Raw genomic sequence first — 65,374 nt, 5'->3', positions numbered from 1 at the left:
ATGTTTGGAGAAAAAAGGGGACTGTATTTCATGAAAAGAACACCTTGCCAAGTGTGAAGAATGGGGGTGGACCTATTATGTTTCGGTGTTGTGTTGCTGCCAGTGGCACTGGCAGAACTGCAGAGAAGGATTTCACAAAATACCAGCAAATCCTGGATGCAAATGTCAAACCATCTGTTAAAAGGCTTAGGATAAAGATCTAAAAACCTAAAGAAACCAAAGTATATCTCTAAACATAAGACGTCTTAAGCAGGATTCACAGCACAGAGTCACTGTAGATGTAGATCTCCACGTGGGCATCTAAAGCTGGACTAAAGCCACTCTCGACCAAAGCATCTCTCCTATAGGCTCTGATTATAGTGATTTTAATAGTGTGTAATTTACCAATTACAGCAGCTCTCAGCCGATGTTCTCAGCAGTAGGAGCATACAAAACTGCTGTGTCAGCCGCAGTAGTGGGTTTGAGTGTACAGCATTTGAGCTGCTGTGATTCTGTGCACGTACTCATAACTGCTTACCCATATTTGCTTAACTTACTGTAAAGCTTTTGTAAATGTTTACTTTTTTAGAAATCCATGATAAAATGTTTGCCACTGAGATGATCTACGCTGTGTAAATGTTTACTCATTTGTAATGCCTGGTTGCTCCATTAAAATCAAAGCAATTACATAAAGATGGCAGAGTGCAAGCACAGCAGGTGTGGTCCTGTTCACACTAATAACTGTGCAGGTGAGTGCTTTGGGTCTGATAGTGTAGCTATTGTATTCCAGGTAGGTATAAAAGGTTTTGCGGTAATGTGTCACTGACTAATTACATGCTTTTAGTTTTTTAGGTACAGTTGCAATCAAAATTATTCAACAACCAAATTAGGTTTATTAGTAACATTTTTAGCAAGATGTTTTCAAATAAAATTTTTAAACAAGATCAGTTTTAAATAGCTTTTATTATATTTATTATAGCTTTTATTTTTAATTATTCAACCTTCTGAATAGAATCACGCATGGGAGAACACACATGCAAATTATGGGCTTTATTAGCTGCATCAGGTGTGCTTGAGAAAAAACATTGGCTAGGGGGTTGTCGGGACGTTTGATTGCATGTTAGAAATCTGGCTTATTCAACAGAATTGTCCAAAAAGTTCAGAGAAGAAATTACTGCCTTCACAGAGGTAAAAGGGTACAAAAATATCATTCAGCAAAGGCACTGCGTGTTTCTAGAGATACAGCAGGAAGCAGAAGTTCAAAGTTAAAGGAGCACAGCCTACACTACCTGGACATGGCAGAAAGAGGCAGCTATCACCGAATGCCACCAGATTCCTGAGGAGGCAGGTGATCAAAAACCCTCAAGTGCTGCAAGATTTGGTGGCATGACTGAAGTTCAAGATGTACACCTCTACTGACCCAAAGCACATGTCCTGTGGAGCGATGAAACAAAACTGGACTTTTCTGGCCATATGGATCAGCTGTATGTCTGGAGGGGGAAAAATGAACCCAAGCCATGATCCCAAGCACACATCACATCCACCAAGTCCACCAAGGCTTGGTTTCAGAAGAAGTCCCGGAAGATTCTGGAGTGGCCATCACAGTCGCCTGACGTGAACCCCATAGAAAATCTTTGATGGAATTTGAAGAAGGTGTTTACAGCAGCAAGGCTACTGCCCATGAGGAATGGGCTAGGATTCTTTAGGAGTGCTGCCAGAAGCTGCTGCCTCTGAAATGGTAACTGTCCTTCAGGGGAACGAAAAAACGTAGGGCGATTAAGTGGTTTGAATATTGGGTAAGACTGCTGCCTTCCTTGGTCCAGGTTAGGTTTCAGTTCCTACACCAATAAGAGACTTCTAAGACTACATTCGCCAATCTGTGTAGCATTAAACTATTTCTTTAACTATTTTTTAATGATGAAAACAATAAAAAATGGAGGAAAAGAAGCAATTACTGGACTTTTAATAATACATTATTCATTAACTATAAATAAAACATTAGGCACAGAGCAGGACCAGATTTTCAAGACTTCGAGTAAACCTGTAGGGACTAGAGAGTAAGGACGCCATAAATCATTGGCTCATTCTATGAATTCTAAACTCTGACAGGAGAAAGGAAAGACAGGAGATTCCAAGGAGTCCCCATTTCCAAGGTGTGTCTGGCAGATTTGTGACATCTGAATGAAAGCCGGGAACCAGACTCTTGCGTAACCTCAGAAAAAAAGCACTAGATGAAAGCAGAGTTTGCCTCCTTCCAACCTCTAAAAGAGTCTGCACACGATGACAGCTTTCTTCAGCAAATCTAATACAGGAAAACGTTCTCATTCCCAGATATCATTTAATGACACAACAATGTGTCTCAAAAATCCCCCTAAAACCAGATCTTCTTCTGGATCTCCCTCTCCTCTTTCTCTCTCACTCAGACAGTGTCTTCTGCCTGAAGTCAGAGTTGCTCCATTTGTCAGGTTTAGGTTACAGACGGGTGAGGCAGGCCTGCCCCATGATAAGAGCAGTTCAGAAGGGTGACTAGATCCTCCTTCCTGCCTTTCTGCTGATTCCATAGCTTGGAGTTTCCACATCAATGTCCAGCAGGGCTCCACCTTGACCAGAGCCTGACGTCATCCAGGCGGAGTGTTTGGGAATCACTGAAGGGGGGAGTCTGCTGGTCACTGAATGTTTTAGGTTGAAACTTGACCTATGTGTGAAATGATGTGTTCTCCTGGGGGTCAGATTACCGAAAGAAGTAGGTACCATCGTTGACCTATCGGTGTGGGTGTGTGAGTAAGCTGATGAAAGAGATAGGAAATCTACACCACTTTCCACTTTACCACTTTAGCTGATTCACTTGCTGTCTTGGCACCTCAGGGTTAACAGCGAAGAGGTCAGTCTACATTACGCAGCATGTACAAGCATGAGTGGATGTTGCTGTATAGAACACAGCTGTTAAGGCCAGTCAACCAATGGTTTAGTAAACTAGATTCAAATCTTACCACTCAAGCCACTTCAGGAGGAGGTCTGAGACCCTCTCACTACACTGAGACACCAGGAATAATTGCTGCACAACGAGGAATATTGCATATTCTATCCCACACAGCAATCAGATTTCAGTCTGAATAGCTGGAGACCAAGTGTAATCTTATCGGGATACAATCCAGATACTAGTCACATAAAATGACCAGGTGTAAACAGGGTCTGGGTCATGTCATATCACATATTCTCTAAAGACACAGCTGTTGTGGGTGTATTAGAAGTGGACAGGAGGACAATTACAGAAAGCCGGTGAAGGACTTTCTCGACTGGTGTCAATGGAACCACCTGCAGCTGAATGTCAGTAAAACTAAGGAGGTTGTCACCAGTCCTAATTGATGAGGTGGACATGGAGCCAGTTTAGACTTTCAAATAAATGGTTGTTCACCTGGACAACAACCTGAAGTGTACAAGTGTACCCATGAAGTGTACAGGAAAGGCCTGAGCAGTCTCTACCTCCTTCTTCCATTTACATTTACATTTACATTTACATTTATGGCATTTAACAGATTTACCCAAGAAAACCTTAGATAGTTAGAATAGACTGATAGTTTAAAGATACCTTTAAGCTTAGACATTACTAAACACAAGACAATAAGGTGACCATAGTACTCTGCTATTCGTCCAAGTACTCTCGGAAGAGGTGGATCTTCAGTCTGCGTTTGAAGACAGCAAGCGACTCGGCCGTTCGGACACCCAGGGGAAGCTCGTCCACCACTTCGGTGCAGGACAGAAAAAAGCCTGGGTGCTTATCTTCCGTAGATCATAAGGGATGGCGGGTCGAGACAAGCTGTACTTGAAGCTCGAAGGGCTCTAGGTGCAGAGTGGCTTTTGACCGTTGCCATCAAGTATGGAGGGGCTGGTCCGTTCTTGGCTTTGTAGACCAGCGTCAGGGTTTTGAATCTGGTGCGGGCAGCTACAGGAAGCCAGTGAAGAGAACGCAGCAGTGGAGTGACATGACTGACCTCTCTTTCAGTGTGTGCACAAAACTTCTCTAGTCCTCTAGCTGTCTGCTGAGGAAAGTGCTATCCTCTATGCTGTTGTGATCTGGGGCAACAGTATCTACAAAACTCTCAGAACAAACTGAACAAACGGATTAAGGAGACTTCTCGGCTCAGTTGTAGGAGTATAGGGGTTGGACTCTCTGGAGATTGTGGCAGAGCTGCAGACTCTTAATAAGCTACTAGCCTTTTAGGACAATACTTCACATCCCCTGAACTCAACACTGGAAAAACAGAGAAGCACATTTATTGGCAGACTGATACGGCTGTGCTGTGTTAAAGAGTGCCATGTGAGATCACTCTTACCTACTGCAATAAGGCCAGAGAGAGAGTCTCTCTGCAGTAGGGCCAATACTGATCTCCAGCTGACTCATCTATGGTAAATTATACTGTATAGCACAAGGTAATCAGTAGACAAATTCCCTCTGGGATCAATCCAGGTCAGGACGTTTTATTTCTTTATATTATTTAAAGACATTAAGTTCACTTTTTGAAAAATGTCTCATTGTGAGATACAAAATACACATTTTTGAAAAATAAGTAACTTCAACATGGTGTCATTACCACAACATACTAAATACAAATTAAGTCATTCCTGAGAGATACTAAGTCAAAATATTTAGAAAACAAACCATTTTTGACATTTTTAGATATTAAGTCCAACTTTTTAAAAAGTAATTATTTTGACCGTATTTTTTTTATATTTTACAATTCCATTATTTTTTTTATGATTCATTTTCAAGAAAATAAATAGTTTAATAGACTTTTTCACATACTAATTCAAACTACTATCAAAGTCCAAATTAGGTGAAAACTTATTTTGAATTGACCTTTTAATATACTAAGTACTAATTCCAAGTTAATTTGACATATATCAACTTTTTATATAAATATAAGTTAAAATTTCAAGAAACATAATTTGACATTAAAAGAAAAGTTAGTCTTTAAAAGTTAGTTTTATTTTATTGAACTGTCAAAATTGTACAAATGTAATTTAATACTAAAATGTCATTTTGAATTTTTTTATATACCTATTCAATATATATATGTATATTAATTCATATCTTTTTCATTCTGATAGTTTTCATATAGTAAGTGCAAATTAAGATAGAAAAAGGTTTTAACTTTACAAGTCATTATTTTTAGGCTGTATTATAAACAAAAATAAATATATAAAAAATATTATAAATAATAATTTGCAAAAAATATCTTATATTTATATCTATATTTAATATCTATATATTTTGAAATAATAAGTCGAGGTTTTGATGTACCACAGACATTAACTGAAATAGAAAACCTTCCACAGATCTCTGCCATGCTGTTGTCTCATGCAGTGAACAAATGTACTCTAAAATACCTAAACCTGAGTAGGTTTTGTCTGTACTTGTGTTCATCCTTTTTTGAGGCAGACATACTATTACTTTAATAGGGCAAAGGTCAGCCTACAGCAGACATTTCATGAGTACAAGTGGGTTTGGCTTGATGTTACAGTTGTCTGCCAGTCATGTTCCCGTTCAGTTCAACAGTTTAAAGTGAAGACAGAGAACACCTTCTCACCCTGTCATAACCTGTCCTACACACTGAAAGATCAGAACAGTGAAGTGTAATTTACCTGTCATCAACTCATGACCTTTATTACCTACATAACCAACATACTTTACACCAGCACAGCTCAGTCCTCGCCAGGGGTCTGGTATCAAAGAACATGCTACTCGTGAGTACGCGGACACATAATCTAGAAGGCAACAATACATTAGCCAATCTTTTGTTTGGTTGTATGGTTGTCCCAGTCTATACGGTTCCACTGACCCCAATAGCTTCATATTGCGTGATTGCGAGTCCTGAGGGCCTGATGTTGTGTAACCAGTCATTTGAAAAGTGCACACTGAAGACAAAAACACAACGTTACGCAACCAGCGTTGTTCGTATCAACAACCTATCCAACCCTTTTTATCGCCTACTTAAAAACCGAACTCTCCTCGGCTTGTTTAGACGCCAGGGGCGTAAAGCAAACAGCAGCAGATGCTTGGGCCTGTCTTCATTCATCTTGTAATGTCATTTCTAAAAAGAGTTCTCCACGATGTCCTGTTACAACCCATCGTTCTGCTTTTTAAGAGCGTTGCTAAAATAAGAAGCAAACATGACTTGATTTTGATAAATCGGAATGATTTCCGAAGGGGTCAACCTCTCAAACCCACGCGCAAAGACGCAGCTTTATGGTAAAACACATCATCTGTTTTCCGTTGTAGAATGACATCGGCTTTGGGTTTGACTTCAAATTAGATTAGACTGCCATGACAAATACTTATTGTTCCTTCCCTTAGTTTCAGTAAAGCACAGTGCTCCAATGTGTCCCTTCACAATCAAGGCCTTTATTGCAGAGACGTCACCACACCAGCTCGTGCCCAGCGGTTGACCTCCGGATCCCTTATGCAAGCATACATTAGAGCTTCATTAATGTAAATAGGCAACAGCAGGCAGCACGGGTGAACAGAGAGTCAAAGAATTTCCTCGTCCCTCGAAGGCAGACATGAGGCAGTTTCCATATAAAAACCAGAAGCCTCGAAAAAACAGCATTGCCAAGCCATGCAGAGACCAATTAGAGTGGGGCCAGTCAAGCTAGCTAAAAGTGTTTAGAGCGAGGCCCTCCGAGCGCTGATCCAGCCCATGAGCTCATCTGCTCAAAGTCCGTCGCATTCTTCACAGTGAGTGTAAACCAACAAAGCCTCAGTGATTGGTCATCAGGTGTGAGACAAAGCGGGCTCGTGCTTCTGGACGTGTTAAGTGGCTCCTGACGGCTCGTTCATCACCGGGGTTCCCGCAGAAAGAGATTAAGGCAGAGCCACAGGGTCTTGGAACGAGAGGTTGAGAGATAAACGTTAAAAAAACACAAATCTGTTTAATGGAGACACTCTTTCTTTATACAGCTGCCAAGTCGCATTCTGGACCGTACTGGAAATAATGAAGTGAACTGGTGGAGGAGGGGCTAGGGGATCTTAGTTTGGAGAAGCTGGAAGGTGTTCAGGCACTATAACACTACAGGATATTTGTTATTGCTGTTGGAATGTTTTTGAAGTATTTATTGGAAACACCAATGGATGAGTCATGAAAGTGGTCTACCACATAACCTGTACAAGCAGCAAGTCACTAAGCGAAGGGGCTAATTGTGGCTTAAAAGTGAGCAAGAGCCCGAGTCTGTACACGAGACAATGAGGGCAGTGTGCCAACATTTAGGCTGGATTCCATGAATCCAGAGGCTTTCGATTTAATTTGGGATTGTGAAACTGATGCCTTCTGATCTTCCTAGGAAAAATGTTTGTTGCTTTTCTTTAGAAGGAATAAGGCCGGAACCTACCAGCCACTGACATCCAGGGCCTTTGTACATCTGGCATTGACAGAGGTTTTGTATCCGGATAGTATCTGGATACACTCTGACCGGATTCGGTTTGCATTTGTCATTAAAATGTCTCTCCAGTGGGACCAAATAAGTTTCAGTTTTACGCTTCACAGAAAAAGCGCATCAGCGTGTACATCATTTCCACTGTATTTCCTATAAACGACTTTTCATCAAAATCGTCCTGCTCCAGAAACTGTGAACAGTTTAGAGGAAAGGTGGCGGTTCACCTTTAAACAATGGAATGGATGATTTTCGCATTCCCTTTACACATCATTTAAAATGTAAGGGAACAAACTTTGTTGTGCAAACACAGCGAGAGTTAGAGCCAAGATCCACTGTAATAACGACATGTGTTAAAGATCTTTTTTGCAGACAGATTTCCACTTTTTTGATTAATTTTGATCCCAAAAACGCATCGTTTACACTTGTATTGAATGAATGCGGTTTGAGTGATTTCATCGTAATTAGCAGGATCAGTATAGTACTACAGTATGAATAAGTAATTAGTATAGTAACTTAGTTTGGCTCTTGATCACCCAGCCTGCTTGCACACATTTGCACACGCACATATTTGTATAATTTGTATTTATTGCCTCTCATGTTTCATGTCTACGGTCCTTGTACTATTATAGGGTATTTTCTGCACCAGAGTCGAACAGTGTTTGGTTGTACTGTACAACCCTGTGTTAGTTTGATGACAATAAAGATGAATTGTAATCTGATCACAGTGTGTTGTCTTGGGGGTGTTTACACTAGGCTCTTCATGCAGACAAGTGAAATCTGAATGTGATCCAATCACAAAAAACAAACATGTTAATGCCAGATGTAAAGAGTCTCACAGACTATGGACAAGAACAAGGAAACACAAAAATCCATTTTCAGATGCAAATCTTACACAGACCTTTATTGTTCCATTAATTATTGCGTTTTTCTTTTTACAAATCAAACACATTTACACGCTCACTGCAGTCTTTCAAAGATCAACATATCCTTTAGTCTTTTATACAAACTGCTTCAATGCTCATGACATTCTTCAACCTTCAACAATTCTTTTCTCTAGCAACATGCTTTTCATCTTTCTTTGAAAACAACTCTCACTGGCTTTTCACCAGTGCATCAAACCTTCATACTTTGTTCAAGACACTACAACAACAGAAACACAATCATCAGACCAACAGCCGTGGTTGCCTGTAGTGCCTTGAATCGAAGTCAATCTTCTCTCAACCAATACAACTCAATGTTTCCATCCATTTTTTCTACCAACATATCTCAAGCCCTTATACAACTTACAGGTCCCTTGCCAGCAATCAGGCAACTCCTGTGCTTAGACAAGTATATACATGCCATGGTCCACTCTGGAGCAGGCAAGACTCCACAAGTAAAGCTCCATGCAAGATGCTACATTGAAAAATAATCCATTTCATGTTGGGGAAGTTAGCTTTCTCGTTTAAAAAAAGCCAACATGGCTCAGTTTAAATTTTACTTGAGTAAAAATAAAAATACCACATATTTTGATTTTTTTGACAGTGTAAATTACATCACATTTTACTGTGACTTCTTTTGGTTTTTGGAAATGGGAAAAGAATAATAATAATAATAATAATAATAATAATAATAATAACAACTTCTTTAAATGAATGTTGTCAACGGTCATTAATGAAACCGATGAAGAGTCTGGCAAACGAAACAGAAGTTTGATGATAGGAATGTACTGAAATAAGACTCTTCCAGAGATTCCAGAGTTCTGAATCAGACTTGTACAACATATTGGACGTTTCTGATTTCTGACCTCGTTCTTCCCTTATTACTGTTCTTGAGTATCGTCAATTTTTCAGCTGAAAGCTAAACAGTGCTGTTTCAATGAAAACAAAAGAGCTACAGTAAATTTGATTGAAAATATATATAAAAAGGTAAAACTTTAATTACAAACAAAATCAATAATAAAATACTAACAGTAAACATGGCTCGTTGCTCAGTCACACACACACAGCAGTCACTGACTGAAAGTGTGCAGGAATCGTTTCTTGTGGTCGATCCCTTCGAGATCACAACGTGCAGTCCGCCTGAAGTATCCTGCATGTCTCTGGTACGGATTAATTCCGCCGTGGGACGGGTTGGAGTGGGGATGTAATATAGCTGCCATAGAGGACAGTAACACAGAAACACTGTCGCAGAACCAGACGGTTCCAACACACATAAATACAAGTCTGATTTTCCAAGGGCGTGCCCTGGGATGAGTTTAAAGTCCTTAACCTTAACCACTTAGTCCTCTGGTTAACCCTACACCATGGTCTCCTTCCTCTTCCCCAACGAACAGAGAACACGCTTGTCCTTTTTGGATTTACGGGGTGAGGAAGACGAGGAGGACGCGGACGACGAGGAGGAAGAGGAGGAGGATGTTGAAGAGGTAGAGAGGGTGGAAGTGGCAGAAGGTGTCGGGCTGGGGGGTTCGTCGCTCTGTGGTGAGCTGGGTGCTGAGGCTGCACTTTGGGGCTGGTTCTCATCTGTCTCGTCCATATGCACCACGGCGGAGACAGTGGAGGAGCGGCGCTTAGAGTGGACATCGGTGGTGGTGGTGGTTGTGGTGGCGGATGGGACTTCACTCTGGACGAGGGACATGGCACTGCGCAGGCAGTTAAGCCACTGCTGCTTGTGGAAAATGTCGTTAACTTGCAGCGTGTGAGACTGGCCCTGTGCCGGGTCTTGAAAGCGGACACGGAAAATGTTCTTGGCTGCAGGAGGACAGAGATAAGGAGTCGTGTTAAAATAAGCCACGGCGACTTGAAAGAAAGGGTGGTGGAAAGGGGCTGCACATTGGTCAATAAACAAACCAGCAACCTCACGTCTCTTATGTAACTAGGCCAAATGTGTGCTGGTACTTAAAACAAAAAATGCTTAGGACAATGTAGATAAACCAGTCTAATATTCTCTTCTGAGAGAGAGCTCACAGCGGTTACACATAATACAGTAAAAAAAAAGACAAAAAAAACAAAAAACAAAAAACCTTGTCTCACCTTTGTCGCCATTGCTGAAGGCCCCCCTAAAGGAACCGCCCATGCGCACGTCTCCGTCCTGCAGGTCGTCCACCACTAGATCCTGCACAGGGATGGGCTGGCGATACACTTGGAAACAGTGGCGGTCGTTCCGAGTCACAGGCCGAGTGAGGACCAGAACTTCAGTAAAAAGAAACACGTGCAGTTTCTGCAGAGCAAAACAGAAAGATTAGGAGAGATTAAAGACTGCTGGACAGATTGTCTAGACACATAGAGAAGTATTTTCTTTGTCTCCCATGTTGTGATCATTACTAAGATTCCTGTGTCTCTGTGTCATGTCTTTGAAAGATTAAAAATGGTTATTGCGTGACTCCTTTTTGGCTAGTGATCTGTTAATCCTACTGAGGAGAGGCGGAAAAAGTAGCGCATGTGCACACGCATCTGAGAGAGTCTTACCGTGCCACTCTTGTTGCGTAGTTCGCCATGACACAGCAGGCTCTTGCACTGCTCTATGCGGGGGTCTTTCTGTCTGTCATCCAGATACTCCAGCTTATCGATGTAGTACTGGCACTCTGATTCCCCCTTCTTCATGTTAATATCAGACAGCACGCCTTGAATAATGCTGACCTATAAAAATGCAAACACAAAAGTTAAAAAACTTATTTCCTCATATGATGCTTTATATGTAAACTCTTCCATACGTGCACAAATCTCTTGCTCTCTTGCTTTGTACTCACAGCTTGCTCAAGACTGGTGGTGTCCGGGTGTTCAGGCGGTGTGTGTCTGAGGATCTCTTTCAACAGAAGTGGATATTTAACCAGGCGGGAACGAGGGATGTCCAGAAAGCTCCACAGGTCCAGCTTCCTACTGAAGGGCGACTCCAGGCAACGTTGCAGAAAGTCCTGCACTCGTGGGTCCTGTTTCTTCTGGTCCAGAAGAGCTTTGGCTGCCAGCTGGTTGCTGCAGTATGCCCGGTATGCATTTAGCCTTGGAAGCTACAGGGGACAAGGGAGTGTCAGTAACTTAAAATCATACGTTTAACATGACTGTATGTGAAGAAAGAGGCTAAACTTGAAGTTTTTCTTACCCAGTTCACAACGATCTGGCCAATCTCTCCTACTGTGCCATCAGGGCCTGTAGCCTTGGCCAACTGAGCCAACAGATCTGACAGGAGGATGAAATGTTAGTATCACTGAACTTCACAAACACATACACAACAAGACAGGAGAAATGTGTTAGAGAGAGTTATATTCACCTTCATGAAGTGGGATGTAAGCATCCAGATCTCCAAAAATGGCTGCTAGCTCCTCCTTGGACATGATTGATAGTTTCAGCATTGGGTCATGGTAAGCCTGTAAACAAAGAATCCATCAATCAGTTGACAGCAATGCTGCTTAAAAATGGCAATCGCTTAGACTGCACAAGAGCACAGCCAAGCTCTTATACAACCTGTTTGCATTACTTCACTAAGCGCTAATCCAAAGAATACCAACCTTGCGGGCGAGCTGGAGGTCCTCAATCAAGTCCTGCTCTCCTCGAGACAGCTCAAAGATTGCCTAAATAAATAAGAAACCAAATTAGGTGTTGCTTTATATATTAAGCATGTTTAGTACCAAAATGACCAACATTAAGAAGATTACTTTAGGAAATGTCTCTTAACTGGGTCTGAATTTACTAAATGTTTTTTTTCCTCTGTCTAGCTCTCTGGTGTGGAATGTGCTTATGCTGTGGCAGTTTGCTGTGATGTCTAGCTGGGAGAACTAGACAGCAGAGACCTGTGCGTCACACCAGCAGCTTTCTGTTAGCTCAGAATGTCTGGCTGTGGGGTATGAAAATTTGTCCTCAATGCTCCATTACACTCCAAGAAGCCAGAGTACACACCAAATAAACACAGCCAGCCCCAGAAAAATCAAGTGAGAGAGAGAGGGAAAAAAAGGCAGGAAAGCTTCCAAACCCCAGACCCTTAGGGTTTAATAAGTCACCAGGCCTGATTCAGTAGCGTCTGGCTGAGATGTGGAGGAGGAGGGGGGGGGGGGGGCTTTTAGAAGTCTGGGTCATTTTGTGCTGTTATGTTTTCTTCAGCTTAAGTCACACTCACCTCCTGCCTCTTGATCTCTTTGGTGGAGAAGGTGCCCTTCTGGTGCACGTCCAAAGTCTCAGACCACAGTGTGCTGTTCCTCCGCTTTGGGGGAGTGGGTGCCGCCGCCTTGCTGCAGGCCTTATGGTGGGGCACGCTTGGGGACCGTCCATCGCCCCTGAACGAGGCCTGGAGGGTCTGGCCGAAGCGGCGGACAGCCCCATTCTTCACGGGGGAGATGAGGTTCGCCAGCGAGGTGACTCGGCCCAGCGGCCGCACGCGCTTAGTACTAGGTTCCTGCACGAAAGAAAAAGAATGATTATACCATCTGCGCAGAGCAACTTGACCACAAATGAATTCCGTTCAGCTTCACTGACAATTAAATCATTTATGACACATTAAGAGTAAGGCTCAGACACAGCCAGAGGACACAGGAGGGAGTCAGCTGACTAATCTCACTTTAAAACTAGGAGGTGCATGATCAGTCACAAGACCCACTTTCCTTCTGGACTTCACCGCCAGCCAGGGGCGAGATGGATGGAAGGAAAGGATGTGGGGAGAGGAAAGGAGAGAAGGGCTAAAGGGTGGACTTGGGGTCAGACTGGCTGGCGTTTCCTGGGGTGCGGACATGCAGGCAGAAGCTGGAGCCCCTAGAGACAGCAGCTGTTGGGCACATCACGTGGGGAAGACCCCTGCACAAAGAGGCCTTTCTGCCTGCTGCCCTGGAGATCAGGGGGTCTACAGGCATCTGTGGAATGCACAGGACCCCTCTCTCAGCTGTCCCATGCTGACACAAACTCACATAACTTATGTTTAGTGTAACTGACTGACCACAGCAAAAAGACTGTCTAATGGACTGTTGTTGTTAATTCACTTCCACAGCGGATGAAGTGCTATTGTTGATATATGCATGTGCCTGTGAGGGGAGCACAGGGAGGCAGAGCAGGGAAAGACCCAGCACTGGTACATATGGAGCACTAAACCAACCCCTTGCCTCTCCTGTAATCCTCGTGTGAGGCTGACTGTCGTGTTGGGACAGGCCCTACAAGGCTTTCGCGTGAGAGGGAGAAGCACACCTGAACCCCATAATGAACGGGACTTGAGCCAACACCAGCAAACCACACGAGGGGTGGGGGTGGTTAACATGGACCTGCAGGATTACTTTTAACTGTAATCACTGTCCTAAAACTGTGGCTTAAAGACAGAGGGGGGAAAAAAGAAAACCACTGTGTTTGCAACTTTACAACGTGACACAGATAAGTGCCTGTGTCTATAATCCATTTCAAATGTACTATTACATATGGGCACTTGGCTTCATCTCCACAGCAGTGTGAGAGACACTGTGTTCGGTCTGCCAAAGTCAAACTGATGAACAGTCCTGCTATTCAGGCTCAGACCAGTACACACAGCTGCACCGCAGACTCACTAGTTCACATTACTTAGGAGCTGCCACTGAGGTTCCACTGTACTTCGCTTTCCGGGACCACCAGACTAACGGATCTGGCCGAGACTAACCAACTCTGCTATGCCAATAAACACAGGACATTACATATGATCATTTCATTTCAATGGTGGTCCACAGAAGACCACAACATGTAAATACATATATCCTGACTTGTGTTGACTTAAGACTTGTTGATGGTTAGATGCATAAACTAATGAACTGATCAGTGGCTTTAAACAAACTTTGGCAAGAGTTCAGCCGCCACATGTTTGTCCTGTCATTTAGGTGGTCCTGCAATAACAAATCCAGCCCCTCGCTCCCTCAACTGTATATTATCTTGTGGAAAGAGCAACAAGTAGGCAGACAGATAGACTGATAGGAGAAGCTATTTCTGGCTTTGCTGACCAGGAGGGAACTCCCAGGAAAGGGATTGTGAGCAGGTCCTGGCCTCAGGAAGCCCCCCCCTAAAGAGCGAGTTTACACTACTGTTGTTCAGATTGTGGTTGCTGGTGGGGGTTGGGGAGGGGATTTGTGTGTGTCCCCCTGTGTTGTGCCCTGCTGATAAAGATTTAACCTGCAATGCAGACCACACAAATGTTCAAATTACTGATCAAACAAGAGGGCAGTCTCTAAAAAACCCTTAGTCTTGGGCAATCAGATAGTGTAGAATGAGGCAACTGGTAAAAATAAAGTCTGAGGACAGCATTTCCTCAATTTCTTAAGTCATTCACTATTCCTTCTGACTTCATTCAGCTTTCCTGGCAACTCATCCACTTCTCTCTTTCCACTTCCGAGCCAGCAGACCCCAAACCACAAAAGGAGAAGAGGAGCCCAAAGTACAGAAGTAGCAAAACAACTCTATATCCAAATCCTCTTTCCCCGCAGTGTTGCTACTTTCCTTAGCCAGGCTGAATAGTGTGGGGGTTGGGATAGGGGCACACCTGGGTTGCAGTAGCCTGTCATTGCTGTGAAGCTGCTGGAATGCTTTTTATCCCACTGTATGCACTCACGCAGCCCTGAGGGCACCTCAGTCCACCTCCCATCTGCTTTACCTGCTCTCCAGGTCTAAACTACTTCATTCATTCTGTCTGGACATATTACGTTAAGCATGGTTGACCATCAAAGCAAACTTAAAATGCTCTCATGTCTAGTCCTGTGACCACAGCTAGTGGACTTCTGACCTCCATTGGAGACTATGATTTGAAACACACACACACACAGATGAAGTCTGTCCAACACACCTTAAGGAAACACACCTGTATGGCCTTCACAAAACAGCTTTTCACTGAAGATAAGACGAGGGCATGGTTCTGACTCAGCTGATAACACGATGGGAACAACGTGTAGAACACGTTTATATGTCCCAAGCATATTTAGCCAATGGAATCTCACCTCAAGTTCTTTACAAGCCTGGTTCTGGTAGTCTATGTTCTGTAGAGTCCGCTTGATCGGCACCACACCAGATTCATCGTAAGCCACCATTTCTTTCAGTAAAATCCACTAGTAAGGTTCTTCTATTCCCAAGGGTCACCGGTAATCCACAAACGATTAAAAATTTTAAAAGGGGGTTAAAAAAAATTCTGTCCCCCTAAAAACTTTGTCCGCCTGGGCGGAACTTCCTAACTTCTAAAAATGCACACACAGTGTGCTCTGATGATGTCTAACTTTGTTCTGTGCATGTGGGAGGGAGGTGAACTCAAATACTCAGCGCTGAGCAAGGGAGTGGCCTGAGTGCATAATGGGTGGGATTTATAGCATAAGGGGTGGAATAAGAAAAGGACCTGAACTATCCTGAACAAGTGACTAGCCAAGAAAACCCAAAGCGCTCATGTCCATTTTACAGACAGGGAAAATATTTAGTATGACTTCAACACAAGATCAAGTGTAAAAGTGTATAGAAAAGTTTGAGTTCATAAAAAAAAAAAAAGTCAGTGCATTCCTTTTTTTTTTTTTTATGAAAACATTGTAATTAGCCATTTAAGCTTCATATTATTGCACTTTGCAGTTATAATGTGTTCTATGTAATATATATAATGTGTAAGTAATATCACAACCTTACACACACACTGTCCACACAGTTGACACTGCTGTTTTAATACTATCAGCAATTCCTTGTTTGGACATTAAGCCAACAAGTTTTGCAACTCACCAAGGCAAACAAGCCACGCTGTTCTTAAAAGATCTTGACTACTGAGACCCAAGCCAAGCAATTAAGCTTACTCTAGTGCAGTAAAAGTCCCCGATTTGGGTAAATGCGGACTGTGAACAAGAGTCGCTGTAAGGAAGGTGCAAAGTACAGAGACTTGTGCTCTAAAATCCGCTTAATGAAGGAGAAAGTCGTTACCACCGTCTCATCAGGCAAAGAGGGGGGAGGGGGTGATCAATAGAAATATCAATCAGAGTTTTGAGCAGCAAGGGCTGAAGCACCGACCCCCTCCCCGCTTCTCTGGTCTCTGTGTATTGATTAAAGGAGGAGGGAGGGGGGTGTCTGGTCCAAAGGTAACAAAAAGTTTCACAGTACAGAAGTGAGAAACTGAACAGGGCCACGCCAAAAAAACAGAACTCTCTTAACAAAAGCTTCCGCAGCCATCTACACTCCGCACCCACAACTGCACAACCAGTTCATCTGCATTTGTACGGAGCTCAAAAACGACCCCTGAGGTGTGCGGTACACTGTGAGAATCTGAGCCCTTAGAATGTTTTACTACTGTTTTCCCAAGAAGAAAATAAAAAAAGAGCCTAAGCTGTGCAAATGGAGCGTGTTAAGGATAGGTGTAAAACGGCGTAAATAAGACTAGTGGGTGTTTGTTAAACAAATGGAGAACAGTAGTTTAGTGGCCTTCTGCTCACCCTGTTATGTCAATAGTAAAGTGTGAAACTGCACATTTGCGACACTTCATTTCCATGGGAAGTTACTTACTTATGGTAGGGGCATTCAAATTAGAGCATGCTTTACTTCTTCCTTGGTTATAAATGCAGCTTTTATTAATTTCAGATTTTTGGCCAGTCAACACCAATAAATAATCAGCAGCTAATTATCTGAATTATTTTATAATAATTTTGCAAGCAAGCCAAGACTCTGTGGCTCTGAGACCATCATAGGAGGCACTAGTGTGTTTGAAACTAGAACCAAGCCAACCACAGAACAACAGCCTGCACGCTTTACTCATACCATGGAAAGACAGGCCGTTATCGTACATTGTGTTTTGACAAGGGGTTTGGTAGTTTTTTGAAGGGGTAGACATGGCTGAACTTGCACACCACCTCATGCTATCTCTCCTGCAGGGCAACACCCAGACACCTGGGGCAGCTGAAGAAAGAGGTATAAAACAGAAACACAACTCCCACAAGGCTGAGTCACCAGAGTCTGGCTTGCCAGGAACGGGCTGCATTCTGAAACGAACATCCTCTTAGGCTCTTCCTAGCTTACCTGACAAATTAGCGTCACAGTTCTGTAGAAGACATAGGACTGCAGGGCTGATTTGTTTGTGCTGGTCACACCTGAGCAGCACTGACTGCCCTCTACTGGGATACTGAGGTACTGCAGGTCAAATAGCAGTGTATGTTAAGTGGACTCCTGCATTAAAATGGACTTAAAAGGATGCTGGTGGTTCTTTAGAACAAGTGTTGCAGCATCACCACAGAACACGTAATAAACATGAAACAGTCCTTCCTGTTCCCAGTATTACTTGTACTTTGTACAAAACTCACTCTAAACATGCACACTAAACCACAGCGAAGGGAAAACCATGGTAATCCTTTAGCAGTAATCATAAGTGAGTGGGGATCCCACACTTGCATAACTCTCTTCCAGAGAGAGATGGAACTCCTTATTTGAACAGATAGGAAAAGATGACATCCTCTTCGGCGAAGGCGTGAAGACCAGGCAAGTCCACACAGTTTGTATATGATGGTCCTAAGTTTACTTGTGTGTGGGAGGACTAAGATGCCGAGCAGCTGATGTTTTTAACTCGTCTCTCCCTCCATTTCCGCCCCTCAATCTAGATCACACACATTTCTTCAGGTTACTCTTCCTCCACTTTTCTAATATTAAAGAAGCAACTCACCAAAAATCTAATTCATCAAACGCCTTACCTACAGTCGATCAGCCAAGCCAAGTTCACATCTCTAGCTTTGCACTGGTGTCATAACGTTAATGTACTCAACACCACCATCTCAAAACACTTAATAGGCCTGTTTAAAAAGCAGCAGTGGGAACTACTGTCCCCTGGTGTGGAACTATTTTGCTGTTTCTACGGGGCACATCATACAAGCCGTTTACAATCACTGTTCATGTGGAGAATCAGGAGAAAATTCATTATGTTTGAGCTAGTTTTAGATCATATGAGCTGAGCAAGTTTAAAATTATGCCAGAAAAGCTTTAACTGTCCAGCAGTAGGAATAGTGTGCGGGTGCTTGTCTTGTTTGGTTTGTTGTCTGTTCAATAATTGTTCAGCAACCCTAGCTTTGAGACTGGTTCTATACAAATCAAACAGAAGGGGAGGAGGTGGATACATTGGTGGATACATTTTTTTGGGTGGGAGCTTTGAGTAAGGGCCATTTTATTTCAGTGCCTCAATTGGAAACATGTCGTAGTTCCACTGTAAAGCTAAAAAACAAACTTTAGAAACTATTTTTGGGCTTTTCCTAAAAGCAAACTATTCCTTTGGACCAAAAGAAGTGAATACATAAGAAAACACTTCCCACCCACTGTAAACTGATGAAGATTGATTTCTACTGAACTCCGCTTGTATTGTTTTGAAGTTTTGCGATAACCCTAAGCTGTCTCATCCGGTTACAAAAAAGAAACTAAAAATAGATGAACACCTTTTTGACCATCATGTGCTTTCCAAAACAAATACAATCACAATCTCTTTACATAAGTAGAAGTTCTTAGGATGAAGAGGATAAAAGACTTGCTACATAAACAGATAACATGCAATAGCGGTAAGTAGAAGAGGCATTTATCCCTACAACCCCTTCATCTTGCCTGCAACACTTGCACAGGATGCCCATTGTGCCACAGAATGGCACCTGAAACTAAACTTGAAATTGAAATCTCTCACCTATTGCACAACGGTTTATTGATGATGCCTTTGCCTTAGAACACACCCTCAAACAGAGCTGGTTGCCACCAAACAGAACAGTAACCAATACCCGCACACTGTTTCTTCCAGCCCTGTGTCTCATCAGGGAGGTGTCAGACACACATGTATACATACATACATACATACAGTCACATATACACACAGTGTAGTATGAACACTGTATCCTACATGAAGACACATAGATACTGAAACAAGTCTTAGAACATTTTCTTCATTTCAGGTCATTTTTTACTATTCTATACTCGCTAATTACACTGCATATTTGTGAACAGTATATCATTCTGAAACATCTTTGATTAGTGTGAGAATGGGTCACACTTTTGGAACTAAATATCTGAGATTTGTTGCAGCATTATATATATATAAAGGCTGTAGTTAATGCTAAGTGAAAATTTCAGAAACCTGGTCCAGATTTTTTTTCCCCTTGTTTATTTTAAACCTGTGTGAATGTAAAACATTTTAATAGTTAATCAGTTTACTCACTCCTGCTGGTCTTTAAAGTAGTAGTAAAGTAATAGAGCCAATACTACTACTTGCCAACAAAGCTACAATTCCATGGGAGGTGGAGACCACCTGGTGGTGTCCCCTTCCCCCACAGCACACTTACATAGATTAGGCTTTGCGCATATGTGTGTTGGTATGTTTGAACAGGGGGTGGGGGTGAGAGGTGAAGCTCTTGAATATCGTGGGTAAAATGTTTAACAACAAGAATGAAAAAGAATAGATGTGTGTTCTACACCTACACAAACATCTTCTCAAAAACAGCAGACAGAGTTTCTGTCAGGAGAGTCGTTTAATCACAAATCAGTGTAATTTATTATATATTTAAGTCAGATTTCTGAGGAAAATCCTTATTTCATTGGCTCAGCTATGTTTAATCTAAAATGAATCAGTCAAAATGGATTTCAAAAGCAAAACTAACACAAAGAATCTGGAGAAGACAAAGAGCCAGGTTTCATTCCTCATTAAAAATTCCTTATTAAAATAACATTTCCAAGAATTAATCGTTTTGTTATCCCTACCAATTAGGAGTATTACAAATGATCACTGGACTTTTTGATGGCAATTTCAAATATTTTAACAGAAATCACATTTTAGAATATCGTGAATATTAGAGTAAAAAAAATAGCATAGAATGATATATGATCGATTTGAAAATGACTAATGCCTAAAACATAACAGGATATGTCCCCAGGCGGAAAAGGGGCAGTGAATCATCCCATGGCAAATGTTGTGAAAAAGAAAGCAAATGTTTACAGGAAAATGAATGATGCAAAACTGTATAATAAACAGGTCTACACATGGCAGTTTGTTATATTACAGTACCATCACGCTGAACTTCTCGAAGCTAAGATCAGTCGGCTTTGAGTAATCATGAGAGGTTTACATTTCGGGAGATGACAGTAAGGATTAACTGTAATCAGAAGATTAAACTCCAGAAGTTTATCATGGCTTGCCCTGATTGCTCCTGCAAACAAACATGATTATCAGACTCCCCAAGGCCCAGTCCAAAAATAGTGTCATAACTTTAAACTGAAGAGATATCTGCTTCATTATCTCCAGATGATCTAGGAGGTTTCTGGAATAATGGTTCTTGCGAGGGTTTATTTTCCCTTTTTGTTTGTTTTTACTGGTGTGTATATATATAACTGAGTAAGACTCATTTGACAGAGGCCTGTTGATTTTTATTCAGGACACAACAAGAACTCAATGAGCTCAAGTCAATGAGCTGGCTCAGGACTCGGCTGAAAACGTTTCCTACCAGTTCAAGTTAACCTAGTCACTCACCTTAAAATCAAAGCTGCACAGGCTGACGGCATCATCGTCCTTCTCTCTGCGCTTGCGTTTCTGTAAAGAAGTAAAAGTTTGTTACAATTCAATAAAAACAACAACACAAAGAAAGACAAAATTCTCTTAAATGCTTTAATACAAAAACAAAACAGAAAACCTAAATATTCTCACTATCAGACAAACTAGGGTACAACAAACTAGCTTTTCTTCACAGCATGTCTCTAATATACACTTTCTGGATCAAGTTGGCGCGAGAAGAAAACAAGCTTCAATACAGTCTTCTCTTTTATTCATTTGCTTCCAGCTGCTTCAGACTGCGTGGCCTGAAGGCTGGGTGTCTGCTAAAAGCAGACATAGCTGTGGTTTACAATGGCCCCCAAGGAGGTCCCATCAAAATCAGGAAGGACATCTTTACCCCCAAGAGATTTTAGCATCCAAGTGTGTGAATGTTCAAGTGTGTGCACGTGTTGAGGCTCTGCAGGTGGAAAGCGTAACCTGTGAGTGTGCCTGGCCGGTTCACTACAGGAAGTCGCTCCACAAGACTTAAAATACAAGACCAGCCTGGATGTTTTAAGTGCAAGTCCAATTAGAGCTTTATAAGCTTACAAAACAGACAGATGCTCATCCTAAACTTTTGAAGATACACAAAAGGGGTAAAAGGGCCTCATAACATTACAGTTGCTAGAGCCAAAAACACTATATTGTCCATTTGTGAGTAGGTTAATAACAGAAAGCAACGCGTGGGGTAAAAAAAAAAAAAAAAAAAACAGGGCAGTAGATGGCAGCTAAAGGAATGCAACCAAACCCCAAACATACACATGTGATTCTGTAAAAGCTTTAGGAGGGTGGAAACCGTTAAGCCTAGACAATCACATTTATCCTCAACTTTCAAACGCTTAAGAACCAAATCACAAAAGACAAGTGAAGCCTATCCTAGAAAAGCCTTCCTGGTCCAAGAGGGTATGGTAAATATTGACCCATGTGAGCAGATAAGATTAGATCGAAGTCATTTATCAGGCTTTATTTGGAACTACACTGAACAACTTGCACTGAAAAAACAGGTTCCACAAACATGAGGCATTTGTCATACATTAACAGACATCACGCAGCTTTCTTTTAATAACCTATTTGCAAACGAATAATAGTGTTTTGGGCCCTCTCTGGAAGTTTCTGTACATTTTCTAGGCTTAGAAAGCTCTAACTGGACTTTAACATCAAGGTTGGTCTTGTAATGTGTTGGCTATAACTGAAATGATTTGTAATTCTACATCAATGCACTTAATGGGTTTATGCTCAGTTATTTATATATATATTTACTTATTTATATATAAAGTAAAAAATAATTTTTCAAATACTTCATGGCTTACAAATTTTTTAAAAACATGATTTAAGATGTGAATCACAAAAGAAAAGGTAAACTGTGAAACAATTCTGGTTCTTGCTGTTGAACAATCCACTATGATATCCAAATGACATCTGCTGGAACTAGATTATGAAAATTAGCAAATCAGAACAGTTATGTTACTTAGCAAAAAAAAGGACATTACCTAATAATTTAAAACAACAATGACTTGCATTTTCAGTGTGTTAAGGAGATTAGATTAGAAATGGATTCTTTCCGTTTTGGCAATGTTTAAGGATATAAGGTTATAACTTGGCTGAATACAGTCTACTGTTGTGCTAATTTATTACCGCTAAATCAGCAGCTCTCACTCTCAGCGAAACTGTAGCAGAATTCTGGACTACTCTGAAGACAAATTGGTTTCTGTCAAAAGCAGATGTTTACTGGTTGGCAGTGAATGGTAAAGAATGGAAGCGCAAACTGGCTGATCTCTCAATAACTAATGAATTCAAATCAAAAAGCATGAAGAAGTACTTCATGTTCACATGTTTATATAGGTCAATACAGCCACACATCTTCGACAAGATCTGCTAGGTCTGCCAAACAATACTGATGAAAAAAAATCACTAAGTAGAATCCATAGCATAAGCAAAAAGGCAGCCTAAAAGAAAAGTGGCAGTCAAAACACTACATAACCACAGATATTGAATAGAATTAAAGTTCCAAACTTTGAATTACTGAAAGTACTACAGACATCTGAAGAGCTTTGTTACTTTTAGCAAACACACTTCACTGTGGCAGGTTATGAATGATGTCAGCTTAAGGCATCTCGAACACCAGTACAGCAGAAAAAACAACGGATATGGCATGGTTCAGGCTTAAAATGGCCAATACCCGAACCAACAAAACATGAATAGATAGATGGAAATAATACACTACCTGAATAAAACTATTAAACTATTATAAAACTGTTTTATAAACCAATTCTCTTATTAAACCATAATTGCTAATGGTTTAATCACTTAACCGACATTTAATGATTATTTAATTGATTATTCAGTAGTAATTAATATGACTTCAATCCTTGGTATCAAGTCCCAATGACTCCCTAACTCCAACTAAAGGCCTATTTTAACATACTAAAATACATAAAGCTTGTGTACAGGTTCTGTTCATGGAAAAAGGACAGAGCCACTCCCTCTTTCAGAGGGCTGGTCATTGTTGTTGCTTGCCGCACTCAAATGGAAAACACAATAACTGTTCAGAGTGCTCTGCAGTCTGAATACACAACATGCCTGATAGGCACTTTCACAGGAACGGCTGCACAGAAGATATTTCTAAAACTTTTCCCAAGGCAGATGAATCCAGTGTTTGCTTTAATCTTCACTTTCCACATAATTGAACATGATAGGAAACTAGCAGCGGGAGTTGGCTGTGCCAAGCACAAACAGAAATATTTAGACTCTCTGGGGATGCAAGGCTAAATCGGGCTAATAAAAAGGCAATCCATCCAAATTTTCCATGCCTTACTTAGAGAACATGATACTGAAATTATCCAGTCTGGCAAGTCATCGCTCTGCCTCTCTGCTTTCCTGAGGCCTAAACAAGTAACAGTGCAAACAGTTACAAACACAAAAGTAAAGGTAAAAGGTTTTAACTAGAGTTTGTTCACCTACAAATAGTCTCAAACATACAACATTCAGCCTTTACATTTAAACCAGCTAACATTGTGATTCCCCCTTGTACCACCAAAATAGCTCTGGCCTGTCAAGGCACAGACTCCATGAGACTTCTAATGGGATCCTGGGGTATCTGGCACCAGGGGGTTAGCAGCAGAATCCTGTACATTGAGGTGCAGCCTCCTTGGATTGGACACAGTTTGTCCAGCACATACCACAAATGCTTGAACAGACTGACAACTGGGGAACTGAAAAGGCCATATTTTGATATGTACCAACCAAGGCATACCAGGATCTCCAAACAAGACCTGACATTTCTAAGACGCGCAGATCTAGTCATCTAGCAATCACAATTTGGCTCTTGCCAAAGACACTTGGATTCTTACACATGCCCTTATTTCCAGCTTCCAAATTAACTTTAAGAACTGTCAGTGTAACGAGGTAATCGATGCTTTTCACTTCATCTGTTAGTGGTATAATTTCTTTATTTATTTTTTAAGGCAGATTGGTCTAAATTCAGTTCCACAACTTAATTTAACTCACTGTAGGAAAATGGAATTCAAGTATTACCTGGCAGAAATGTGCTTTGAAAACTAAAAAGTAGTGTATTTTTCTTAGACACAGTAACAGTAAATCCTCTTGTAATTACCCTCATACCTCAGATTGGAGTTTCATGTGTAGTTTGGCACAAGTCAGGAAACTCAACACACAATCTCAACATTACAGATGTCTGAGGACCATCTTTTGTACAGACCATCTACAGGAACTTATCAAATCCATTGAGTACACTCAATCATCCCTCAGGCTCCCCAAACTGCCTTAGCCCAGGCTATGGAAGTGCTCTCACATCAAAGACTCTTCCTTTATTCACCTTTGAAAGGGTTGGCACAAAAATATAAAGAAGGTGGAGGGGGGGGTAATGAAGCTACAATTGTAACCTTAACGCGATCCATGTGTCCAACTGATGAGCTAATGTGTACATACATTCTAGGGAGGAGGAAAGAAAAAAAACCTTCCATATCAAAGCAATAGTTTGGCACTGGATAAAGCAAGCCCTCCTTGCTTCCTCTCTCCCTCACTCTCCTCAGATGAATGATGGATAGAGTTTCGCTTGGCCTTCATAAACTGCGGAATGCTGCAGGCCGTTTTACTCCCTTTGTAATCTTCCCGCTGCTCTGTTCTCAATCAGAAACCAGTTTACGTTAACTTCAGATCACACTTAACTGATCCAGGGGGAATGGGAGCTATGTTAATTCTATTATGGTGGCGAGAGGAGAAAAAGAGCTGGAGAAAGGCAGTCTTGAAGCATCTGAGAAATCGGTGTCTGCTGGGGGAAAATGTCACGCAACGGCATTAATGCTCAAATGAAAGGATTACGCGGGCCTGCTGATGTCATCATTCTGGGACAGAAGCATTGTCTTAGGGAAAACCTACACCTGACAGAGAAGCGGAGAAAAATACAAAAATAAATATTATATCTAACTGACCCTTCATGTTTTTGTGATTGACTTTATACACACAATGCAAATATTTAAGCATATGGTAAAATGTCAACTGTCTGCGATATGGACCACAGACACGGATGAGTTCCAGTGTTACATTAAAGTGCTTTAGAATTGCTCCATATGCACACTTAAGATAGAAATCAGCTCAAAAATCATAAACTGGCAATTTACCAACTGGCTAGCAATAGGGGTGTAGTGACAAAACTACTATTGGGCTCTCAACATCCTAAAAGTCTATCTGAAACTAAACCTGTGCTTTACAGTGTCCCGATCTAACACTTCAGCCACAAGCAAAAAAGGTAGCTGTAATACAATATGATACAATGTGCATGCGTATCTTGACTTCATGCTCACCAAAATGTACCAAAATGTTCCCTGCCTGAAACCCAAATTCAATACAGACCTGGAGAAAAACTAAAACTGAAAAACTAATAAAGCATAATTCATAAGCTTTAATAAAAGTCCTAGAAGAAAAAGAAAGACTAAAAACAGGAAAAGCAAAACATATTGATCCTATTCTATTAATGGTATGTTTTCAATAGGACATAACTGGCAATAAATGAATTAATTAAAATGAATAAAACCAAATGAAATGAGGTAAAATAAATAAACACCTAAATAAATAATAAAAAAAGTGTGCAGAAGTCATATGAATTTTTTTTGGCACAATCATTATAATAACCATGTCTAAACCTGTGGCTAAAAACACTGTTGGTAAGTTTGTTGACTCTTTGTTCCGTTTTTACTGTGTTCTGCGTATCAAACAGGATGTTGCGTTTAAAAGTAGGACATGTAGTGAACATGTTATGTGTTGTTCTCCCTCTTGCTTGGTATGAACAGTTATTGCAAATTTACCTTCGTAACTGTCTGAACATGCCTGCACTGATGCAATGGTCTCGTTTTCATAACCAAATGATTAAAAGGGCTCAATTTCAAGACTTTGTAGCTGGCCTTTCATTTTCAATTTGTTTAGCCAAAAATCAAGTGTGCTACATCTGACCATTTTCACACAGATATTATTTTGGAGGCAGAAAAGTTGGTGCATGACTAGTTTCAACTCTTCTCTGCCCAAACACTGATACAGCTCATGAACCAGATTAATAAATCAGTTACTGAGCTGGATGAGGAGTGTTAAGGCACAGAATAATTACTTAAAACACTACTCAAAACTAAGTCTTAACTGTTTCTGTCTTGCAAAAACCCTTTGTCTTTATTTTTGCAGTTTTTTTTCTTCAGAATAAAGCTACTCTGGAAGTTGTTCATTACATCGGATCAGAATTTCATGATATGCATTATGAACATGACCAAGTAAAATTATCCAGAATTAATTGGAGTATAATGTTTTATATTGACCATCATTAAAAGTTACTAAGGTTTCTTTCTTTTCTAAAGTTGCCTTTTAGAATTCAGTGACAAGACACAGATCTAAATAGTATTACAACTAAAACACACGGATACTCAAATACTTTAAATGGTTCTAAAACAAATGGCAAAACTCACATAAACATACAAAAGGGGGGGGGGGGGGGGGGGGTTAGACCTAACTCTTAAGAGTAGAAAATAGGAAGGACACTATGGAAACGACAGAGAAACAAAACAAAGGAGTAAAATGTTATTTCAGCACTGAAGCTAATGGACTAGCAGAGGAGACCAGAAGTGAGACTGAACAGAGTAGCCCTGTCACATGTGCTTGTGACCAAGGTGTAGGACAGGAAGAGCTTCAATAACACTCTCTATGCATGCGCAGACTTAAACAATATGGGATCATGTTTACCATCATGTACAAAAGAGGGGTTTGACAAGTACAGTACAATTTGTACCAAACTCTTTAAACACACAAACACCTACCATCCATCACAGCTGCGAATTTGAATGAATTATAGGGCTATGTATTGGCAAGAACCTGTCAATACGATATGCATTACCTAGTTACTCTTTAATATATTGCGATGCTGTAAACAAGGCAATGTGTTTTAAATCAGATTTGTGGGAAAACATTGTGCTCGTGTATGTGAGAAAAAGAGATCCTAAAGAATCTAAAGTTAAGGTATAGATCACAAATGCGCATTGTTCTAATGTCTAATGTAAATTTGTTTTGAAAAAAACACCACAAGAGATGAGGCAGTGCTCTTTTCCCACATATGCATCAGTTAAGGAGTCTGAACTGCTCAGACGAATGTCAAATATAGGTCACCTTAAAAAGACAGTAAATTTACCCGCTGCGTGAATGTAGCCAAAGTGATGCATGATGGTTGTGTACTTACCAAACTGAAGTCCCACTGAGGACCAGGTGTCAGAAAGGTAAATGAACTTCCTCTTCTCAAAGGAGGCCTACACAGAGAGGGAAAGAAAAATGAATTCATGAAAGATCAATCATTAACCCATAAAACATAACTAATAGCATATGACCAAGTCCAGAAGATTATGAAACAGATCACATTTAGTTTTAGTTTAAACAAAACAAAGTGAATCACATTTAAAAGTTATAAAACCACTGTAGTTTTATCTGTGTCACTTCCCAAACATGCACCAACCATAATCAAACAAAGAAAATCCAGCCCAAAGGACCTGGAACAGTGCGCAACGCAAACAATGTGTGTAGTACAGCAGCGGTATAATCTGCAATCCTCCACCAACCAACCCCAAACTTAACACACTTCTAATACAGATCCAGTTCACTGTGCAAGTAGATAAGAAGAAAGTTAGGTATTTAGCCGCATCAGACAGGTACGTCCAAATGCTTACAATACATACCACACCCCAAGCCTGGTGTAGCGCTGCTTCCTGTGATGCTGCATCCTCAGCTGTAGAGTGTAAAGCCAGCCAGAGAGAGAAACAGAGCTGTCAACCATGGGCTCTCACACCAGGGTCTTCACTCTTCTCTCTCTTATGCCCTCTATATCCATAATATTCAGAGGAACCGAAGCACTACCTCTTCTCTTCCTAGCTGCCCCCACTCTCTGTCTGTTTTCAGCAGCCCACAAAAGCCCTACACCTCTCTATTTTGGGGCCCAGTGACAGCTGGCTCTGTGAGGTCATGTTTGCACAGAGTTCTTTTTCAGACGCACAGGTGAGGCCCCCCCCCCCAACACACTGAAATATTCTCGCATTCATCAGCTTATCTGCGGTCTAAAAGGCTGACAAGAGATTAACTCAACACTCAAAGTGTACCCAATCTGAGTGGATCAGGGGAAAGAACAGTAGAAGAAACTGATTTTTTTTTTTTTTTTTTTTTTTTTTAAACTATGGTTCTGTCATATGACTGTAATGACCAGTCACAGTTGTTCACTCACTCATACTTACATTGACAAACCGAAGATTATTAAATAAATGTTGTATACAATATATAACAAATTAACACAGACATAAATGTACTAAATAGCTATTTATTTATTAGGAACAACTGCCAGACTCACATTATCAAAATCAAAACCGAAAACATTTTTTTGCATGATGAGACGATATATTACACTTTCTCAGTCATGAGGATTTCTACAACCTGGGGGGGGGTTTAAACATGAAATGCTGAAGCGATTTCATGCTAGCTTGGGTGCATGTGACCCTATGGTCCTCCCTAACATACTGAGCTGTGGGGGAGCGCATGACCATAATATTTTCCTCTCATTCTGAGTAAAACTGTTTAAAGTGCCATAGCTCTTCTGAGACAAAGCATGTCTTCACTCAGCTGCTCTTCTTTTTCTTGAACTTAAATCATGCACATCCATCCGCTAGTGTGGGACTAAGGGACTTTGTGCAGGTGGTCATAGTCTATATATAGGTGTGCTTTTAATGGGTGTCTGAAGTGGTTAAAAGAAATAACACAAGAAGAGGAAAAGTAAGATCAACAAGCAAGTGTCAAAAATCTTTTAAATCAAGAATCCCAAGCTGAGTCTGTAGAAGCTTGTGAAGTGGTTGAGTAAGCATTCAAACTCTGGAATTTCTAGTGCTGGGCAAAGACTGCTGTTACAATAAATCATGCAGTATATACACTATTGCCTAACACACACAAAACAGATTTAATTACACAGTAATACTGGAAGACATTGCAATTCAGATCATAATCAGACACTTGCCCTTAAGGCCTACTGACACTTGAACATTGTGCAAAATGAAATTCCAGAATATGGTCTGACGAAAGGATGGCATGATGAAAAAAGGTGGAGATTCTTTCACATTCCTCCATTTCAAAATGGTGATTGTATGCATAAGAATACACACTAAATAATACTTTATGCCTTACAGTGTGGTACAAGATAAGGGAGTAGTGTGGCCAATAAGGACATCCAGAAGGTCCTTCAATTCCACAGAGAAATGCAAGGCTGTTGGTGGTCCCCCAAAATAGAAAGTCTCAAATCTATTTGGCCAACCAAAACATCTCACACAAATCTGTAACTGTCCCTTAAGGGAAGGGGCCTAAGCCTTGGGGCACTTTTTTTCTGGTGCGATCATAAAGAGCAAACAAAGCTAGGTGTGATGTAAGGATCATCTCACCCTAGAATCATTTACCGGTAGGTGGTGACAGCCCGTGAAAGAGAATATGATACAGGTGAGAAAAAAAGGAGGATTGAATGATAATAGCCTTAAGCTAGGAATTTCAATATGAACAGCATTTTCCAATCTGATCAAAGAAAACAGCGGATTACTGTAACCTGCTTGTGGTGAATGTGTAGGCGGTGGGAAGTACTAAGGCTTGTGAGAAAATGCTCTGCTGTTCTCAGGAAGCTTCACAGCGCATTACAGCTGGTATGAATGGCATGGTCACTGCGAGTATTCAAAGACACACTCCCATCCAGGCTTTTACAACAGATTCCTACAGTCTTCAACCACATTACAGCCCGGGGACACTCCTTAACACACTCAAACGTCAGAACTGCTGCAAGAATTTAAAGAACAAGAGTAAACCATGCCCATTAAAAATACCTGTGTGATGAAGTCTACTGCCAACCATACCTCTCTCCTGCATACACTACAAAATAAACACCCCAAGAACGAGGGTAAAAGCCTCAGAGTGTGGGAATGTTTCCTGTACAGCATACAATTATGGCGACATCATGATCTGTGAACCTCCTGAGGTGACGTGATTGGGGCTTGTAGTTGTAAAAGTCAACTGAAAAGCACAAAGACTTCTAACACAAGCCAGAACACTTAGTCGATCTTTAAATACACACAAACGAGATTTACAGTCTGCAATCTAGTGCAAGTAGGCCTAAGCTCTTATGAAAAATCTAATATTAATCTGAAACATAAGAATGACTAAGGACAACTGAGTGCATGAGCACAGTTATTCTCCGAGGCCTCCTAAGACGACAAGTACAGTCTGCTGATGAGACATACTAGTGTGGTAGTTACTCATCAAGAACACTGAAAGGGTGTGTAGAGAGCATGATTTGTTGAGTGATTCCAAGGAACATAGCATCATACACACATTTACAAGAAACAAGGCTTAAACTTAGAAAAGCCTCATGACTGATGGCCTACTGTAACATCAACCCTCAGTAGGTTGTGTTTTGTGTCAGATCTACATTGGACAAAATGGGACATACATCACGATTAATACTGAGAAAAACATTTTAGAAATTTTATGGACATTTTTAAAAGCAAACAGTGACAACTTGAACAACTCATTTCACTTGTCTTTAAAAACAAAAACAAACAAACAAAAAAACCCAAGAAACTAATGTTCAGAGCCACTGACTAGTGAGCACAGGCTTTACACAAATCTTACTAAATGTTTATGGACAAGGCCTTTATCAGCCTTTAAAAACCACTGTGCAGAAAAGAAAAAAAGATGTAATCTATTAGGTAAAACGTTAATTTTATGAAGACATGATCTGGGTCATCAGTTGGGTTTAATGTTGCACACGTGTACACACGTGGACAAAAATGTTGGTACCCCTCGGTTGAATGAAAGAAAAACCCACAATGGTCACAGAAATAACCTGAATCTGACAAAAGTAATAATAATAAAAAAAAAAAAATCTATGAAAATGAACAAATGAAAAATCCACCATTGATTTTGAACCATGCTTCAACAGAATTATTAAAAAAATAAACTCATGAAACAGGCCTGGACAGAAATGATGGTACCCCTGAAAATAATGTGACCAAAGGGACATGTTAAATCAAGGTGTGTCCACTAATTAGCATCACAGATGTATACAATCTTATAATCAGTCAATGGGCCCATGTATAGGGCTACGGGTAGTCACTGTGCTGTTTGGTGACATGGTGTGTACCATACTCAACATGGACCAGAGGAAGCAAAGAAGTTGTCTCAGGAGATTAGAAAGAAAATTATAGACAAGCATGTTAAAGGTTATAAGACCATCTCCAAGCAGCTTGATGTTCCTGTGACTACAGTTGCACATTTTATTCAGAAATGTAAGATCCATGGGACTGCAGGTAACCTCCCTGGACGTGGCCGCAGGAGGAAAATCGATGACAAATCAAAGAGACAGATAATATAAATGGTAACAAAAGAGCCCAGAAAAACTTCTAAAGATATTAAAGGTGAACTTCAAGCTCAAGGAACATCAGTGTCAGATCGCACCATCCGTTGTTGTTTTAGCCAAAGTGGACTCTTTATGGGAGATGACCAAGGAGGACACCATTGAAAACAAATCATAAATGCCTCAAAAGGTTGTGCAACAAAAAAATAAGATAAGGGTACCATCATTTTTGCCCAGGCTTGTTTTATGAGGTTTTTTTTGTTAATAATTCTGTTGAAGCATGGTTCAAAATCAATGTCAGATTTTCATTTGTTCATTTTCATAGAATTTTTTATTACTTTTGTCAGATTCAAGTTATTTCTATGACAACTGTGGGTTTTTCTTTCATTAACCAAGGGGTACCAACAACTGTTTGTGTATGATTTTTATTTAAGGTTTATTCAGTAAATGCAGTGGTTATTCACAGAACTACAACTCAAAGCCATTTGGATACTTAAGTGGTTCTTTGCTTTCATATGAATGGAAATTCTTTTATAAATGTCACAATATCACATCAAAAAGTGTTTCTCTTTCATTAGGAGTTAACAAACCCTTGGTAGTACCATCTAGAAACCTAACAGCTTAGACTTTAGCTCTGTTGATGCTTGAGAAGACCAAACTGGCATCAAGATTGGCAGGAGGTACTGAAAGCACCCAAGACAAGGGAGGAAACTTGCAGCTTTGCCAATGTAAACTCTTCCCTTCTAATCGCAGCACTGCTTTTTCATGCTATCTGTGGCCTTTCACAGGACTTACCGGATCTAAAATATACTGGACTAGTAAGGTTACCATGTTTGGATTAGTTTTGGACAGAACTTCTTGTGAGAACTCTACACGTCAGAGAACTGCATTTGCATGAGAAAGATTAGAGACACAGGCCAGGTTCTTGACAGGTTCTCATTCGTCACTGCCCATATTTCCACAAAAACAAACTTCAAGCTTTAAAACAATTAGAAAACGGCATATGCATTGGCACAGCTACACCAGTCCCCTGCAGACAGGACCAACCTACAAGCACCTCTGAAGCACAGACTCTTTCATAACATACTCAGGTCAGTGTGAATCGAGCTCTCCCATGTGGAGGGAAAGGAGTACTGCAGTGTACTCAAATCTATTCCAATGTCACTGACCAACGTTTCAATTTACCAAAATGCACCGTGTGCATCTCCTGGTGCAAGATCGGACCGTTTAACACCCTGAAGGGCTGGCTGGTGTAGCTGAGTTGTTGCAAGTCACGTGTTTTGGTTGCACTTGCATGTCAACAAGTAGCTAGCCATGTAGTCCAGGTTTAATGGCGTTTCAAGGTTTGGGGTACATTTATTGCTGGTCATCTGCATAGATCGTGCTCAAAATATGTCTGATAACACTGATCTTAGGCCTTTTTGAGGAAGTAGCTACCTTTGAAAGAAATTCCCAGCTTAACGTTAGCTTGGCAGTACGTTTTACATGCATACCATATATAGCTAGCTATCTATCTAACTAGCTAGCTACGTGTTGGATGGTTTAATTGCGTCTCTCGTTAGGTAGCAGGCTAGCTAGCCACCCAGACTAGACAAAGCTTGGAAGGGAGCAAAGTCTGAATGAACGTGCACGACAGCAGCGAGGCCTAGAGGTAAACATGGTAGCTAACGCTAGCGAGCTAGCACTAGTTAGCAAAGCTGCTAACACTGCCGACGACAAAGACATTACACTTCGGGCCACTTCGCCAGGTAGCTTAGCTATCTACATTACAGGCGAAACAATAAATATCTAAGTATTCGTTTGGAAGAAGCTAGTGCTAGCTGGTTACACGGCTGACCGCCGAGTCCCCTCACCGTCTCTTGTCGCTGCTCCCGGGGGACTCGGGCTCCGCGTCCGCCACAACAGACTTTCTCCTCAGGCTCGCTTTCCTCTTTGGCCTCTTATTCGTAGAAACGGGCAGCGTGGCTTGTGGCTCTTCGGTGTCCTCCATTGAAAATATCTGACCAAATATGTAAAGGGGGCTGTAAACAAACACGGAGCTGAAATGTAAACTGGTATGAGAGCAATATTGCGGAAACGCAAAGCGGGGGGAAGGGGAAGCTACGGTCAACGGACACCGAAGAGGTTTGAATATGGCGGAACCTTGAATTTAGACCAATAGGGGAAGAGGTAGGCCAGGGTTGCTAGGATACGGGCTGACATGGGCGGGACCACACGGGCGTCTGTTGTGGACGGAGCGGCTCTGCACAGCGTGAACTCCGCTCACACACGGCGACACTGCAGAGTTGAGTTTACTGTTGGAGACTCATAAATGTATTTGGCTTTTTTTTTTTTTACCCCGAAAGATAAATACAGAATCATGAGCTTATTTGCTCGCTTCCTTATGTCCCACTTTTGTTAAACGCACTCTGGGTGTCCCACTTATGCTAAGCGCACCGTTAACTGAAGTTTAAAAAGAGCCCGGAAATATGACAGCCGTTTTGTGGTGAGAAAATGCACACGCTGTATTAAAAAAATAAAATAATAATAATAATAATAATAATAATAATAATAATAGGCCTTTAGAAACAAGCCGTTCTTTTTCTTCTACTGTCAAACAGCTTCCACAAAGGCACGCTACTGCCACCTGCTGGCAGGTCTACCAACAATTTTTAAATTAAATAAAATAATAAATAAATAAAAATGTTGGAATGAAATTCTACAAATACTAAGGTACAAAAATTATATTTAGAGACCTAAAACTTAAGAAAAATGTATGAAATTGTTTCCTCAGTTTATCTGCAGCATACAATTTAATAAAGGTGTGTATTATAGCTACCTTGATACTCAAGGGTGAGATTCAGACTGGTCCAGACACAATTTTATTAGTATTAGTTTTTTCGCTATAGTTCTACTGAAAACACTTATAAACAGCAATCAGCTAGAAAGTTAAGACCACAGGGCCACCTGTAAAGAAGTGGGATCTTCATATTAGGCAGCAAATGAACAGCCAGTGCTTGAAGATGATGTGTTGAAAGCAGGAAAAATGAACAAGCATTAAGGTTCTCTGGATCAGAGCATCTGCAAAACGACAGGTCTTGTGTAGTGTTCCAGGTATGCAGTGGTCAGTACCTTTCAGAAGTAGTTCAAGGAAAGACAACCTGTGAAACAGATGCAACCTCACAGCTTACAGGACTTTAAGTATCTGCTGGTAATGTCTTAGTGTCAGATACCACAGGCCACCTTCAGAGGCCTTATAAAGGCCATGCCAAGACGAGGACCTACAAAATGTTATGGCTAATTAATGTATGGTCACTACATGTGCTGCCATTTTTTGTCGCTAGCCATGAGTGTCATTACAGATCAATGTTTATCACAGAGATTTTAATTTGATGTGTGAATTGTCCACAACATTGGATTTGATTTTCTGGGATATTGACACCTTAATGTGTCATGTGTTTATATACATCCACTGAAATTCCTCCTCAAATATTACTGACTAAAAACTAAATTAACATCAATGTCCAGTATATTACAACATGAACACTTCTTACATTAATTTAATATATATTGTGCATCCTGATATAACTCCATCATGGACGAACAATGCTAGTTAGCGTGTCTCCTCAACTCCTTCAGAAGTGTGTTAAATCAGTGAAATCCAGAACGACAGAACAAGGATGTCAGTAGTTAGAGTCATTCAGAGGTTGTTTTGGAGGGGAGTAGGGGGCATTAAAAATGTGTGACAAATGGTGTGGTGTCAGAGTGTGTGCTTAGAGCTAATGGTGAGAATCTCATGGCTAATGCCTGAGAGTTGGCACCCCTACCTGCATGCCATAAAAAAACACACTCAACCACAGCTTCTCCTGTCTGGTTAAGGATGATGGAGTGAACAGTCCCAGAGGATGTGGATCATGCATGTCAGGCAAAAAAATCCTCTTTATCCAATTATCATCTCACTGTTTATTTGTGCAGGACAAGTTAGTCTGTTTTCTCTATAGCGCAATGGACAGCCATCCACCCATCCCCATATGATTCAATGAAAAAACAGCCCAGAAATCAGTTTAACCATTATTCTGCTTTATCATCAGAAAGCAGGGTTACACAATAAAGTGATTGACAGCCTTTGCTGGAAAGATGTTAGCATAAAATGGCCAGTGTGATCAAGTCAGTTGTTAGCCAGCTAGACATTTTGTCTACTTTTCAATAATTACATCATGATACTTAAATACATTTCATAATACACAATATTTATCATGATACACATAATTACACACAAAATGCATCAGTAGCAATGTTACAGTGTGTGAAGCTTGGAGGCAGATGCTCTTGCAGGAGTTTTATTAAAAAAGAAAACAGCAAAGCATACAGACTACAAAAGGAACAAAGACTGGGGAAAATAATCCAAATACTAAAACTAATAAATCAAACAATACAAAAACAAAACAAACAGACCAAGTCACCAACCCATGACACCAACATATGTTAATGCACAAGCTCAAACGAAGGAAGGTTGAACACCTGGGATTAACAAGGGGGCGTGACTAGAGAGGAGGCACAGGTGGGAACACTGAGGAACAGGCGGGGCTAGGACTCACAAACAAACAGAGCACATGGCGAGACCAAACAAAGGGACAGATGTGACAAGCAACAGATTCTTAGAAACAACTATTCAGATACTCTCTTGTGCTGAATACAGTGATGTTTAGTCAATATCTGCTGCACCTGAAATGTGAATGAAACGTGCAGTTGATGAGTGTTTATTAAGCACTAACAATGTCCTCTGTCATGCCTACCCCTGTTCTGTCTTGCCTGCCTCTCCAGCACATGGCTCTGTTTGTGTCTTGTCTGTCCTAGCCCCACCTGTTCATTAGTGTTCCCACCTGTGCCTCCTCTGTAGCCACACCCCCTTGTTAGTCCCAGGTGGCCCTCTTTGTCTCTCTGTATAAGTACCCCTTTGTTAGGTTTTGTGCATGTTAACCCACATATGGGACCAGGTTGGTTTCATGGTTTGTTGAGGTGGTTGGTCTGTTTGGTTTCTGTATTGTTTGATTTGTTAGACTTAGTATTTGTTATTTTTGCACAACCTGTTTGTTCTGTTCTAATCTTAGTAGTTATATTTTCTTCATCTGTTTGTTGGTCTTAGTATTTAGATTATTTTCCCCAGTCTGTTTTGTTAAATTTGTTTTGTTTTCTATTTGTTCTGTTTAGTCTTCCTTTTATTAAAAACCTGCAGTTACCTCTGCCTCAAAGTTGTGCATTACAATGTGTTTATCATGATATGATCAAATATTATTGCCCAGCTCTAATTACCAGTGTGTGCTAATGTTCTTTCAGTAGCTCTGGGGTTAAACTGGGTTGTATCGTAGCTCTGGTTTGTCTTTGCAGCAAACTGAGCTGAGCTCTGGATCTGTAATTTGATCGAAATGCAAATCATTTCCTTATAAAATTCATGAACTGCACTTTTACTGCTGAAACAGTCCACTTGCTGAGCATCCAGGGGAAAAAAAATCAGCTTTGCTTCTAGTCTTTTAGGCTGCGCTGTAAGCTTAATGAAGGTGCTCTGAGACATGCTTGGTCTGGGACAAGGGGGCATGCTTACCAAATGAGCAGGTGAGTCTGACTCCGTTTCTGGTTTCTACTGCGCAGACTCTTCATTTCTATAGAACGGAAGGACAGGACCACAGTGTCCATGTTTTCTACAGACTATGCTTGTCTCCTTATCCAAACATCTTCACATAAGCATAGCATTTACATTAGCACGCCCCCTTCCTTCTCTAGCCTCTGTTAATTCATGGCGGGTATGAAATATAACCTAACTGATGTTTTTCAGCTTTAGAATCCCCAGCCACCTGCCCAACCAGTTAACCTCTCTGCTCAACAAATCTCACGTTCAGCAGCCTTCAGCTTTGAGCTCATTTGGCAGGCAGCTTGATTCTATTAAACGCCCACGTAAGCTGGCACCCAGCGCAAACAGACAATTCAGTGTCTGAGTGTTCATCAGCAAAACAAAGGAAACGCGTAAAACAAATATTCTCAGGAACAATTACAGAAGACAGAAACCACTCAAGCAGGCTTCATTTTCTTCACCCACCGTAGCTCAAAAATCACAGCTAAACTATAGTTACTGGCTTAAAGGAAGCCCAGAATTGTGAAATCATCTGTACAAATAGTGTAAAGCATTAAACAATTATTAATGAACACTATTACATTTCAGGGTTTTTACCCAACTTAGGTTTCATAATTGTACATTTGCTGGATTTACAAGGGCCATTTGGACACTATCTATATGCTATATACTTGGACACAAAATATATACATTATAGGTCAATGAAGAAAATATCTGAGAAGCCTGAACTTCTTACATAGTGTTTTGTATGTCTGACAGTACCACTCATTCTAAGGAGTGATTCAGCTAAGGATGCACCCACTGGTGATACAGCTTGTCCATAGAAAAGCACAGACTAATAGAATAGGACACTCAAGAGCCGCACATCAGCCAGAGGTCACCCTGCTCAATGCCAAGCATCAGCTAGAATGGTAAAAAGTCAATGGACCAGCATTTCCTGGAGTGATGGAGCTGGGATAAGCAGGAGTGGGGTTTGTGATCCAGAACTAATTATCCAGCATCAGTACCTGACTTCACTCACAATGCAATCACATCTTCACAGCAATGGTCCAACATCTAGTGTAACTTTAGCCTTCCTAGATGGGTAGAGACAGTTACTGCAGCAAAGAGGAGACAAACTCTCGATTAATACCCCTGATCTCCAAAGAAACGCTGGAAGTGAAGGGTGTCCACAAACATTTGGACATGAGGTGTATGAGCTGTTTTTTAAGACGCATTGCAGGTCACATAAATCTGTGTGTAGCAAATCTATGAGGCTGTGCATCAGTGCTACTGGTGACTCCTCTAACAAGTGGTCTGTCTGCAGCGGAGCTCCCTGTGACCTGGTGCAGTGACCATGGGTTAAGATCTTCAGCAGGGAGATGTTGAGGGGCTCCCACAGTGCACAGCTTGTGAGGATGAGCGAGAACCTGCCAGAGAGTGACAGTCGTTTCTCTTAAAGGCCAGACAGAAGAGTGCGTCCTGATTGGCTCCTGAACCCTGAGCTCTGATTAGCCAGTATCCTGTGTTTATATGAACTACTAGTATTCTAGTACAACCTGATTGGATGCCATCATCCTGGGCTCTGATTGACTGTTTGTATTCTGCATCCTAATTGGCTCCTGGAATCCTGCGTGCTGATTAGCTGCCAGTATTCTGTGTTCTGATTGGCTGCTAGTATTCTGCATCCTGATTGATTGTCAGCATTGTGACTGGCTTCTAGAACCTTGAGCACTGATTCGCTGCATTCTGATTGGCTGATTATCATTAGTAGAAGCTCACTGAACTCTAAATGGCAAAGCAAGCAGGATATTTATTTTGTTCTGTATTACTCTTTAGTCAGAACACAAGCAGCCCACCTGGGTCCACTTCACTAATAAACAGGCTGTGTGTAGTGACTCAGGACAGACAGAGACAGAGGGCAGGACAGAGTGCATATGTAGAGTGGTTTGAGGTCTTTGTAAACACAGTGGAGAACAGCCAGACTTTATGAGGTGAGTGTTTCATAATGTCACAGCTCCACAGATGGGCTTTTGAATTGGGCTGTTTGAACAGCAACAAGAACAGAACGCCTGGGCTTTATTTTCTGCTTAGCAAACCTAAAAGTTGTGACAGCCCAGACTCATGCAACCTCTTGGTTGGAGGGGCAGCTTCAGTTGTAATTTCTCTCCCAGAATCTGTCACATGCCTTTTAGATCTGTCCATGCATTAGCAAGACATTATACATTTAGCAATTCCTTTATTTATTTATTTATTTATTAATACAGTGCAGTTGGTATATATATTGCATTTTTCATAGACCATAAATGATAAAAGAGCACATTCCCATGTTATTTAAGACATCAGACCATCCTTTGGCAGCTGGCTTGTCCCTATTAAAGAAACATTAAGCATCAAATAAAATATGTATCAGAGAAATTCACAGAAGTAAATGTGTGAATAGAGTCATAAATAGTGACTCTATTAGTGTCATAAATCACACCAGAGTGAATCCAGAATGTGAGCTTAAGGAGAAGCTTACAACCCACATTTGGCTTTCTGGTATATTTCCATTAAAGAGTCATGAACTCTTTATCATTCAGAAAACTGAGAAGAGGCTCTGCAGTCTTAAACCTGTTACTTAACATACTGGTAAAGCTGTGTTTCAGATCAGTTGTAGCCTGTGTGTCCACTCACTCACATTGGCACAAGGCAGTTCCAAGCTGTATTGCTAATGTCTGTAACTACACTAATGAAAAACGTATTAGGAATTCTTTATCCTTTAATGTGACAGATGTAGACACCTTAGAAACAAGTGAGGTCTAATTTGTATGGCTGTTTATATTTATATTACATTTACACAACATGATCTTTATACTGAAGTTTAAAACCAGAGCTAACTTTTTAGCCATGCTGTTTGGAGCTCTGTGCTGGACCCTCAACAAAACACTCTTTAATGTAGAATACTGTGGAATGCGCTATTATGATGTCACAATGATTTTAAATCGGCTCTTTCTGATGTCATAGTTCAGACAATGAAAGGAGAATTCCATTGATTTGTCAAAAGTACTTCTAATTCAGGGTGGTTTGATGTGAAATGACTCATTGTATAGAAACATACCAACTCCTTACTATATGGGCAAAAGTATTGGGACACCTGCTCATTCATTGTATCTTCCAAAATCAAGGGTATTAAAAAAAAAAAGATTTTATCCTGCTGTTGTTGAAGTAACTGTCTCTGCTGTCCAGGGTAGAAGGCTTTCTACTAGATTTTGAAGCATTGTGAGGATTTCATTGCATTCGAGCGTTAGTGAGGCTGGGATGTTGGAGGTAGGGTTGTCAACCGCCCTGTAAAATATGAAATCGTCCTGTAATTGGCAACTAGAAGACATTCCGTAATGACACTGTTTGATTTTTTCAGGTTAAATTATTAGGACCAGGCATTTTGTGTGAGACAAACCCTGCTGCTCTATTCAAACACACACATATTTATATATAAGTAGTCGTCTTGGGTGTCTTAGGCATATGTTATGCCAGCAGAGGGCACCATTGCTTTATCATTCCATCTGGTTTACAGTCATATGGAGAATACACACTTTACTCAATTTAATAATTAATATATGTTAAGATTGTACACACAATGGTGCATTGAACAATTACTCAATGTGCTTAATTTCTTTTGTTTAACATGGCAGATTAGGCGGTATATTTTACTAAATTCCAGTCAAAGGGACAGGTCTGTTAGTCTAGGTTTAGGCTTAATTTGGGTGTTGCAACCAACAGCACTGCAGTTTAAACTGTTCCCTGCCTTGATACACATAATCTGGCTTGTGAAGCACTTGCTATTCAGAAGATGAGAACAAAAAGGAACCATTTAGAACCACTGTTTTTATTATATTACCCTTTTTGAGATCAGTGTCCCCCAGTCCTGCTCCAGAGGATCTATTTCCTCTGTGGAGTTTAGTTCAAACCCTAATCAAACACATCTGCTACTAAATCTAATACTGACTGTGCTGAACCTAAATAAACATTTACCCCTTAAAACCTAGGTTCATTATTCAGTTATTAATCCTAATGCAGAAACTCTATTGGGAATTATTTGCTAACTGGTTTACCATATCTTGTAGAGTCCCACAGGGTTCTATTATAGTATAGTATATTATAGTATTATAGTATAGAACTGTATTGTAGTTTTGAAAGTGAAGAAGGGTCTAAGGCTAAACAAGAAGGCCCACTCTACAAGATCAGTGTCCCCCAGTCCTCCTCCTGAAGATCTACCCCTTCTGCCTAGTTCAGTTTGAACCCTACTCTAACACATCTGCTCCTCTTAATTAACAAGGTCAGCAATGAACAAGAAGTGTGAAGGGAACTGTCTTAACTTAGGGCTGAAACTGAACTTTGTAGGGCAGATTTTCAGAAGTACATTTGGGGTAGACTTGCTACAGATTCTGTCCTAGATTCAATTGTACAGAAATCCAGGCCCAAAGCCCCTGAGTACAAGCCAGTGATAACAGTGGCAGGAAAACTCCCCAAGGCCATGAGGATGAACCAAAACGTGTACAGAATCCAGGTGATAAGCCAGTGGCCAATGAATGAAAAAAAAAAAATGAGAAACAGGTTAAGTGTTCATGCATGGCAGCCTTGAAACTAACTGCAAATCACAGCAGATGTTCAAAAGAAATGAAAGTGATGGTTGACTTGTGTAAGTCTCTGGAGCATCCATGTGTGGCTTACAGGAACAGTAACATGCACTCAACACATTTTGATAATGGTATTTTATTCACACAAAATAAGTCTGGACTGACCCAAGATGTGAAGATCAGGTGAACCAGTTCATAAGAAGGAACAGGATACCGTTGGTTTTCCCAGAGTTGAACATGAGACTGAAGAATTGATCCCCAGTCATTATAACCGATTTCAAATGGTGCTAGAAGACAGGCCAGACTCTAAGCACCAGAGGAAATCAGTCATCCTTTAGTGGGGAGAAAGTGGTGGGGAGAGACTGGGTGATCGAGAGCTAGAAAGGGAGCTCCCTCCGCATTCGCCTACGTTGGCAAGGTTCAGATGGAAGATCAACGACGCACTGCACTGCTTGTGTAACACGTCATGTTGGTGCATTCGTTATTCATACAGTAGCTATGGGGATAAGATATGGCTACACTTTGTAATACCATCATGCTTCATTCAATATACTGTACCATGTTCAAGCATTTAATACTCTGAATGTAACACCAGGGTATTCCAGGTAGTGAGGATTTCCCTATTAGTCAGATGAATAAAACCAAAACTCAGGACTGCGCAGTAAGAACAGAAGTAAGAGACAGTCCCAAGTTCAGGCTTAGGTTAGCCAGCTTTGCTGAAACCTCCTACCTTATGCAACAATAACAGACTGTATGAAACTGTATACCGGCTACTGGCTAATCTGGAGTGTCCAGTATCCCTCAATACCATGATACAGTGTATCATGTTCTATTATTTAATATCAAGCTCTCAATTCATGTATGGATATCAATCAATACATTTAACAGACTGAAGTAGATAAAGTGCTGATTCTAGTTCTGATTGTACTGAGGCTAAATGAAGTCTATGTTCATTATTCAGTTATTAATCCTAATGCAGAAAATCTACTGTGAATTATTTGCTAACTGTTTGGTTTAGCATATCTTGTGGAGTTCCACAGGGTTCTATTATAGGCCCAATCAAACTGATGTTATTTATGACTGTAACGTAGTTCTGAAAGTGCAGAATTGGGTTACTACATACAGGGTCTAAGGGGCTTAATACGACAGCCCACAACCAGGACCATATATTCCTCATTTTTCATCCCTCATCATCAAAATCGAGCAGAGCAAGAAAAAGCACCTTCAGCTTCCACTGATTCTGCCATTGGCGAGGACCCCACTCCACTACAGTGCGGTGGTCGTCATTCTTCTCCAGGAACACTGATTTCAAATGGTGCTAGACACTGGATAGAACACATCTAAACCACCATGTGAAACCAGCATCCGGGAGAAGGCGTGCTGGACGAGACGCTGGTCCTTCGCACCGCCGGCCAGGCCGGCGAGAAACACAACAGGAAAGGAGTTGGGTTGAGCCAGCGAGGCGGTGCGCTTTAACAGGAAGTGGCTGTCACTGTCAAAACAAATTTGTCAACGTCATAGTCACCATGGTAGCACGCCTCAAAGCCTTGACATCGACCAGCCCTGATTTCGGCTTCCAGCATCATGGTGGACCTGCTGAGGAGAATGTCATGATGATGGTGCGACTTTTGTATCTCTGCAACACACTAAACGGGCCAGAAGAATTCCTGCATCAGTGACTGCCGTGGGAGGATGACGTCAGGACTGACAGGTGGGTGACTACCAGGAGTCGGAAAACATGAGTCACTGAGAGCTCTCTAAACTATATCATCATTTAAACTGGCCTGGCCTCAGTGAACCAGCCTGACCCTTGATGTGGCATTCTGTGGGCTGGTTTTCCAACAGTGGAATAGACAATGCGGGGGAACCTTTACCTGCGCTACTTCTGGAGGGCACAGGCAGTATTCCAAGATCACTCAATTAAAAAGGATCCTCCACTGAAAAACCTAGTCAAGGGATTAGCCTGTCTCCTGCACTTTTCTTGTCTTTCAGTTTGTTCCCTGAGGTCCACTGGTGTATCCCATCATACCTGGTTCAGTTCATTCAAACTGTCAATGATACACTATATGGACAAAAGTATTGGGACACTTGCTCATTCATTGTTTCTTCCAAAATCAAGGGTATTAAGAAAGGGTGTATCCTGCTTTTCATGAAGTAATTTGAGGATTTGATTGAAATCAGTGACCAGAGCGCTAGTGAGGTCAGGATGTTGGATGATCAATACCCCATCTGGATGGAGCACCTTTCATCATTCCAGAGAACACAGTTCCACTGCTCCACAGCTTAATGCTGGGGGGGTTTATACCCCTGTAGTCCACACTTGGCATTAGGCATGGTGCCAGGGTAGGAATACTCCCCGATCATGGTGCCAGTCCATCACAGGGTACCACACATACCCATTACTCAGATCTAAGGGCAGTTTAGCACAGCCAATTCACCTCTGTGTGTTTGTGGGTAGTGGGAGGAAACTGGAGTTCCGAGAGGGAACCCAAACATACTCCTCACAGAGACCAGAGCAAGAATCAATTCCACATCCTCAGGTCCTTGGAGCTGTGCGGCGCACACACTACCTGCTGCTCCACCGATGCTACCCCCACCTAATACATAATGGAAGCATAAATTACTATGTCAAGATGTTAAGTAATCTCAAGTAGATTTGCTGACATGGTTTCAACTGGCATGACGTCATCAGTAAAACAGACAAATGCACAAAATATTTAAGGCTTGAAGATGATCAGAGGTGGATGAAGTACAATCCTTCGGTACCTGAGTACAAGTAGACGTAACGCTAATAAAATACTTGTACTTTACTTAAGTAATATTTTGCCAACAGTACAATACGTATACCTTTACTCAAGTAATATTTACCAACATTACAGTACTCTTACCTTTATTCAAGTATTGGTTTATGAACAGCCCAATACTCACACCTCCAACTGAGCAATTTTCTACCAACAATAAAATACTTGTACTTTTACTCAAGCAATATTTTACCAACAGTACAGTACTTGTATTTTTTACTAAAGTAATTTTCTACCAACAGTAAAATACTTGTACTTTTACTTGAGTGCTTGAGTAAAAGTACAAGTATTTTACTGTTGGTAGAAAATTACTCAGGTAATAATTTTCCTACACTACAATATCTCACAGTACAGTACAGTAACTCACAGTACTATAACTTGTGACCTTCCTCCACTCCGTATACTGCATGCTTTCATTCGTTTTAATTACAAATTCGTTTCGAAAGTGAAAAAAGAAATCAAACCAAATTAGCAACACAACATCTGCTGCGACTCCTAGAATGAGTTACAGAATCATGACGCACGACTTTGACACTTACCAACGCGTTCGCAAAGGCAGGCTGTCTCACGCTGCCGCCATCTTGCCCTCTCCCACCGCAAGTGTTGCTTTGTTCCACTGCTAAAATGGTTCTACGTGTAGAGTTCACCTTCAGATGTGATTATGAACCACCTGATCAACCATCTGTGGCCCTATGACAGGATCTCGCATCAGCTGTGCTTTGGGCAGCAATGCAGAGGGAGGCTGTGGGAATGAGAACTGTACCAGTTCTTACATAAGGGCAGGGAAATGCAGCCATGACTGGTACACAGCCTGACAGGTAACTGTCATCTGCTTATCCCCTGAGGCCAAATGGCTTTGCCGAATCTGACATAGACGGAGTCTCCAGTTGTCAACAGCTTTGACGTAAATATCAATTTGGGCGTCATGTGTAGGAGCAGGCCTGAGGCTATCAGCAGTGAGGCATTGTAGAAATTATTAGGCTGTATTCAGCAGCAAAGTAAGGGATGCACCTTGGTATCGGTATCTGCAGATTACTGCAGAAAACCATAATCGCCACTGGGCAGATGTTTAGATTTGGCTGATATTTCAAAATGATATTTGATGCCACATTTATTGTTATATGTTTAGGAGAAACTGGGTCACCATGACAACATAACTGCATCTCATTTGTAACCTTATAGAAATAAATGTTACTTCTCTGTAATCCATCGATCTTCTTATCTTCATCTTGGTCAGGAAGTTCAGAGCCTACCCAAAATCATTGGGCACAAGGCAGGAATACCCCCTGGACAAGGCGCCAGTCCATTGCTCCAAATGGTTCTTTGAGTGCTGTCTCAGAAGAACCGCTTTTGCTTGGATTTAACCCACAACCCCAGGCCCCTGGATCTCCCTTCTGCACCATCATGCTGCCCATACGCTCCTGTAATGCTAACCTAAATAGATTTAGTCCCAATTCCTATATTTGTATACATGTTCATCCATCTGTATCAGTATCAACACAAGCAGATATCTCACCATCTTCTTAGGATTCTTGCTGACCTCTTGCGGACCAGGCAGCAGCGATGTTAGGCGGCAGTTCTGCGAGAAAACACAAGGGGGCAGCATTTTATTTTTTGCACCTCAGATATAATCATGTCACTGACAGACCGGAGCAGTCAACAAGCTACAGCAGAGCACCACTGGACTGTGAATATACTCCCAGTTCATATAGATGTGTGTGTGTGTGTGTGTGTGTGTTTGTGTGTGAGAGAGTGTGAGAGAGCGAGCGTGTGTTTGTGTTTGTGTGTGTGTGTGTGTGTGTGTGTGTGTGTGTGTGTGTGTGTGTGTGTGAGAAAAGGCCACCACAGAGATGTTGTTCCCTCTATCCAGCCACTCCACTTCCTGCTCCATTCTCTCCCAGGAAGTGACACGCAGAGACACACACAAACGCGCACACACACTGATGAATGGACGCTCCTGGATCACCACCACCGATGACATCACCCTCTTTCTTGACGCCTCCTGTTCGGCCTTGTTTTTGTGGTGTTTTGTTAGTGAGTGACGAGAGCTGGCATTTATGTAACCTCTCTCTCTCTCTCTTGCTCTCTCTTTCTCTCTCTCTCTCTCTCTCGCTCTCTCTGTGTCTCGCTCGCTCACTTTCTCTCCTGGTGTGTTTTTTCGCCTAGTCACAGCCTTCCAGGCATCCAACTGGGACGGGTAAACACTTTCCATTTTCACTCTCTCTAAATGAGTGCTGGTTGGATTGGTGGCCTCTGGAAGGCACAGCACTGCCTGGGGTGATGTTCTCTGGACTGCTGGACTTGCTGTACTTTTCACACATACACACTAAGAATACAGCGGCCCAGGGTTTTAGAGCCTGTATCTAAAAGTGTGCCCTTTTCACTATATAGTAGGGCTGTCTTATTTAAGCCCACAATACAACCAGGAACATCCACAGTCACGTAAAAAAGCAAGTATTGTATAGTACGCTATTTTGGGAATCTGCAGATTTACTGTCCGAAATGCTAGTGCAAAAGCTCCATACACTCTTACAGTCCCACAATGCAGTGAAACACGTAGCATACAAACGATGTACCCTAGAACATATGAAGTACAGATGTTGCACTGCTGTATAAGCCAGCTAGGCAGAGTGATTCTGGTAGTTGTTCTTTACACCATGTGAAAATGTCATGATGAACGGACCAATAGAAATGCTCCAAAATGACTTCCATTTAACAGCGTTGAAATGCATAGTGCCCCTTTCTGGCACTATATATGCTATATAGACAAAAGTATTAGGACACCTGCTCCACAGGTGGACACAGTCCACTTCTCCACAGCTCAACGCTGGGCAGCTTTATACTCACACCTGGGATCAGGTTCATGTTTATCTGCTCCAGGGAGTCCTATTGGCAGTGCTTCTCCACAGGGACTAGATAAGCTGTGTGTGTGTGCATTTGCACATCTGTGTCAGCAATGGGTGCAATGCATTCACTAGAAGGGGTGTCCACAAACATTTGGACATATAGTGTATAACAGTTTTAAAGGGTTCTAAAAATAACTACCTACACAAGCTTTAGTGGCTTTTTCCTCTGACCTTCTGAGCTGACTGCAAGGACCTTCCATCTGCACAATATGGTAGAGAGAGAGAGAGAGAGAGAGAGAGAGGGGGTGGGGGAGTCAGGTGGATGTACAGATAAAGGGAAGGGGACATTATCGATATATAGCAGTCTGTGCAGGTAGTCCACATGTGCCAAAGACATATAAGCAGTTGAGGACTGAGGGTGGAGGAGGGGGTATAAGAAGGATGTCTTATACCCATCGCTGAAGAGGAAGCATTATGCACACACACGCTGCAGGTACTGTCACATACACACATACACTCACAAAAAGGGTTATTCACTTATGGAGACAATTACCCACCCGTGTGTCATACATGCGTGTGTGTCCAAGTTTTGGAGAGTTATCATATCGCCTTAAGGCCCTGAGTGAGAGTGAGTCATCAGGTTTTTCTCTCTCTGGCTTAATAGAAGACATTAGCACCACCTCTGTCCATCCCACCCCCTCTCTCACTCTCTCTTACGCACACGCACACACACACTGCAGCTAACACTCTTCCGGCTTTATTATGACAAGCTCTATTAGCCAGTCCCGCCGCGTTTCAAAGAGAACACAATCATCTACCCCATTTCAGACACGGCTAGAGTCGTGACATGACATCCTGTCTTTTTTTAAAAGAGAGAGTGAGCGAGCGAGAGAGAGAGAGAGAGAGAGAGAGAGAGAGAGAGAGAAACACAGAGCAACATAGCTGGATATTGTTCACACGATGACTCATGTGGCTCATATCTGAGGCAGAAAAGTGTTTTATTAGTATTATTTTTATCAAAAGCAACTAATTAGCACTTAGCCGATGGCATGCGCTGAATCTGTTGGCACATACACACACAGACACACACACACACATATACGCACACAGGCCTGGTGTCTGAGCCGTGTGTGTTTATTCCGGTAAGTGCTCCTTAGGGGAGCTCTCATTAAACAGTGAGGTTCCAGTAAGGTAGGCAGTAGGCTGATGACTACAGGTCCACAGAGCAGCTGAGGGATAAAACGGCTGCTTAATAAAGTCCAGGCCCGCTGAACCGGGGCCTCCCTCATCAGCCCTGTGACACAAGACACCGCTTTCAGTAAAGCCGCTTTGTGATCGCCGTCGTTAAAAAAGCACTACAATAAAAATTGGCTCTACTTGACACAGCGCTTAATCTAAAGTTACGCATCATCTGCACTGGTGCCAGGATTTCATGCCTAGACACACTTACACACACTTTCCACAAAATTTCAGTCTGTGGGGTCATGCAGTACACGAGGGGATTTTTTTAAATACCTTGAACGTCTTCAGGTTCACAAGCAGCTCCTTTTTGATCTTAACATTTTAGCATCAAAATCACGATGACGGTTCCTGGAACCGGGTACTTTGGTGGTAGCTGCTCACTCAGGGTTCCAAACGAGTCAAGTAAGAGACGTGTAACCCTGACAGAGCGCTGACTGGCCAAAGAGAAATGCCACTCTACACAACACAATGTGGACATCCAACACAAACTAGCCATTCGCAAAATCTCTATCGCTAAGCTTTTTAGTTGGCTAGCCATTTCAACCATCACTACTGACAGCAAAGCCTGTTTATGTCTTAACATTGTATAAAAGCATTTGACTGATGCAGGTTTTAGCTCTAGCTTTAGTGGTGGCTCAGCGTTTAGAGCGCTGGGCTATCGATAACAGGGTTGTGGGTTTGATTCCCGGGCTTGTCAAGCTGCCACTGTTGACCTTTTTTACCTTTACCTTGTGTATATGCTGTTTAGCCAGGTTGCTATGTCGTACAGCTGACGCCTAACAAACTCCTAACAGACTAAATGTAACTTTTTTACACTACAAAAATGTAACTTTTTTACAGTATATTTTCTTTATAACAGGATAGAGTCTGCTCTCGCTGTCTCGCTAAACAAGTAGCAGAAAGCTAGCTGCTAACTTGCTAATGCTACAATAATAAAAACGCACTTGGTGACTTAGTGTTTAGGCCTTAAAATAAAGCGTTATCTAAAGACTAAGATCTAGAAGCGAATATATGTTAGTTGGGTGTCTGTCTGTCTGTCTTTTATCTTTTTTTTATAAAGCTGACTTGTATAACTAGACTGTGATTTATTTATTTACCACTATTTATTTTCTCTTAACAGGATTGATTTAAACAAAATAACCATTCTAAACATGTTCAGATAATGTAAATTAGAATCTATAAACCATAGTGATGTTGTATTGCTACGTGGTAGTGGAAAACAAACCTGGTACCACACACCAGAAAAAGAGTAGTCGAGTAGTGTAGGTACCATGCAGTGAAAATAGTGAGTGCCAATAGTGAGAATAGTGTCGCCATATAGTCGTCATATTTGTGTCAAATCCTGTAATTTTACTCTACCACCTCAGTCCACATGCTTCTTTACCCTTCCATGCTGATGTATATTTCTCAGCTTGTCCAGAAATGCATGTGTATTGGCTTACAGTACAACTGCACGTCCTGACTGGGACGCGTAGGGGGCGCCCAGGAACTAAAAATACCTACTCCAACATAATGCTCTGTATGTGATGATTAGCCAAATTAGGACTGAAGGCAAGTGAGAAAACTATATTTATTTAATACTGGGCTTCCTTAAAGAGGGGCTTATCTGGATGTTATTTGCATTTATTGTCAAATTAATATTTAATTTTAATATTTAAGTTGGAAGCATTTTAAATGTGAATCCCAGACAATGTGAAAGTATTGCACTACATACTACCTCATTACATCACTGGACTCTTTGCACATTCATTGTGTTTTTGCACATACCTGTTATTATTTAATAAAAATAGCTGTTAGAGTACACTCACTAACCTGTGCGGCACTCTACTGTCTTTAACATAGTATGCACATTTTTTTTGCCAACCCTACTTCCCACTACTGTCTCAGTCTCATTTTTTTTACACTTTCTAGTCTGCACTCTGTGTCATCTGCACTGTCTGCATTGTGGTGTCCTGGCTGTCTGCACGCACTTGTTCTGTGTTGCACTTGTGTTCTGTATGCATCTGTGTTGCACCATGGACCTGGAGAAAGGTTGTACTCTGTATATAGTTGAAATGACAATAAAGCCTTTTGACTTTGACTTATTCTCTGATGTATAACTAGGAAATATGTGACTTTGGATGTAGTGGAAAATGCTCAGATGCAGTTTCACAAGCCTATTTACAACCCTGTTATTCTGACTAAATAGAATAAAACACGTCTTGCCTTTTATGGTGTGTATCTTTAACACTGTAACACAACTTTTTTTTAGATGTCCTCTCTGTGTCCTCTTGGTGTCCGGTTGGCATGATGTGTGGTTAGCTAGCTGAGGAGATTTTCAGCTGAAGTTAACCATTTGAAACTGGATGGAGTGGAAACTTTTGTGAGTGCGTTTGGCTGAAGTATGTATGAGTATTAAGGAATGGCAGTAGCCTCAGCTAGTGTTTACAACACATCAACCAACGGTGTGAGAAGTGTGAGAATGGTCTAGAATGTGACCTAGAAGGTTTCAATACTGACTTCAGCTACTTAGTCAACTTTGATATGATAGATTAAACCTATGAAGTTAAGACTCTGTCCTGGAAATCTATGAAAATAAGCACACACATACACACACACAACTTATCAACACAGATGTTTCTGCTGCCACACACAATGACTCACCTAAAGCAAGCAGAGGAAACTCATTTCAAATGGTAATTTCAGCTTAGCCATTATAACTAAACCAACACGCCTTTAACAGACCTCAAAAACAAGCCCATTAGCCAAACACGCACCAGCAAGAGAACCCGGCCCCTCCAAACCAAAGAGCCCAGAGCAGGTAGACTCTGTGCGGCAGGATCCTCTTAAAGAATCCCCTCAGAGAAGAGCTGAGGGCTATTACTTTTGCCCTGAGCCCACCACAGCACTGACACAGCTAATAAACCCCATCCATTGAGAGAGATGAGGGATTTAATGCAGTCATGTGTGTGTGTGTGTGTGTGTGTGTGTGTGTGTGTGGTAGAGAGTGGAGGGTAATATAGATCAGCCTATAGAGTTCAACCCAATGTTAATGCACCTTAGCAACTGCTGCTGGGTTCATGTATGGGCCATGGGGAGTGATAGCTATAATGTCAGCAGATACAGCTCTCTCCCTCTCTGCCCCCCCCCCCCCCCCCCCCCTCGCGCGCCCTCCCTTTTCTCTCTCCTGTTCAGTTTCTAGTTTCTTGTTCTCTCTCTTGCTTTCATTTTCCCTTTTCTCCCTCTGTCTCTCTCCCATTCTTTCTCTCTCTTATTATTTTTCTTTCTCTCTCTCTCGTTCTGTTTCTAATGCCCTCTCTCTCACACACTCTCTCTCTCTCTCTCTCTCTCTCTCTCTCTCTCTCTCTCTCTCTCTCTCTCTCTCTCTCACTCTCTCTCTCTTTTTTTCTCTTGTTCTGTTTCTCTCTCTCTCTCTCTCTCTCTCTCTCTCTCTCTCTCTCTCTCTCTCTCTCTCTTCTCGGCCTCCTTTTCCCCTCTTTCTTTCTTTCTCTTTCTGTTTCTCTGCCACTCTGCCCCCACTCCCCCGTACCACATCCATCATACCAATAAGGTGCCCCCCCCCCCCCCTTTAGAGATTTCTATGGAGCCACCATTGCAGGCACACACACACACTCACACACATGGGTTTATGAGACAACACACTGAAATATGCTTAGGCAAAGCCTACGCAATACACATTCCAGTAACACACACACACACACACACATCTGAAACACACACACGTCTGCATTTTTTTGGGGGGTATTTACAGATATATATTTTCTCTCTTTAGCGTTGGTTGTGGCCTGCAGGCTTTGGCAGTGGCTGGGTGTGAGGCCTGCTCTCGGTGAGCAATTTTTCAAGAATCTTTGGCAATTTTTCTGTGGAATTTCAAACATCTGGCTGGTCCTTTTGATGTGTTTACAGGAAGAGGCTGAACTCTGGCCCACTCCTGTTCTCGCAGTGTGACACAGCCACAGGAGAACGGACCTTTCGTGGCAAAAACAGATAAACAATCTTAACAGTCTAATTGGAGGCGAGCTCTAAATTTAGAGCCAGAGAAAATATCCAGCTAGAGCAGCACTAAAGAACAACAGAGAGGGGGGGGGGTGAGAAAGGGAGAAAGGGAGATGATGAGTAAATCTATGTCTCTGACACACACACATACACCTGGTATGACACGAGTGAGATGCTGGAGGAGATATGATGTGGGCTGCATCACATTAAGTACTCCTAAAAATGCCAAAGTCTGAATCACCATCACCATTCATCTTACTTATGTGAGTGTGTGTGTGTGTGTGTGTGTGTGTGTGTTTGGAGTCTCATACAAAGTATAAGCAGAGTTCCTTATCACAAGAAAAGAAACAATCCTCATAATATTTCCGCAAAGGAGTCCCACACAAGCGGGGCTTTTCTGGAAATTCCGCAGGCTTCTGGAAATTCCAGCCTTTCCTACTGACATTCAAACCATCAGTATTGGCCAATGCTACAAAAACTCCTAAGCACTTAAAAGAGGAGAATCTTAAGGTAGCCAATCAAGCTCAAACTACTCAAACACTCTCCAACCCAACAGGAAGAATCACACAGCTAACAAGATCACATCACACAGTGTAAAGCCCCCTTTCAGCACATGCCATTCCACTCTGGTATTTACCAGTCATTAAACAGGAAGTGATTCAGTCAGAGTTGAAATGCCAGTAGAGTTGACCGGGTGTAAACAGAAGACGATACTTTAGCGTTAAACAGAGTAACGCCTAGATTACAGACGGAAAAGGGGTGTGTTTCTGTGGCGCTTTCGTGCTTCGTGTAAAAACACTACAGGGACTTTACTGACATCATGTCCTGTTTAACTGAATTTGGCGGCAAGTGTAAATGCATGCATCATGGTCAGTTCCAGAGTAATGGCAGCTTAAACACTACTAGTAAAAATAACCTGGGTCATTTTTGTCTTTTTTGGGTTTGACCTTAAAAAGGGCTTGAGTGTGTGCTTATGAGTCATGTTGGCCAGATACTGATAGCCATTGATACTGATATGCCACCTCTACCAGCAACTGTTGCTAGGTTGGACAAACTGTACAAAAGATAAAAAAATCCACCAAACAACTAGTGACCATTTAAAGGCTCCTGAGCTGGACTGTGTTGCTGAGGCTCATCGAAAACAGGCAAGTTGGAAGCAACAAATCTGCCGTCATGCTACCATTAGCTCAATTACACCAATTTAGCCAGGGCTAATTTCCACCCACTACCAAGGTCTCTCCCTACGATATGATGCTAACAGTGCTGGGAAAAGTGGAAGCTAGCATTCCTCCAAGTTACGTGAAGCATAGCTTTTGGAATTGCCATCAGGCAGCTCAACTCACGTAGAGAATACTAACCCTCCATCCTCTAATCTCAGCTCACATACGCCCCCTATGGGGGGGGGGGGGGTGTTTTTGTTATTCTACCAGAGACATTATAAATAAAGAGACCAGTCACAGTGCCTTTAAGGACTTTGATCCTACCCACACAAAGAAGCAAGGCCAATAATGCCCCTTAAACCTCCAGTCTCGTATGGGGATCACCAGGAACAGAACTTGCATTCTCTCAATGTAAAAGCCAGCGCTTAGACAGCTGTGCCACTTGGAAGCCCTATAATTTAGTTTTTGTCATTTTTATCACACCTCCCAATAGTTGCTCTGTTTGTGGATGAAGCTTGGATAGGTCAATCATTGAATAATTACTATAGAACTAATGTTATGTAGTTACAAGAATAAGGGATTGAACCAACATACCGACAACTGCGGGGTAATGGGTTAAAAACAGCTGGAAGTGAGTGTTTGTGTGTGGAAGTGGAGGTGCTATATGACTCCAAGTGACTCATGTATAGCCACCAGCCAAATACCCCCCCCCCTCCCCCCTTGCCTCACATCCCAACGCTACCAGTAGTCTGTTTGGCTTTCTGCACCTGGTTCTCTGTCTTTTTTAAATCGGGCCCCATTTGCTTTTCATTTCAGGCTCACTAGCTTAGAACCCCACTTCCTCTGACTCAAGCAACAAGCAGCCCTTGAATCAGTCCGCCTGCCAGGGCGCCGACCTCTGACGATGATTAATTGTCAAAAAAGGAGAGAAAAAAGGAGCCACAATCATCTGCATGCAGAGGACACCCTCGTAGCTTTGATGAGCTGCTGATGGCTCGTGTTCCGCTGAGGCCTTCCAGTTAACCGCGGAGGCGAGTCATAGAAGAGACATCCCTCAGCCCTCAGCTCCTTGGCCCCAGACCAGGACGACTTCCCAAAAACCCGAAATGGTTGAGAAAAAAAAGAAAGAATAAAAGGACTTACAGTAAACGCCCCTCTCCTTCCTGGAATCTTGATTTACCAGGAGCTGGATGACTGTACCGAACAATAATACACCCTCAGGAGTTAGTGGACTAATACCGCTGAGGGACGCAGGACGTAGAATCTGAGCTCTATCAAAGGCCAACTGCATAAAAGCCGACATCAAAGACCGTCCATAATCCTCTGTACTGAAAGGTGTGAGCACACCTACACCGCTACTTTGTAGTGGGTGTGTTGAATGGTTAACCAATCATTTTACTGCACATTCCATTCGGGGAATTTGAGAACTGAATACAGCACCATTAAGGAACAAGAGAGGAACGTCTGTTAAATGACACAACTTGTACAGAGTTACCCTTTTCCCAATTGTAGTCAGTCAGTCTGCAAAGCCATTTTTAGAAATAGGAATTTAATTGCAACTTCATGCTGAATGACAACTTCCGAAATTAAATCCAGAACAAACTAAAAAAAGTTAGTAAAGCCCTAAACAAACTCAGTCTGTAAAAGAAAAAGCAAATAAATCAGTGTTTTCATCAGCTAGTGTTTTGTGGCAATTCCTGAGGATACCATGACCCACTACATCTACATGGCACAATCCTTTAGTCTTATATGGGTGTATACAATGGCTGTAGCCCTATCAGTTCAGAGATGCTGGACTGAGCAGCCAGGGGCCCCTCTAAGAAAAGGTCCTCAGAAAGGTTATACTGGCTAACGCTACTCACATTTACTCACAGCATCTTTTTTCCATCCCTATTTTTTTGTTTGTTTCTCCTTCATCTACAAATCAAATGATTCACCTCATCCAAATGTACAAACTTTCTTTGTTATGGCCTGGGGAAGGGTGCACAAGTTCCTGGGAATCTCAAGCCATGAAGCTTTGCCATTTACATGAGTGAAAAAACAGCAAAAATGGAGATAGAGCATCAGTATATAACCAGTAATATCAGACGAGTATTATCAGTCCCTAGAAGCCCAATCGTACCCTTAGGGTCTTGGACAGCAGTCTACTTAAAGTCCTCTATATTAGCCTCTCTTCTCTACGGGTATCAGATCTCTAAACTCAGGAGTTCCCTACCCTGATCTCTGTCAGACTACATGTGAGACATCCCATGCCTTCTGTAGACTATCCTCTTTAAACAGCACTCCTGTTCTTTTTCTGACTCACAGGTGTACTTTCTTTGCTTCCTCTCTCCTCTATGATGAGGTTACTGTACTACATTTGTAAACTGACCTTGTGATAAAAGGCGCTATACAAATAACACCTATTATTATAATTCAGTAAATTTGCTCCTTTCTGCAGAGCGTTTCTCTCTGTATTTCTGGTTACTACACTCAGGCAAACACGATTTCTGTTCTTCATTATACAAGAGGCTTAGACTGATTTCAGGTCCCACTCGGAAGTACCTACTGACAACTTCAGCAACATGGATGCTCAGAGAAAACTGTTCCTGTGCTGGCACTAAATAACTGAAATTCAACCAGTTCCTAATACAACTGTCAAGAGCTTAGCGCTGGGTGATATGACCTCAAATCAGTCTCAGGATTAATTGAACATTTTACCTTGACTGCGATTAATGAACCATTATATAAGCTGCTCGAGTTGCTCAGCTGGCTCTGTACTTGAGTTCTCCCCCACTTTCCTTGCATGGCACAGGCTGGTCAGAGCACAGTCACGTGACTACAAGTGCGGTAGTATTTCTGAGGGGACAGAGCATGAACACACACTGTGTGCTTTACAAATCTAAATAATTGACATGGGCAAGATCAAGACATCGATTAGAGGTTCTGAATGTCGGTTTTGATTCATTTTTGATTAATTAATTTCCCAGCCCTACATCAGCTCCTATGGCTGTTTTTAATGATATGCCCCATAACTTGGAAAGATGTGGCTCCTAGGAAAAAATCTGGATTCCTACTAGTAAGTACAACCCTGTAGTAGCTCCTGATGTTCTAGTAAATCCGGCAGCACTATAGATGTTAGTTCTGCATGACGACTGAGCATACTGTACTTCATTCTACATCATGGATATCCAAGGGGTTTTCCTGCCATAGAACTAATGGTTCCAGGTAGGCTCAGGGTAAGTACCTACCTGCAGTCCTAACCAGGTGAGATGAGATGAGAAAGAATGAACGAGGAGGACACTTCATTTTGCAATATGCTAATTCATACAGTCATTATACCTTTAAAAAAAAGCAGGTTCCTCAAGGGTTCTCCAGTAAAGGCCATGGTCAAGCAATGAAGTAACCAAAATCTTGATACTACATAGCACCAAAAAAGGTTCCACCACAAGTCAAGTTACCCTTTTTCATCGCTATACTGAAGCAGTTTTGCTAAAATGACTGTAGTTATACTGTGATCACTGTTTTACTTCGGATCCACCTGTTTGCTGTTACTGCAATTCGGACTATAAAACCTTTACAGTAACAGTACAGTCGATCAGTCAGGACACGTTCAGTGTCTAACCCTCCACTTAGGATCTCACAAACTGCATACCATTCATCACACACCTGCCTCACACCACACAGAGTTGTTAAATATCAATGACAAATATCTGTAATATCATTGTGGAAGCATGAAGCATTTTCTGCGGGGATATTTAACATGTAAATGGAGAATAAGCAATAGAGTACTTGTGTTTGCGACAGTTTGTATTACACACAAACACACACACAGTGTTTGGGCCAATTTGACCCGGCAGTGAGAATAGAGGCTAATAAAGTAATCATCATTTACATGATGATAGTGCTAGAATATCTAAACTGCCCAGAACAGAAATAAACAGTTATGAAATAATATATTTATACCCCCCCCCCCCTTTTTTTTTTAGATAGCCGACAACCCAACCCACTCAGTACTCTCACATTTAATGCTCCCAACACTGGCAGGGTGAGGACTGATGCATGCCTATTCCAACACATGCGCAACCAACCTCTCCCTTTTTTAAACTGCTACAGATGCAACGCCACTGGGTAACCAACATGCCCAGAGGAAAGCACTGGGTACCCAGCTCTGATGCTTCGCCTATCAGACGCTTGTGCAGGCCAGCATCACACTGAAGTGATGTGGAGAAAGAGCAAGCCATCTACTCAACTGGAGAGAGCAAGGCCAATTGTGCTGGCTCTGGCTGCAGCATGACCGGGATCCTCAGATCATAGTGGACCCTGTGTTTACATGACTGACCTTCTGACCAATTACTATTAAAAAGAAAAATAATTAGAATTTCCATTATAATAGAAATCTGTATGTATTTTTCTGGTGCATTCAGTGAAAAACGTATTTTATTTTGTTGTTTATGTAATGAATTAAAATGTATCTAATGTATTAGAAATTATTGTTATTCTTTAATAACTATTTGTAGATCATTGGTGAGTTAATTATCACATTGATGTTGCAGAGGTTTAAAAATATTTATCAAATATGGATACACTTGGGTTTAAAGGGTTTAATTTGGGTGAAATCTTACTTTTATGAAGAAGACAATATATTTGTAACTAGTTTCAGTCTGACTCAGGAACATTATTGCTGTTTGCTACAGTTGAACAGCCTTGTAGCTCCAGCACATGCAACAATATAAGGGGGAAACTGTGTGTGTTTTTATTTGAGCAGTTGCTTTAAGATGAGGCATGAATACCAGCCCTGAAAAATATCAGCCTACTGTAAGATGAATCATGCAAGTACAGTAAGGTATTAATGACCTAATAAAGCTCTACTCCACATAACCTCCACAATGCGAGATCCCTGTGAGCCACCTGCAAGCCGCACTGGCCAACAACTCGTGTGACTGGAGCAGGAGAGTTCTAGGAGGAGAGCACAAAACAGCTGCGATGTTGCAGAAGATAATTATGTGATGTGACTGAAAACTGGTCCCAATCCGTGCACCTGATCTCCAGTACTAAAACTCTCCAAATCTGTGCTGCAGTCTTTCCCTCGCATCACTGCGCTCCACTCTGAATCAGCGCTGCCTCCTCTGTGCATCCCAGCCCAACCCAGACTCCCCTGTGACGTCTAATTGTCTTCTCACCTCGCTGCACCTTCCCCAGAGTGATTAGCTCCTCCTAAACACTCTGTGGCACCATGCCAGCTTTCATCTCTCTGACGTCTCACTTCAGTGACTTTATCGTCCTCCTGCATTACCGCCTTTAAAATCAATAACGCTACAAAACGGATCCTGCGCATCTCGACCCTGCCGATAAATCAATGCTGTGGGCTCATTCAGTAACCGGATACACTCCGAAACGCTGAACGCTGCATACTCTCCTACATGCATGTCTCACACACACACACACACACACACACACACACACACACACTGCGTCTGACTTCAACTAGTTCTGCAACATTAAGTCACTATTCAGTGGAGAGAAAGAGCGAGTGAAAGAGAAGGGGAGGAGAGAGAGAGAGAGAGAGAGAGAGAGAGAGAGAGAGAGAGTAAGTGAGTGAGTGAGCAAGTGAAAAAGAAGGGAGAGAGAGAGTGAGTGAAAGAGAAGGGAGAGAGTGAGTGAGTGAGTGAGTGAGTGAGTGAGTGAGTAAATGAGAAGGGAGAGAGAGTAAGTGAGTGAAAGAGAAGGGAAAGAGTGAGTGAGTGAAAGAGAAGGGAGAGAGAGTGAGTGAGTGAAAGAGAAGGGAAAGAGTGAGTGAGTGAAAGAGAAGGGAGAGAGAGTGAGTAAGTGAGTGAAAGAGAAGGGAGAGAGACTGAGTGAGTGAAAGAGAAGGGAAAGAGTGAGTGAGTGAAAGAGAAGGGAGAGAGAGTGAGTAAGTGAGTGAAAGAGAAGGGAGAGAGACTGAGTGAGTGAAAGAGAAGGGAAAGAGTGAGTGAGTGAAAGAGAAGGGAGAGAGAGTGAGTAAGTGAGTGAAAGAGAAGGGAGAGAGAGAGAGTGAGTAAGTGAGTGAAAGAGAAGGGAGAGAGAGAGAGTGAGTAAGTGAGTGAAAGAGAAGGGAGAGAGACTGAGTGAGTGAAAGAGAAGGGAAAGAGTGAGTGAGTGAAAGAGAAGGGAGAGAGAGTGAGTAAGTGAGTGAAAGAGAAGGGAGAGAGAGTGAGTGAGTAAGTGAGTGAAAGAGAAGGGAGAGAGACTGAGTGAGTGAAAGAGAAGGCAAAGAGTGAGTGAGTGAAAGAGAAGGGAGAGAGAGTGAATAAGTGAGTGAAAGAGAAGGGAGAGAGAGAGAGTTAGAGAAAGAGAAGGGAGAAAGAGAGAGTGAGTGAGTGAATGAAAGAGAAGGGAGAGAGAGTGAGTGAAAGAGAAGAGAGAGAGAGAGAGAGTGAGTGAAAGAGAAGGGAGAGAGTGAGTAAGTGAGTGAAAGAAGGGAAAGAGTGAGTGAGTGGGTGAGTGAGTGAAAGAGAAGGGAGAGAGTGAGTAAGTAAGTGAAAGAGAAGGGAAAGAGTGAGTGGGTGAGTGAGTGAAAGAGAAGGGAGAGAGAGTGAGTGAGTGAAAGAGAAGGGAAAGAGTGAGTGAGGGAGAAAGAGAGAGTGAGTAAGTGAGTGAAAGAGAAGGGAGAGAGAGTGAGTGAGTGAAAGAGAAGGGAGAGAGAGTGAGTGAAAGAGAAGAGAGAGTGAGTGAGTGAGTGAGTGAGTGAGTGAGTGAATGAGAAGGGAGAGAGAGAGAGTTAGAGAAAGAGAAGGGAGAGAGAGAGTGAAAGAGAAGGGAAAGAGAGAGTGAGTGAGTGAAAGAAAAGGGAGAAAGAGAGAGAGAGAGAGCGCGAGTGAAAGAGTGAGCAAATGAAAGAAAAGGGAGAGAAAGAGTGAGGCTGAGAAGGGAGAGGAAAAAGGAGAGAGAGGTGGAGAGAAGGAGGAGAGAAGAGGGGAAATTGAAAGAAATGAAAAAAAGAGTTCAGAGTTAAAACGTCAGAGGAAAACACACACACACACACACACACACACACACACTCTTGCACACCCCTGCACTTCATTGTCCAGTTCGATGAAATGTTCTATCAGTGTCTCTTCAATATATTTCAACATTCCTTCATCACACCCCACACACTTATCAGCTCTGACACTGCTGACCGCAGAGCAAAGGTCAGCACTGAGGTCACTGCCACAATGGGTCTTCAGATAGGGAAGCTGCTGAAATCCACAAATAAAAGGAACATTTGGTAATCTGGCAATATTTACAGGCTGAGATGAGGTGGACAATAAGAGCCCAGTGCAGCACAGTCTGAGCCCAAAACAATGATGTCATGGCTTGGTGAAGTCGTGCTGGTCTGAAGGGAAACCAGAAACAAACCAAACCCGTTCCTGACCTAACTACTGCAAACACTTAAGGGAGAGCCAGATCTCATTCTCAAACAAACACACACATGTCAAAGTACGTGCCGTCAGACACACACTGGACCAGTCAAGCAAATACAGCACTGCAGCAAATACAGCGATCAAAGATTCATGCATGCGCTCAAAGTCACATATGAACACACACAGATCCAACCATATATTACACATATACAGACATATGCAGTTGTGGTCAGATGTTTACACACACTCATCACAGACATTGTGATTTCCTTTAACTGTTTTTTCTGGGGCAGGATTTGGTGCAAACGTCAGCAAGTTGTATCTTAACCAGACGATTTGGGTAGCCATGAACAAGCTTATGGCAGGACTCTGGATGGAAATTTGACCACTCCTCCTGGCAGCATTGGTAGAGTTTGATTAAATTTGTTGGTTTATCTGGGACGGACCCAACTCTTTTAAGCACAGTCCACATATTTTAGATAAGGTTGAGGTCAAGCTTAAGGCCAATGCCACTGATGCATGTTTGGGGTCAATGTCCTGCTGGAAAACCAAATTGTGTGCTCTGTCAATCTGTCTAGCTGAGGGTTTGAGGTATTACTGAGGAAATATCAGATAGTCCTTCTTCTTCATTACTCCATCCAGTTTGTGCAGTTCTAGCAAAACAGCCCATGATACTACCACCACCATGCTTAACAGCTAGTACAGTGTTCTTGGGGTTAAATGCCTTGTCAGATCTGTCCTGAGCTCCTTGGACTTTCTCATATTGTACCATGTTCAGGTCAATCTAATAATTGCTGTCAAACAAACCCTTTTTATGAGGGAACAGAGAAGCTACTAGCTGTAGTCAATCATGATCACTAACAGGAAGTTAAGAGGTCTTGACAAGTTAATATTATGACCACCTACCCAATAGTGGGAATAACCACCCACGGTTTGGATAACACCATGGCATGCACTGTATTAGGTGATAAAAGGTGGTCCTTACAGAGGTTAACTACTCCACAGTGGTGCATCGACTGCACCGTACCACTTGCTGGAGTCGTCGATCCCATCTGGCATCAATGGCCCGTGGAACACCACTGTTATGTTGTTGGGAGGCACTCAATCTGCAAGACGTCCACTATCGGTACACCCTTCCTTCGCCCACTGTCACAGTCATATCAGAACATTATGACCGCCACTTGGTTTGGAATGAACTCGGCCCAGGACGCCACCGATGACACGTGAAAGGGTTTCTTGCTTGTATGTCTAAGCGTGCACACCAGTCAGTTGTAGCAGAGTACAAAACGATCGTCATGGGTAACGTACATGATCTGACTGATGTCCAAAAGGGCATGAAGTATGTGACAAGAATGGCAGTGTCTCGGAAACTGCTAATTTTGGTTAAAGAGATGGCACAAGATGAGAGAGAGGGAGAAGGGTACAGAGCAATCGGCGCACCACCGTGTGCCAATGGACATCTTCCATCATCTAATATAGTCCGTCCCACAGCGTCTTGTTAGTGTCATCAAAGCCAAGGGTGGTTATTCCCACTCCCACATTCCCATTAGCTGGTGGTCATAATATTATGGCAAGACAAGATAAAAAGAAGTCTCAGAGACTCTCTGTCAGCCCGGAAAGTAAACCGAAAGTGAATGTAATATGTTATGTAACTCACGGCCATTAATTATGTAATTCTGTAATGACATATATAAACAGCACGGCAAAATAACAACAACATACCTACAATTCGAACAGTTCAGTCTCCAGCAGCAACATACTCCGCACTGCGCTCAGACTAAGTAGCGCTGTCAACTCATCCAGCTGCCTGCCACCACAGCTCCATGGTACCTGACATCAACACTAACATTACAAGACAATCCAAGGCACAGACGCACGGGGCCATGTGGAGCAGAATTCCAGTTCATTGGCTGCTCCTGTGCGTAGCGATGCCGTCACGGCCGGTCACGTCCTGCTGGCTGGTGTGAGAACACTCTATTAAACCCAGCCAGTGTTACTCAATAGCTCGCCTTCCTCCACAAAACATGTTTTTTCCTAGTTTTCCCGAGGGCTCCATTTGTCTGCACAACAGAGAACACGCACACACACTCACACACTCTCGCAAACACACGCCCACTGCTGTTTACCCGTGAGCACACTGGCGAAAGGGGGGGGTGTGGTTCACACACAAGATTTACGTCAGAGAGAGTGCCCTCATTTTATCCTTTCTCTCTCTCTCTCTCTCTCTCTCTCTCTCTCTCTCTCTCTCTCTCTCTCTCTCTCTCTCTCTCTCTCTCTCTCTCTCTCTCTCTCTCTCTCTCTCTCTCTCTCTCTCTCTCTCTCTCTCTCTCTCGCTGGCCCTCATTTTCCCTCGCCGCTTTCCTCTTCTCCTCTTTCATGACCATTCCTATTTTTATCGCTCCCTCCATCTCTCCCATGCATCAAACACTAACGAGCAAGCACACACACACACACACACACACACACACACACACACACACATATACACTGCTTCTGAGCAGGTAAACTGCATAGCACAACAATGCGCCAAGAGTGTGGAGGAGCAGCCGAGCAGTGTTAGCCCAAGCCGGACAGATTCAGTTACCTTCCGTTTGACGTACTTTCAGGTCTCGGTTTCACACAGATGTACACATGCGCATGCACACACACACACACACACACACACACACACACACACACACACATCCACAAACACTTTCGATCTAGGTACAAAATCATATAATGAGCATTCGGGTCTAATGTAAGCCTAATTGCTTTTCCCTCAGTGATCTACGCACCTACCTGATCCCGCAACGATTGCTTTAGGCTGGACCTCGGTGAGCCATCATGCTGGGTTCAATCATGGCTGATGCTGCTGAGACGCCTCCGTCCACCATCCACTCCCGCGGCTCAGCAGGTCACTCATCCAGCCAGCTTCATGCTCCTTTACTGTCTGCCTCGGGAGAGCACCTGCATGTGGAGCGCCAATTACGCTCTGCTGAGAGAGAGAGAGAGAGAGAGAGAGAGAGAGAGAGAGACTTCAAAATCTCCTTCTAAAGCTGGGTGTGTCTATTTAAGCCCTCCTGAACACTCAGATTCAAACACATACACTTATAAGAAAAAAAGAGAAAAGGAAGCACACACCCATGAGAGAGAATTAGAGAAATATGGCACTGTTGGAGAGAGAGAGAGAGAGAGAGAGAGAGAGAGAGAGAGAGAATAACTTTGACTCCACCCTCTCCTTGGCACTTTAGTACTCACTCACTTTCTCTCTCTCTCACACACACACACAGCCCCACAATTCTCCCAGCATTAGTGGCTCTTTATACCTGCATGTGGGCAGCATTCCTGTGTTAGAGTGTGGCTCACAGTTCAATCACCAGAGCTGAACAGACCATAGCAGTGGTCATCTGCCTCCACCTGCTACTGTACACTACCTCCGACTGCTACCACAGACTGTTACTTCAGCACTGGTTACTGACTATGACTGAAGACCTGAAGACCTGAATTCACAAACACATCAACAACCCCCCACCCCCATCTCCCCCAACTTCCGCCAACCCCCTAATGCTGCCCATCCGGCCCCTTTTGGCTTCAGTGCCTCCGGGTCGTCAGTGCAGGCAGCTCAGTGGTGTTTAAATGTCGAGCAGACTCCCCAACTCCCCTAACAGGGAGCCCGCTCACTGTAACCGTAGTGCCAAGGCCTGTTGCCCAGGAGACCAGGGAGGAGAGGAAGAGTGACCCTGCCCTGACAGGGTAAACACACACACACACACACACACACACACACACACACACAGCTCTGACAGTGTGGAACGGAACTCCCCTTCTACCTTCCACTATCTTTGCTCTCTCTCTCTCTCTCTTGCTCCCTCTCTCTCGCTTCATCCACACTGAACTGAGCAGACTTGAGTTATTCACTTGCAGCTGCTACTGTACGGTGCAATCTAGCAGACCTGGAATGCCCTAAATGCACCGCCGT

General features: G+C 42.1%; 1 protein-coding gene across 2 annotated transcripts; it reads right to left on the bottom strand.

Moving 5' to 3' along the window:
- Nucleotides 1-8,282: 8,282 nt before the first annotated feature.
- Nucleotides 8,283-33,812, bottom strand: net1 (neuroepithelial cell transforming 1). 2 transcript variants are annotated; one of them, XM_072673036.1, is made up of 11 exons: nt 33,649-33,812; nt 27,611-27,677; nt 20,818-20,877; nt 12,499-12,774; nt 11,894-11,956; nt 11,656-11,752; nt 11,488-11,564; nt 11,138-11,395; nt 10,857-11,027; nt 10,422-10,608; nt 8,283-10,139 (listed from the first exon to the last, which is right to left on the bottom strand). In XM_072673036.1, the coding sequence occupies exons 1-11, from the start codon at nt 33,783-33,785 to the stop codon at nt 9,688-9,690; spliced, it is 1,845 nt and encodes a 614-aa protein (XP_072529137.1). In that variant the 5' UTR covers nt 33,786-33,812; the 3' UTR covers nt 8,283-9,687. The 2 variants fall into 2 exon arrangements, with proteins under 2 accessions (XP_072529137.1, XP_072529138.1); XM_072673037.1 differs by lacking the exons at nt 20,818-20,877; nt 27,611-27,677; nt 33,649-33,812 and adding an exon at nt 15,314-15,671.
- Nucleotides 33,813-65,374: the final 31,562 nt, after the last annotated feature.

The sequence above is a fragment of the Salminus brasiliensis genome, chromosome 2, assembly GCF_030463535.1.
Source record: "Salminus brasiliensis chromosome 2, fSalBra1.hap2, whole genome shotgun sequence".
NCBI classification, from domain to species: domain Eukaryota; kingdom Metazoa; phylum Chordata; class Actinopteri; order Characiformes; family Bryconidae; genus Salminus; species Salminus brasiliensis.
The sequence above is the reverse complement of the archived record's forward strand: the minus strand, read 5'-3'. Positions and strand labels throughout refer to the sequence as shown.

What these genes read in the sequence shown, in the direction of transcription:
- net1 (XM_072673036.1), bottom strand. Translation starts at nt 33,785, where the DNA reads ATGGAGGACACCGAAGAGCCACAAGCCACGCTGCCCGTTTCTACGAAT. An exon ending in GGGAGCAGCGACAAGAGACG is followed by an intron (nt 27,678 to 33,648) that starts GTGAGGGGACTC and finishes CTCTCTGTGTAG; the next exon opens with GCCTCCTTTGAGAAGAGGAA. An exon ending in GCCAGATCGTTGTGAACTGG is followed by an intron (nt 11,396 to 11,487) that starts GTAAGAAAAACT and finishes TGTCCCCTGTAG; the next exon opens with CTTCCAAGGCTAAATGCATA.